This window comes from Ziziphus jujuba, chromosome 3 (assembly GCF_031755915.1).
Source record: "Ziziphus jujuba cultivar Dongzao chromosome 3, ASM3175591v1".
Classification (NCBI taxonomy): domain Eukaryota; kingdom Viridiplantae; phylum Streptophyta; class Magnoliopsida; order Rosales; family Rhamnaceae; genus Ziziphus; species Ziziphus jujuba.
In genome coordinates, this window is record NC_083381.1 from 32,084,700 (window position 1) to 32,137,854 (window position 53,155).

General features: G+C 33.5%; 4 protein-coding genes across 8 annotated transcripts; 1 reads left to right on the plus strand and 3 right to left on the minus strand.

Annotated features, from left to right (window-relative positions):
* The first annotated feature begins 11,285 nt into the window (after positions 1-11,285).
* On the plus strand, positions 11,286-14,555 carry LOC107423561 (DNA-directed RNA polymerases II and V subunit 8A). Of its 4 annotated transcripts, XM_048476686.2 has the most exons (6): positions 11,286-11,440; positions 12,163-12,283; positions 12,514-12,671; positions 12,978-13,072; positions 13,169-13,316; positions 14,348-14,555. In XM_048476686.2, the coding sequence occupies exons 2-5, from the start codon at positions 12,208-12,210 to the stop codon at positions 13,281-13,283; spliced, it is 444 nt and encodes a 147-aa protein (XP_048332643.1). In that variant the 5' UTR covers positions 11,286-11,440; positions 12,163-12,207; the 3' UTR covers positions 13,284-13,316; positions 14,348-14,555. The 4 variants fall into 4 exon arrangements, with proteins under 4 accessions (XP_048332643.1, XP_048332641.1, XP_048332644.1 ...); XM_048476684.2 differs by lacking the exon at positions 14,348-14,555 and having other exon boundaries at positions 13,169-13,463; XM_048476687.2 differs by lacking the exon at positions 14,348-14,555 and having other exon boundaries at positions 11,316-11,444; positions 13,169-13,463.
* Positions 13,602-15,337, minus strand: LOC107423548 (cysteine-rich receptor-like protein kinase 10). Of its 2 annotated transcripts, XM_060815240.1 has the most exons (4): positions 14,974-15,337; positions 14,643-14,886; positions 14,238-14,388; positions 13,602-14,106 (listed from the first exon to the last, which is right to left on the minus strand). In XM_060815240.1, the coding sequence occupies exons 2-4, from the start codon at positions 14,729-14,731 to the stop codon at positions 13,819-13,821; spliced, it is 528 nt and encodes a 175-aa protein (XP_060671223.1). In that variant the 5' UTR covers positions 14,732-14,886; positions 14,974-15,337; the 3' UTR covers positions 13,602-13,818. The 2 variants fall into 2 exon arrangements, with proteins under 2 accessions (XP_060671223.1, XP_048332640.1); XM_048476683.2 differs by having other exon boundaries at positions 14,643-15,337.
* Positions 15,338-17,570: 2,233 nt separating this feature from the next.
* Positions 17,571-18,389, minus strand: LOC125423301 (cysteine-rich receptor-like protein kinase 25). The gene has a single exon (XM_048477001.1). The coding sequence runs from the start codon at positions 18,387-18,389 to the stop codon at positions 17,571-17,573; it is 819 nt and encodes a 272-aa protein (XP_048332958.1).
* Positions 18,390-21,876: 3,487 nt separating this feature from the next.
* LOC107423550 (cysteine-rich receptor-like protein kinase 10) lies at positions 21,877-26,975 on the minus strand. The gene is made up of 6 exons (XM_048477002.1): positions 26,222-26,975; positions 23,298-23,419; positions 22,999-23,209; positions 22,668-22,911; positions 22,296-22,452; positions 21,877-22,164 (listed from the first exon to the last, which is right to left on the minus strand). The coding sequence occupies exons 1-6, from the start codon at positions 26,973-26,975 to the stop codon at positions 21,877-21,879; spliced, it is 1,776 nt and encodes a 591-aa protein (XP_048332959.1).
* Positions 26,976-53,155: the final 26,180 nt, after the last annotated feature.

The following is a 53,155-nucleotide window of genomic DNA, read 5'->3' on the forward strand; positions in this document are numbered from 1 at the left end:
ATTGGGCATATTCTAGAGGTTTATATTGATGATGTCATTGTAAAATCCAATTTCATGAAAGATCATATAGCTGATTTGAGAAAGGCATTCGAGCGGATGAGAAAACACAAATTGAAGATTGATCCCTTGAAATGTGAATTTGGTGTCTATGCAGATAACTTTTTAGGAATTCTAGTCCATCAAAGAGGCATTGAGGTTGACAAAAATAAAGCTCGGGCAATTTTGGAAGCCAAACTACCGCAAAATAAAAAGGAGTTGCAAAGTCTTATTGGAAAGATCAACTTCCTTAGAAGATTCATCTTTAACACATCTGTGAAGATTCAACCTTTCTCAGAGCTACTAAAATTGAAGAATGAAGAAGAATTTAAATGGGAAAGTCATCACCTTTGGAGGCATTTGATCGAATAAAAGAATACTTGGCAAGATCACCTGTCATTATGCCTCCACAGAAGCCGCCAAACTTTATATTTCGATCAGAAAATTCTATTGGCTGTCTGCTAGCCTAAGATAATGAATTCGAAAAAGAGCATGTTGTATATTACTTGAGTAGAATTCTCATACCAAATAAGCTGAAGTGCTCTCCTATAAAGAAGTTATACTTGGCGTTGTATTTTGTAGCAACAAAGTTACGACACTACATGTTACCGACTGTGGTGTTTATTATTTCTCCAACCGACTTAATCAAGTATATGCTGTCAAAACCCATTATCATAGGGCAGATTGGAAAGTGGACAATAGCTTTGTTAGAATCCTAAAAAGCAGTGAAAGGACAAACTTTGGTAGACTTTCTGGCCGATCAGCCATGTTTAGAAATGGAAAGTGAAATGGATCCAGTAGAGATAGCTTCAATTTTCCTTACTCCTTGGAAATTGAATTTTGACGGATCAAGGATGCAAACTTCAGCAGGGGTGGAAATTGTAATTGAATTCCCTATAGGACGAAAGACACAATTGTCATTCTAACTCCCTTTGAATGTTCAAATAATTAGGCTGAGTATGAAGCTTTAATCATTGGCTTGGAAATTTTGAAGGAACTAGGACCATTTTCAGTTGAAATAATTGGCGACTCAATGTTGGCCCTGAAACATTTGATAGGTGAATACAGTTGTCATAATTTGGCTTTATCTAAATATTACATGGTGGCAAATCAACTCATACAAAGTTTTAACGATGTAATCCTTCAACCAGTGCCAAGGGAGTTGAATTTTGAGGCCAATGAGATAGCCCAAATAGCATCAGAAGTACACATTCCAGCTGATTTGACAGAGAAGATCATAAGTATATGGAAGAGGAATCTCTTAATGTTGAAGGAAAGATTCATGATGGGAGAAATTTTTTGTGTAGAGATAGATGAAAATGATTGAAAATTTCTATTGGTAAAATACTTGGGGAATCCTAGCAGAAAGAATGACAGAAAGACTTGCCTAAGAGTAATTCAATATGTCTTATTTAACAGGCAGTTATATAAGAAAGGCCAGGATGGCTTACTTTTGAAATGCTTAGGCAAACATGAAGCAATGTTAGTAATGGCTAAGGTGCATGAGGGTATTTGTGGTGCACATTAAGTGGGAATAAAAATCAGTGATTGATAAGAAGACATGGCTATTATTGGCCGACTATCCTATTTGATTGCATTAATTATGCAAAAAGGTGTATAGCTTGTCAACGTCATGGTCCAGTACAACACATTCCAGCTGTACCATTGAACCCAATAGTTAAGCCTTGGCTGTTTTGAGGTTGGGCCATGGATTTGATTGGTAAGGTGTATCCTCCATCGAGCAAGCAACATATGTTCATCATTGTCGCCACCGACTACTTCACTAGGTGGGTGGAGGTGCCACCGATGAAACTGTGAACCAAGCTGATGTGATCAAGTTCATCAAAGAAGATATAATCCATAAGTTCGTCATACCAGAAACTATTATTGCTGATCACAGAACGGTATTCAGGGGTGAAGCAGTTGAAATATTCACCAAGGAATATGGGATTAAGCTTATTCATTCACCCTATATTTTGCTCATGCCAATGGTCAGGCTGAGGCAATAAATAAAGTTCTGAAAAGCATCTTGGAAAAAATGGTAGATAACAATCCGAGGGATTGGCATAACTTGCTATCTGAAACTTTGTGGGCTTATCGGACATCAAAGAGATCTGGTACTGGAACTACAGCTTTCACACTAACATATGGACATGATGTTGTTCTACCCATAGAAGTAACTGTGAGATCCCTATGAATTGCCCAGCAACACAATCTTACTCCGACCGAATACAGTCAAGCCATGATGCAAGAGATAGAAGAATTGGACGAAGTGAGATTGGCTAGACTAGATCATCTCCAAATACAGTAGAAAGTTGTGGCAAGAGCATATAATAAGAGAGTACAATTCAAGGACTTTGGGGAAAGGGACTTAGTGTGGAAAGCAATCCTATCAATTGGTTCCAAAGTTTCGAAATATGGCAAATGGTTTCCTACCTAGGAAGGGCAGTTCACTGTCACCAAACTATTAGGGAAGGGAGCGTATCAACTTCAAAACATGGATGGTACAAAGCATTCCAACCCGATCAATAGCTGCTTCTTAAAGAAATTTTACCCAACTAGTTAGGAAGCTCATGGAACAATAAAGGCAAAAGAAACTAGTTAGGTGCATTAAATAAGAGATTAATTCTTGTACTCATTATCTCATTTGGCATTAATAAAGTTTAGGGCCGAAATTTTCACTACCATTATTTTCTATTTTTGTATATGGCTTAGCCAATTTTGGCTGCTCGTAAAATATATTTGTTATATTCCGAGTTTGAAAAACTCAGGCATAGGATGAATTTGATAGCTAATCTCAAACAAGACGTAATGATTTGAAGAAGATACAATTGTTTGGCCGACAAATGGCTAAGAATAAATTTATTAAGGAGCCATAAAATTCGATGGACTGGTCTAAGAAAATAAATAAAACAATATCTAGAGAAGGAAAAATAAATAAATAATAATAAAAAAAAAGAGGCTACTGCTCTCCAAATACATCATAAGCTATTTTTTTGAAAGCTTCCCACAATCCATTACAACATTGGCTAGTTTCTTCAGATTGAGGTCCTTTGTTTCTAATGGCTTTGATCTTCCCTTTGGTATTGATAATTTTCTCTTTGACAAAACCAGCTTGAGTGGGCAAGTTATTGGCATGATTGACCTTTTCCTTGAGATTAGCTTCTGCAGTGGATAGTTTTTCCTTTAACTCCTCGATCTCAATGGCTAAAGCAACAGCTTCTTGCTTTTTTGCAAAATGGTCAGCATGCAAGGAAGCAAACTTAGCTTGGAGATTAGAAAAAGAAGAGGAAAGTTTTTCAGCCTCGTCAATATCCCACTGTGCAGATAAAAAGGAATCCACATCCTGATGAAAAGTGTCATGGATCTTAGAGGCACGAGAACGAACGCTAGCATCTAATAAAGAAGTGTCGCTGATGATGCCAAATGACTTGTCTAGTTTTTCTCATGCTTCATCTTTAGTTAAGGCCTCAAAACCTCCTTTGAAAAAGCTAACAACATAGTCAAAAGCTTTTTGGACTTTTTCAACTTCAGAATCGTCTGCTTTTGTCTTAGTGACAATTGGAGTTTCTACAACTAAAATAGGTGAGACTGGTCAGAGAAGGTCATCAACATCAAGGAAAGTATTCTCTCCAAGGTCAAATTCAACTAGAAAAATGAAAGATTCCTACAAAATAAAATAACAGATAGAGAAAATTATTTCAACATTTGAGATAACTTGAAGTGTAAAATATATATATATATATATATGTGTATGTATATATATATACCTTGGATTTGTTTCCTGTTGTCACGAAAGGAGGTTTGGGAATAGCAAACAAGGTCGGAGACACCAAAGGCAAAATAGAAGATTCGGTTAAAAGAGAAAAATGGTGTTTGTCCAAAGTTTGGCCTTTCTGTCATGATAAAAAGAAATTTAACGAGTTGACATGTATGAATAGTGGAAAGAAAAGGCTGAGGATGACATACCTCCATATTAATAATATCACTATGCATGTCATTTGTTGGAGATTGATTGCCATTAGAAGATGGGATGATAGTCTTTTTATCTTAGCGTGTTCGTGTTGTTTTTTCTGCATTTATTGATAATGTTAATTTTAGTATAAATAAAACCAAAACCACATGTACGATGCTAAGTTATACCTGATTCGGGAGTACAGGATTGTCCTACTTTTTTCGTTTTTTGGAAGTCGTTTCATTGGCAGACGAAGGGGATAAAAGTTGAACATCAAATGAACAATCTACAAAAGTAAAACAGTTAGTTCAAGCAAAACCACATTTGCTAAAGGTTGTTTTTTGTAAAAAAAAAACTTACTAATGTCTAGAGATTGGTTAGAATGTGGAGGCAAAAATGAATCCACTATCTGTGTGGAATGACCATCGATAGTCTTGGTGGTGGGATTGTGTTTGGAAAAGACACAGATGGCAACATCCTCAACAGGACAACTGAACACAACATTGCAATCTTGGTCCATCAATCATTGAAGTTCCAAGTGGTGGTGGGATTAGATTAGAAGACACTGTGAAAGAATAGCTAGATTGCTTGAAGGTAGTATTGCATTTCCTGAATTCGTTGATTGAGGAAAAGGATGGTCGATTGGCCAAACAAAGATTATGGGAAGACACCTACGGTACAGGAATAGCTTAGCAAAGACTAGATTGTTAAGCCACGAGGTTTGGACAATCGACTTCTACACCGCACTAATTGGGTTTGAATTTTCGACCGAAAGGAAGAGCTCAATTAATCAGCATGCTGGACCAAATAATCTTCAAAGTCTTCACTAATGGAGGGTTTTTCTCTATGCCTTGGTAAGGATTAAGCACAGTTGTGGCAACCCAAACCACCCGCATGTAGATATTGTCCGCTTTAGGCCTGGGGAATCCTCTTACAACCCAGCCTTCACGGGTTTAAAATGTGTCTCAGTGGTTAGGGGGAATCCTCTTCCAACCCCTACCTGCCAGTCCCACTGGCCCGGGCCTCCAAGGCCCAACCAAGATATTGTCCGCTTTGGAAGCTAGGTGGTGAGCCCAATCCTACCCCTCACGGTTTTACCTTCCCTCATGGGAACATGTTTACAATGGAAAGGTATGCACATGCTTATAAGTCATGCTTCGTTCCCCTTTCCAACCGATGTAGGACTTCACAATCCTCCCCCTTTGGGGCCCAGTGTTCTCGCTGGCACACCAATCCAGGTCCGACTCTGATACCATCTGTGACAGCCCAGACCACCCGCATGTAGATATTGTCCTCTTTGGGCTTGGGGAATCCTCTTACAACCCAGCCCTCACGGGTTTAAAACGCGTTTCAATGGTTAGGGGGAATCCTCTTCCAACCCCTACCTGCCAGTCCTACTGGCTCGAGCCTCCTAGGCCCAACCGAGATATTGTCCGCTTTGGAAGCTAAGTGATGAGCCCAATCCTACCCCTCACGGTTTTACTTTCCCTCATGGGAACGCGTCTACAAGGGAAAGGTATCCACATGCTTATAAGTCATGCTTCGTTCCCCTTTCCAACCGATGTGGGACTTCACAACAGTACTCAACCAAGAAGGAAGAAAAGGATATCTGGTCAGCATAGAAAAAGTTTCCGGAGCCCGATGGTCTATGGAGTAGAAGAAATCAAAGCAATCTTTGGCCAAATGTCCCTGCAAACCATTTTGTAGGATTTGATGGCCTGGGAGTGTATTGGGTTGTCTTGTGGATAGAGACAGCCTCTTCGAAGGAAAGTAGGCATGGAACCAAAGCTGCAATATCCACAGAGGACCGGCATGATGCAGGTCTGTGTTAGCATTGACTACATTATTGATTCCTTGGTATAGGTGACCAAGAACAAGCAGCCCAAAAGCATAGGGTTACCAATAGCAAGAACTTCAACTATATGAATGTATCCTTTCGTCACCTACATTGAAGGCATGCAAAAGATGTACCTGCATAACCACAGCAGAAGAAAATGAATGTGTTCTTGATCCGAGGGTGGTTTGTCTTTGCCTTGCTTGTTCTTCAAGAAGTGGTTGTAAGAAGATTCATGCTTTGGGAAGTTGGCTTCTTCATAATGCAGCATGTTGTCTCGAGATAGAGCAGTAATGAACAAAAGTTCGCCATGAGGTCTACGACTGAGCAGAACAGCTAGATCCATCAAGGTCGGTGTCATCATTCCAAACCTGAAATAAAAAACATTGGAAACAAAATATCAAAAGCAAAGTGCAGCTGCAATCAAGCCCTTGTTGCATGGGATGTCAAGGCAGGATAGATGTATCGTGGCATAAATTCCAGATTTCTCTCAGGTATTGCCATAATAGGAGTCCAATCGATCCACCCATGTAATCCACTCCGGAGGTGTGACTGGCCACAACTTAAAAGGTTTAGAATCTTCCCACTTAGCCTAATCCAAGGATGATGAGGAGAATTGTAAAACTCTATCTGGGTGAGTTTGGAATACAGCTTCAACTTCAAAAGGCATTTTGTCTTTGAATCGACGGCCAAGGCTAAATTCCTTGTAAAGTTGGTTTCTCTCGATCAAAATCCTATTCATCAATAGCATCTTTGGTGCGATTGATAGCATGCTCAAGTTGCTCCACATATGACAACTTGTCTTTATTAGTGGCCTGCTATATATAAAAAGAATACTTCAGAATATATATATATATATATATTTAATATGCTAAATTAAGGCCATTAGTATCTTTGGCTGTGGAGATGAATCGTGAGCCTCATTATTTTTTGTATTATGGCTTTGGTAAAGCTGTGTCCTCATGATCAATAGTTGAGCCGATTACCTAAGAAAAAATTCAACAGCTTGAAAAAGGTTTAAACAGCCATGAGGTGAAATGAGGAGGGTTACTGGCAGGTTTTTAATGCTATATTCATATATATATATATATAAACAAAGCATAAGATGTTATGAAATTTTGTATATATATATATATAAAAAACCGAAAGAGTGCCTGTGTGTTCGAATAAAAACATGTCGGCACCTTTTTGAAATATATATACAGATATATGTACAACCAAAAAAAAAAAAAAAAAAAAGAGAGAAAGAGAGAAAGCATGGGATATTTTGATATGTATATATGTATATATATATGGAACCAAGAGAAAGTTTGTGTGGCTGGACAAAAGACATGTGGATGCATTTTTGCTATATATTATGTATGGAGCCGTGTGCCTTGGTGAGTATCTTCATGCTTCACATGTGCATACATTAAAAAAGAAAAAGAAAGCAAACCATGAGAAATCGTGTGCTTTTGTGGAGGTTTTCCATGCTTTACATGTATATATATATATGTATATATATATATATATAAACAAGAGGCATGAGAGGTTTAGATGCTATTTAGACATATATATATGAAACTGAAAGGTATGGTGGAATAGCTAGATTGAAGACACGTTGACACTTCGGTGTCATATGAAGCTGTGAGCAAGTGTTGCAGGTTTGGAGCATTACTTCATGCAGGTTCCAGTAAATAAACAAGTCAATGTACACACATATTCGACAAACACAAGGCCATATATCTACATCAAATTAAGTTTGCAAAGCCAATGTTTTAATACTAAGTCAGTGGCTAGTAAAGAGGCCGCGCGTTAGAGCAGTATGAAGCTGAATATGGTGCAGTAAATGAAGCTGAGAAGGATGAAAGACATACAGTTCGTGGAAGCTGTCTGCTTGGTGCAATGGAGGCTTGACGGCAAGGAGAATAAGGTGCTGTTAGCGTATGTCTTACAGTGGGATTTGCAAAGAAAAAAAACCTGCATATAAGCTTCCTTTGGAAATCAGATCCTGCAACTAAAGAAGAAGAGAAGGCTTGGTCGGACTGCACTTTGAAGATGGATGGTTGATCCCACTTAAAAGATGGCTCAATTTACAAGAATTTCCATTTGGAATTGGAGTGTTTTGGCTGCAAGCAAAGTAAATTGAAAAACAGACAATCACATGTGTATCTATGGAATCCGTGACCTGAAAAAAACGTGGAGAATTTTTGGAAGCAATGGATTTGTAATTGTGATGATATGTTTATATACTCCAGGGTTTGATGGCCGCATGATATACAAATGAGAATTGATTTATTTGGTGCATTATATGGTGGCCGAAGCTTAATTTGGTAGTGAAAGAAAATAATATGTATTTTATAAGATCCGGCAGAGTTTTTATAAGGTTATGAAAGTTTCGCCGCATTAAAGAAATTGAAAGGGTCTTGGAATAAGGAGCCATTTTTGGAGGTTATGGAGTTGGAAATTACGGGAAGGCGTTGAGAGATAATATCTTGGCATATTTTAAATAAAGTATATTTGGAGGCAACTTATCGATAAATAACTTGTGTGGCCATGGAACTTTACCTTAAATTGGTTTTATTCTTGCTAAGTCAAATATTCCATTGGGAAATAAAGCTTCACCTTGTGTAGCCATCTTTCGGCCATCCAGTTTAATGAGAGCTGGACATGCCATTTTGTAGAAATTAGTGATTGATCCATAATTGGTATGTATACAGGCCACAAGAGACGCTCAAGATGGAAAAAAGGAAATTCTAAGGATTTTAAGGAATAAGGAAAGAAGGAAATCTTCCGTTTGAGTTGAATTTTTGAGCTTGGAATGAGGAAATTATGCTGAAAGCTTGATTGAGAGTCTATAAAAGTGTGGTCAGTTTAACCTTTAATTGGTATATGGAATCTTGATGTGTATGGAAGCCGTGGCAATTATATATGTGGCAGTTTATGGTGTTCAGTCAATTTTTGGGTAGGATGATGTAACTGGAAAGTGCCATGTCAGTCTAAAAGCTGGAAAAATAGATTGCAAACTCATATGGCAAACTCTTTTAGTAGGTGGAATGGTGATAAAGATTTGGTTTAAGGATTAGAGAAGTGAAAAACCATTTTGGACTAACTTTGCTTTGCAATTTTTACATGTGACCACAAAATTACAAAGCAAGGGGGCAATTTGGACCATAATATTAATTTTCCAAATTAATATTTTTATTTCATTGAAATATTATTTTTGGGAGACCAATTAAATAGCTTAGTCCCACATTGATTGGAGGTGATAGAGAGATAAAATTTGCACATGTATAAATTATGATTTTGAAGTTGGTTTTTGGAAAAGTCCCACATTGGAAGCGTGCGAAGCAACTCAAAGTTCTCTCTACATATATAAATTGAAGTTCCATTGGCTTTTAAAAAGGCATCTCAACATATCTCCATAAACGACTACAAGAATATAGACTAATTAGTTTATTCTCTTCAGAATTTATTTTCTTTAGTTTATTGTTCTTTATTATTTTTAGTTGAAATTTTATTTTAAAAGTTCTTTATTCATTAAGGCAATCGAACTTTATAAAATTATTTTTATTTTCTAATAATCAATACAATGAGAACTTTGATTCATTTGGCGCACATTTACTTTTATTTCTTTAAACTGTTACAAGTTTGAAGTGGCATGGGATTTAACATTTACTTTTATTTCTTTAAACTGTTACAAGTTTGAAGTGGCATGGGATTTGAAGTGGCATGCCCGTGAATTTAAAAGACGACAGATTGTGACGACAGATTGTTGGAAATATTCTGATATTATTCCTACAAGAAGTATATAGACTTTATGTTGAAGCATGCAATTTGTATACCTTTAATGAATGAGGCAGAATTTATCATAACAGTGTTGTTTCAAGTAAAAGATAAATTTTTTCCTCACCAAGAAAAAAAAAATTACCAAATACAATTGTTAGAAGTAACTATTGAAGTAATAATAATAATTATATGACCAATAGTATATATGCTGATCGAAATTAACAATTAGGGTTAATTTCATTGACTAGCCAATGGTTTGTCATAAGTACATATCACGACCATCAATTTCATAAATCATCATTAGTCTTCTTCTGTTAGAATAAACGGTCAAAGGGAAAAATCGACTTGTAGTTTCTTAGATCATACTTAAAAAAACCTAAAAAAAAAGAATAGATTGTCTTGCCTTGCTTCGCGTGAATTCCTTCTGATAGAAGCTTCCTCACAAATCCCACTGTCAGAGGCTTCACTTTACTTCCCTCGAAAAACAATATCTCTCCTTTGCTCTGGTACTCTGGCTTTTTTTGGTAATTTGCTCTAACACTCGATTTTTAAGAAATGGAAGCAAAAACTATATTGTCTGCAAAATTAAGCAAGATCATTGTACCATATTTGAGTGTGACTCCTTAGAGGTATGTCAACAGTAAACCCCTTAAACAATTGGTTCTGTGATGATTTTTTGTTTATAATTAAGTACTAGTTTTCCATTGAATAAATGTTAGATTTTTGGTTCCTTAAGTTGGTTTTCATTGGTTCTCTATAGAAAATGTTAGATTTCAATTTTTTTAGAGGTTTTCGTTTTTATTATTATTGTTATTTTTTTTTTCTAAGTTTTGGGTTGAAACACTGGTTTTCTATATAATAATTGTTAGATTTTGATTTTTTCTTTCGGTTGAAAAAAGGTTTTCATTTTTTTTTATGGGTTATTTTTATTTTTAAAGCATAGGTTTTTTTAAAAAATTTATTTTTGACGATTTAATTGAAGTTATGGGTTGAAACACTGGTTTTCTCTATAAAATAAACCTTAGATTTTGATTTTTCCTTTTTATTTATTTTTTTTTCTTCTCCCTTTTATTGAGCCTTTTGTTTCTTTCATTCTGGGATATTTTCTTCCTGAAATTTTGGGGTGAAATATTAGTTGGCTATTTAATATACCTGAGTTTTTTTTTCCTTTTTTTTTTTTTTTTTGGTGATAGAAATAAAATAAACGTTGAGTTGAAACTTAAAAACCAAATGCATTAATGGACTCAAAAGGAAATGATTTTTTAGTACTCATCAAGGGTAAATTAATAAATTTATATTTTGAAATCAATGGACGAGGGTAAAACTAGTATTTCATAGGTCAAATTAGTAAAAATGTTTTATCTCCAAGGGAGCTTTGTGATGAATTTCTAAAGTTATGGTACAAAATTGTATTTAGGCCAAATATTAAGGGATACAAATGCATTTTTCCCTTTGAAATTAATTGAGATAATTTTGGTTATTGCTTTGAATTATGATCGACATGATAAAATTAATTTAAATACAGTGAACCTATTTTTTTAAGAAATTTTTTTTCCCTTTTTTTATTATTTTTCTCTATTGATATAAAAAAGTTGGAAATATAAATTTAGCTCCTAAATGAAATTGTTGCGGTGCCTAACCCCGTAAACCAAACGACGTCGCTTGTTGGCCAAAAAGACGCTTAACGAACGACGTCGTAGATACAAACCCCGCCCTCATATTTTCTTGGTTACCGTCCCTTGTCTCCCTTTGTCCACTCCAGCTCTTCTTCTCCCTCTTAGCGAGCCTCCCCTGTGCCCAGCTCGGCTTGAACACCGCCAGCCACTACATCTCCTTCAGACAAAATAGTATGTGGGTTTTTGCTCTTTTTTAATATTAAATGATATATTTTCTTAATATATTTTATTGTCTGTAAATATATTTGTTTTATATTGGTTTTTATGTTGAATATGTTTTGAATTTATCTGTCGTGGTTGCTGTGTTTTCATGGGTTTATGATTTTTGTTCTTTGTAAATTCTCATATGATTTTCTTCTTTTGTTTGCTGTTTTTATTTTTTATTTTTTGAGGGGTTTCTGTCCAGGTTTACAATGTGGGTCTGTGATTTCTGGTTTATTCCTTTTTCATTATAAGTGTAGAAAAACACACTTTTTCTGATTCAAGATACTTACTTTAATTTGGTTATATGAACAAAATATTTGTTAATGAAAAGTACAAAATAAAAGTTGGTAGAAAGACTGAAAATCAGAACTTGGAGGCTCGCTCACTTGGCTTAGTCTTTGTGATTGAATATCCAGTGTAATTGTCCATTTAGTGTTTTTACAAATTTTGTCAGAATGATCAAGTGTGTTTTCTGCTGGGAATATAATGAAAAATTTATAATTTGAAGTTCATCAATCTTTTATCCAGCAGAAGGATACTTGTAATGCATGCAATTTCATCACTTTCGAAACCATAAATTACTGATACTCATAAATTCAAAGTTGAAGACTTTATTTGGTAGAGATGTCATTAGCCTCACTCATCTTGTTCTTTTTCCTTTGTCTTTCTGTCCATGACATTCTGTGTAGGTGTAGCTTGTAGCCCTGAATTTTCTGTTAAGGGTCAAGTTTGTTATGATGGCTGGCATCCTTTTTGATGACATTTTTACAATTGAGATTCTAAACCCAAACGGTGAAAAATTTGATAAAGGTATGTTTAGTTCTAGTTTGCTTTTTCAAGTTTTTGATTGCCTTGTTTTAAAAAACGACCATATGCATATGGAGAAAGTATCTTAATGCCTGTCCTTTGCTCTTTATTCTATATAATGTATTGATTTCACTTGGTCAACTAATGGATTTAACTTTTACGATATGCACTTTAGTCGTTTTTTCTTTTCCTGTTTGGTAATTTTCCATTTACATTTTGATTTGTCCGCTTAGTTACTAGGATTGCAGCACAGAGTGAAAAGCATGGGATATTGATGAATCTAGATGTAAATACTGAGATATATCCGATGAAGAAAAAAGAGAAATTCTTGATGGTATTGTCACCCACACTTAATTGGAATGAAGCATTTTCCTCCAGTGATGATATGCAGGTAAAAATAGTCCTCTTACTAGTTATAATGCAATGCCTGATTACCATTACCTATTCTTCATGTGTTGATGTGGATAGCCCCTAAATAATAGCATTAATCAAACTGAATGAAAATTAGAATAAAGGAATTCCTTCTCCCAAAAAAACCACAATATTTTTTAAAAAGAATCTGCTATAACTACATTAATTAAGCATTTTGAACTACACTTCTTGTTCTCATATGTTCTCTGGATTGCTTTCAGTGTGTTGGTGATTTTTCCATATAAATGCAATGCCTGATAGCTTATTCACTATATTACCTTTCCAGGGCGAGCAGAAGTCTCTTGCAGACAAATTTGAATATGTCATGCATGGATTGGTGTATAAAATATCAGAAGAAGGTTCAGGATCTGACGTCAAAGCGTATGTAACATATTTGAACATGTCCTAGTCTGATAAATTTATATTTGTCTATAATTGAACATGTATTTACATATAAGACTATCACTTTTGCTTCAGGGGAATATATGCTTCATTTGGTGGACTTCAGATGTGGCTGAAGGGGGATCCAATCCATTGTACCAAGTTTAAGGTTGATCAAAAGTTGTTTCTTCTTATTAGGAAGCTGCCATGATACTTCATCAAGAAATTGAAACTTTATCACAAGGTTTTTTTTTTTTTTTTTCGTTTGGCAAGTATTGTAGAAGGACCTTACTTTGAATCAGTTTCTCTGTTTAACTTCATAGAAACGACATAGTTTTGCTTGGATTGGATAAAACTAGGATTGACTAATTTGATTTTTTATCTTTGGTAATAGGTTGACTAATTTGATTAATAAATTAGGAAGTGTAACACCTATAAATACTAACACCTATAAATACAAAACTAAAAACGGTAGGTGACAATATAGTTCAACACTAAACACAGCATAAAATTCTATGTGATACAATATATTGTAGTATGGTCTCCGATGGACCATAAGACTGGAGAAGAACACCCATACGGGTTTGCATAAAAATCAAACCAAACTTACAGTTATATTATTCTTATTAGGTCCACTTCGTAAATTCAAAATTATAGCATAAAAAACAAAGGAACAGTGTACTAAACCAGTATTTAGCTTAAAAGAATAGAAAACATATGTAACATATAAAATAGAACTTGGATGATCATCGAGGGTTTTGCTCAGAAATTGAGACTTCATTGACAGATTGATGGGAATGATTATCAGACTCTGTTTGAATGAAAAATCCAGGTCTTTGAGGTAATGGCAATTTAAGATGGTGCCTTGTAAGCATGGTAAGTACTGATGTCATGGTGGGTCTATCTTCTGGATTTTGTTCTACACATAGTAAGCCAAGTTGGATGCATCTAACAACTTCATCTTCTGAATAAGATTCTCTTAATACTGGATCTATCAACTCCAAAGATTTTCCTTCCTTCCAAAGTTCCCAAGCCTACAGAATTATGAACTTCATCAAATAATTTTACATAGATGATCAGAATGTCGGATTCAAATTCTAAATTATTATTTGAGAAAATAGTTGTATATTAGAAATTGCGAGTCATTGTGTTCATGCATACTCACATAGCTCAAGAGGTCCTCAGCACGACCTGATTGATAGAAAGTGTTATTTCTTTTTCCACTTATAATCTCTATAGCTAATACACCAAAGCTGTATACATCTGACTTTACAGAGAATTGTCCACGCATAGCATATTCTGGAGACATGTAACCGCTGCAGGTAGACATTTAGCACTCATGGCTAGTTTAGTATGCAAGACTGTACTGATGTTTTTGTAAAAACTTATTAAATTTAGGGATTTTAATATAATTTTTTTTCTTTCAAATGTCACTTCCCCCTTCCCCCCCCTCCTGTAATGGAAATTTATTCAATTGTGTGAATCATAGCATCATAGATAACCATGTGAGGGCATGCATTTGTAAATAATAAAGCTATTTTCCAAATTAAAACATAGTTGGTTCACTTACTATGTTCCTACAATTCTACTTGTGTTTCCTCTTGTTTGATCAACTTCAAAAGTCCTTGCCACACCAAAATCAGAAATTTTTGGTTCCATTTCAGCATCTAACAAGATATTACTAGGTTTGAGATCGCAATGTATAATTCTAAAATGAGATTCCTCATGAAGATATCGAATTCCTCTTGCTATCCCCCCTATTAGCTTGTAACGTCTTGACCAATCCAATTGTTCTTTTTGCTCAGGGACAGGGTCTGCGAATTCACCAAAAATTCATGTCCAAAGCATGATATTAGTTTCAAGTAATACAAAACAAGTTAGTAAACAAATCGATCAGTTACCATATAAAAAATAGTCGAGGCTTTTGTTGGGCACAAATTCATAGACACTTCTCTTCTCCTTCCAAGCAAAATCCCAACAATCTCACAAGATTTCTGTGCTGAAGGTTGGCTACTAATACAGCCTCATTCTTAAATTCTTTTGCACCTTGCGCAGAGCCTTTTGATAGTCTCTTCACAGCTATTTCTAGTCCATTTGCAAGTGTACCCTGAAAATTAATGTACTAAAACCATGTTTTAGAAATACAAGAATCTAAAACCATGTGTCAGAAATTCAAGAAGATAGCTTCTGTAGTGACCTAATTTAAATATACAAACTCGTATATACCTTGTAAACTTCTCCGAATCCTCCTTGGCCTAACTTATTATTGATAGAGAAATTGCTTGTGGCGGCTTCAATTGTTGCCAAGTCAAATTGCAAGGAATCTATGGTTGCAATGTCATTCTCAGCTACAAAACCAAAACAGTGTGAGGTTAATTTTGTTACTATAATTAAACACCAAGTTACAAAAACTTTAAAGAAAGAGATCAAAGTTTAAGAAATTGTGTACAAATTAATCGTTCAGTATCATTTTCCTCCTGTTCAGCATTGTACTTCTTTTTTCCTTTGAAAGAGTAGCCCAAGATGACAATTAACAACATTACTGCCACGGATACAACACTTGGTACAGCAATGGACACAGTTGTTGCTGTTGAGATTTTACTTTTTCCTTCAAACACAAACAATAGGATTAATAATTATCTGGTATGAGTATGAAATTGATTAAAAAGGAAGCTTGCACGTACTATCACTTAGTCCATTTATTTATTTATTCTGATAATCTTTATATTTTCAAAAATGATAGAAATATTCCTTCCAATTTTTTATTTGTTGTTATATCACCCTCTTTATTAATTTGTACACAATATAAATATATTAAATTAAATTGTTGTTATTATCAATTATTTTATGTTCTGGGAGTGTGAGAGTCCAAACTAAGAATTATATATAGCTTGAGGAAATCTTAATTACCCCCTCAAAGGCAGTTAAATTGTTAAGGGGGGCTCTATTTACATTATGAAATTTAATAATCATATTATATCACCCTCTTTATTAATTTGTACACAATATAAATATATTCAATTAAATTGTTGTTATTTTTAATTATTTTATGGTATGGGAGTGTAAGAATTCAAACACAAAATCATATATTGTTCGAGGAAAGCTTAATTATTTCCTCAAAAATAGTTCAATTGTTAAGAATGGTTCTATCCACACTGTAAAATTTAATAGCTGTATTCATCATACACACACTCATTTTTTGTTCAATTACTACTCCTACACCAATAAATTATACCTAATTTACCCTTATAATAAAAATAACTAAATACATACCCTACATCTTTTTATCCTTAATTTCATTGAAATTGGTGGACGCATTTCAACTACTCTAATTACCAAATTGGTCTCCTTCCTCCCGTGGCAAGTGCCTTATTCATCTTTAACATTATAATCAAACAATTTAGTCCAGTTGATTGGATTGCTTAAGACCTCCACCCATACAAGGCTTCCTTGAAAAACCTGTCATGTTTCACTCTAATATGCACAGTTCCTTGTCCAGCTCTAAGGTTTGATCACCGTAAATCAATTATCGGGGAATGGTCAGAAGCAAAGGATTCTAAAGTGTAGATTTAGAGAGGTCCATCTAGGTATCCTAAAAGAAGTTTCTAACCATCTGATTTGATTGCTTTTATCTTCATTGAGAAATCACTTAAGAGCTTAAAGAAACTGTAGGCATTTTGTACTGAACAACTTCACTTTCCTTTGAGTCTTCATAAAGTTTATGTAATCCAAATCAAATTGCAATCTGAATTAAGTTGTCTCTTTCCGTATATGTTACTTGAACGGGTTTAATTGTATATGAAATGATTTCATTTTTACTTGAGTTTTCGTCTAACTTATATAATTCATATCAGATTGTTTTCTTCGATATATATAATTTTGATCAGTTTAAAATGATTTTAAAGTTTCCGTTGGTTTATAAAATCCTGATAGTGTATATCATGCTAATTTGTTTTTGGTTTTTAAAGTAATGTGAGAAAAAAAAAGAGAACTAAAATTAAAATTAGATTAAAAAAATATATGAAGGAAACAAATAAATCATAAAAGAAAGATAAATATTGACATTTCAAAATTGAAAGGAATGATTTGTCCATTATTTTTGTCCATCTTTTCCTCTTGATTTTTAAATTCTATTGTCTTCATTATTAGTTTTTAAAAAACTCTATAGTAATGTAGGTAGTTTTTTTTTTTTTTTTTTTTTTTTTTTTTTTTTTTTTTTTTAGTAAGTGCTTAGGAGCATTTATGACCTTTTATAAAAGATATTTTTGAAAGATAAAAATATAATTAAAAATATAGTAACTTTTTTGAATAATTAAAAATGTAGATCGATTATTAAATTTAGTTGAATCTGCATGTAAAATCATCAGTAGAAGAAATATTTAAATATACATGTGATATTAAAAATAAAAATAAAAATAAATTTTGAATGATTTCATTTGTACCCAAAAAAAAAAAAAAAAAAGGGTAAATAAATAAAAAAGAAAAAGAAAATAGAGTGTCAAACATAGAATGTTTTAATGTAATTTGACATTTGATGAAAAGTGTATTGGAATATCCTACCTTTGGTGGTGGCCGGAGGGGTCCAAGTAGCAGTTTTGTTGTAGAAGGGGTAAAGCTCGTACCTAACATTGCAACTAGGAAGCAGACGCCTTGCACCATGTCGTGCGCTATATCTCTGGTAATAAAGATCATCCACGGCATCCCAAAGACATCTGTTGCAATCGCCGCTGGACAAGTCCGGCGTGCACTGTGCGAGGCTGTACAGCGTTTGAAACCCTGTAAAATAAGCTTCTTTAGTCCCAAACTTTTTCTCATGCCCACCATTTGCAGCCTCTGCTGCAGCAGCCTTCATGGTGGAGTTCAGTAATCCTTCGAACCGATCTTTCTCCGTTATGTGTTCCGTGTTATAAAGAAAAGCTCCATGTTGTTCGTCCAAGATGCCCAACAAAGAGCGGTTGGAGTAGCGCAACATGCAGTCGTCGTACCATATTATGGTCTCTTTCTCAATTGGACAAAGCTTCACGAGTTCTGTAGCAGCTGCTGCCACGCATACGCCACAGACGGCTGCCGCCACATCTCCGCGGCAAAGGAAGAGGCCGTAGACGATGGCTGATCCGGTATAAGGGTCACGGCCCGCGGTGGCGGTATGAAATTCATGAGTGGTGGAGGTGGAGGATAGGATGGAAAGGAGGTGATATAGATTTGATTGGTAAAAATTAATGGTGATGTTGTTGGTGTTGTTGTTGAAAGCTGTTGCGTTTATGCATACGTGATATAGGTAATTAGGGATAGCTTCAGTAGTTTTAGGCCCCCACATAGAGATCAGAAAACATAAGTAGAGTAACAGGAAAAAGATCATGATAAGGCTGTAAAGGAAGAGAGGTACAAGAACACTTACAAGCTGTGTATGATGTTTGAAGTTGTTAATTTGATTTTTATTCGCAGTGATTACATATATATATATATATATATATATATCTATATATAAATGAATCAAGAGAAAAAGGTGCAATGAATATTTGCAAATTTTTGAAAAAAAAAAAGAAAAAAAAAAGAAAATTCCATTCTATTATGACTTCGCTAAAGACTACAAGGTAACTTTCTACGTGTGGGACAAAAATTTAATTAATAAAGAATAATATTTGTAAGGAAATTTTTGACAGTCATCCCGTTTGCCCCAAGTTAATGAGAAATTATTGGGCAAACATTTGTGTACCAAGGTGGCTTTTGACCTGGTAGTTATAGAGTTTAAAGGTTGCTATTTTTTCTTTTTTTTTTTTTCTCGCTCCTAAACCTCTTTTTCCAATGGCAGAAAAGAATAATGGAGGTGACCTGATATTGAAAGAAAAATATAAGAAAAAACCTGAAGACTGAAGACTCTTTGAAAGAAAACAAATTGCACAAATTTAAGTTCTCTGATGCAGATCCTAGTGTTGATGCATACTCTTGTGATCCAAGGGCTCTAATCGGTTGTGAAATTTTCATTTTTGTTCTTTTTCCAAATATTGAATTTTGTTTGGTTACTAAGAAACTGTATGAAAGGTAAAAGAGAAAAAAAAAAAATTCAAGTTTTCTTTGAAGTTATAAAATCAAAACTAATTTGATTAATCAAAAGCAAATATATATATATTATGGAAAAGCAAAATTAAGTTTATAATCCTATCTGCATATCTCTATCAATTTATATAAACATCTATCCATAACAATGGCAATTTTGATAGTAGAATTTTTTATATACGTTTTAAAAAGAAAATAATGAATAAGGACTTACATCCATAGAGATTTTTTATTTATGGCAAAGGAAAAGAACGGTGTAGTATAGCTACTAGTGAAAAGAAAAAAATAATAAAAAAATAAAACATATAACGAAAAAAAAGAAGGTTACGAACGGTGAATATTTTAAATAAGGTGCATTATTATGCACACACGGCGTAACATCATTGATCAATGTGTACCAAATACATTGTGTAGCCAAAAATTTCTCCAAGTTAATTTTTATGTTAAGAAAGTCAAATTTGTGGAAAATAATGAGAGAAAAAAAGTGGAAGATGAAAATGGTAACAGCTCAGCTGAGGTGGTGGATTTGAAGTGTGGTTGATCAAATGGAAATTGTACAAAAGGAAAAAGCTACCAAACACCTTCTTTTACCATGCTTCCCATATGCAAACCAAAGAATTCTCAAACTCGGTTCACAAAATTTTAGAAATGAATAGATTCTTTTTAAATTAGTAAAATTTTAAAATATGTTTTTTAAAACTGGCTTTGGGTCATTCAATAAAAATTCGAGTTGCTTTTGGCTTGACTTCTTATAAGATGAAAACCAACAAAATTTGAATACTTAATTTTATAATTTTCTTTTCATCTCTAAAATTAAATGTAACTAACAAATTATTGATGTATTATAAGTATTATATGTAACAAGTTGTTGATGTATTATAAGTATTATATATATACACGTTTGAATTAACTGTATACTTTATATAATTATATTTGTATAAATATAGGTTTACTTAAGCTACTATTGAAGCGTTCAAGACTAGACTTTTTTTTTTTTTTTCTTTCTTTTTTCTTTTTTTGGATGAGCAAAATTCGAATGACCCCATTTACAACTCTATCTATTTTGATTCTAATATAAATTGACTCTGTGCCAACAGATAGAATTAACGGAGAAGGACCGTCACTTAAACATCAAGATTGTCGAATTAGTGATGGAGGCTGAGTATTTTTTTCGACTTATATAAAATATGGGCCCGCCCAAATATTGTAGTCTATCTCCATAATATTCCTTAACTTGAATATTAATTTATATACTACCCCACTTGTCTAAAAACATATGTATATATATGTGTATACATATATATTATCAAAAACAATAAGCGGCTCGCTTGCGTTAAAACTAAAAAAGCGGGAAGTTACTTTTACGGAACCCATTTTCCTTATTCTTTTTAAAAATAAATAAATAAATAAATAAATAAAATAAAATAAAATCTACAATATCTATGTGAGTGAGTCCACCAGTGTAGCAGAGTGGAAATTGGTATTTCTGGAGTACTAGAAATTTGCTTCGTTTTGGAACTTGGCATCAATACTTGCTTAGTCGTATTCTCCACCTAGCATCAATACTTGCTTCTCCACTATTGCTGGAAGAATCAAGCTGTCTCGAAACCCAATACTCAAATAAGATATTGATTTCTTGATTTTTTTTTTTTTTTCTTTTTATGATTCGTTGGTACTTTCTCCTCCCATGCATTAAGATTTTTGGGTATTTCTCCTCCTACACAGCAGCTAACACCACCACCTCTACCACAACCACCTCCGCCTCCACCACTGCCACCACAACCCCCACAGGCATCTGCAGCAGCACTTATGCTGGCAATAGCAGCATTGGTTCCTGCTGCCAAAATAACCATGTTACCAACGTTGTTTCTAGTCGTCCCAGTAGTACTAGTAGAACTAGTGGTACTAGTGGTAATGGAGCTGCTGAAGGTTCATTTTGTCTGTAATTTAACATGTATTTACATGTAAGACTATCACTTTTGCTTCAGGGGAATATATGCTTCATTTGGTGGGCTTCAGTTGTGGCTGAATGGGGATCCAATCCATTGTACCAAGTTTAAGGTTGATCAAAAGTTGTTTCTTCTTATTAGGAACCTGCCATGATACTTTATCATGAAATTGAAACTTTATCACAAGGTTTTATCGTTTCGCAAGTATTGTAGTTTTCTCTGTTTAACTTCATAGGAAAGGCAAAGTTGTAGTTGGATTGGATAAAATTAGGATTTGACTAATTTGAATTTTTTATCTTTGGAAATAGATTGACCAATTTGATTAATAAATTAGAAAGTGTAATACTTATAAATACAAAAATAAAAACGACAGGTTACGGTATAGTTAATTGTCTACTTCCCATATACATAACTGGATGCTTTATGGATTTGTTAGTGGTCTCTTCCCAAACGATGGGTTACAAAAATAAAAACGATAGATTACCAAGTTAAATACAAAAATACTATACACAGCATAAAACTCTGCAATACAAATATATTAGTGTAGTCTTTAATGGATCATAAGAGCGGAGCAGCACACCCATAAGGTTTACATAAAAATTAAACCAACTTACAAGTATATTATTCTTATTAGGCCTATCTAAACATCACTCTATAAAAGCAAAACTATAGCATCTTATATTCCAACAATTCTATAAATGTTCAACCCAAAAAAAAAAAAAAAAAAGGATGACTAAACCCATATCTAACACAAAATAATAGAAAACATATATAATGCACAAAATAGAAATTGGATGATCATCGAGGATTTTGCTCAGAAATTGAGACTTCATTGATAGATTGAGGACAATGACCATTTGACTCTGTTTGAAAGCAAAATCCAGGTTTTTGAGGTATTGGCAATTTAAGATGATGCTTAGTAAGCATGGTAAGTACTGAAGCCATGGTGGGTCTATCTTCTGGATTTTCTTCTACACATAATAAGCCAAGTTGGACGCATTTAACAACTTCATTCTCTGAACTAGATGCTCTTAATGCTGGATCTATCAACTCCAAAGATTTTCCTTCCTTCCAAAGTTCCCAAGCCTACAAAGTTATGAACTTCATCATATAATTGTACATAGATGTTCTAAAGTGTGGGATTCGAATTCTAAATCATTATTTGACAAAATGATTGTTTATTAGAATTTGGAATCATTGTTCTGATGTATGCTCACATAGCTCAAAAGGTCCTCAGCATCAGCACAACCTGATTGATAGAAAGTGTTATTTCTTTTTCCACTTATAATCTCCATAGCCGTGACACCAAAGCTGTACACATCTGATTTTACAGAGAATTGTCCACGCCTTGCATATTCTGGAGACATGTAGCCACTACAGATAGATATTCAGCATCCATGGCTTGTTTACTATACAATACTGTAATAAATCTTTTTGTAAAAACTCACTAAATTTCGGGACACTAATATAATTTTTAATGGAAATTTATTCAATTGTGTGAATCATAGCATCAAAGATAACCAAATGAGGGTATGCATTTGTAAATTATAAATCTATGTTCCGAATTAGAACTTAGTTAATTGACTTACTATGTTCCTGCAATTCTACTTGCAATTCCTCTAGTTTGATCAACTCCAAAAATCCTTGCCATACCAAAATCAGAAATTTTTGGTTCCATTTCAGCATCTAACAATATATTACTAGGTTTGAGATCGCAATGTATAATTCTAAAATGAGAATCCTCATGAAGATATAGAATTCCCCGTGCAATTCCTCCTATTAGCTTGTAACGTCTTGACCAATCCAATTGTTCTTTTTGCTCATGGACACGGTCTGCAAATTCACCAACAATTCATGTCCAAAACAAGATATTAGTTTCAAATAATAAAAAACAAATTAGTGAACAAATCGATCCGTTACCATATAGAAAATAGTTAAGGCTTTTGTTGGGCACAAATTCATAGACAAGTAACTTCTCTTCTCCCTCAAAGCAAAATCCCACCAATCTCACGAGATTTCTGTGCTGAAGCTTGGCCACTAATATAACCTCATTCTTAAATTCTTTTGCACCTTGCACAGAGCCTTTTGATAGCCTTTTCACAGCTATTTCTTGTCCATTTGCAAGTGTACCCTGAAAATTAATGTATAAAACTACGTGTAAGAAATTCATGAAGATAGCTTCTAAGTGAACTAATTTCCATATACAAACTCTTATATACCTTGTAAACTTCTCCAAATCCTCCTTGGCCCAACTTATTATTGATAGAGAAATTGCTTGTAGCGGCTTCAATTGTTGCCAAGTCAAATTGCAAGGAATCTATGCTTGTAATGTCATTCTCAGCTACAAAACCAAAACAGTGTAAGCTTAATTTCAATTCTATAATCAAACACCAAGTATCAAAAAACTTTGAAGAAAGAGATCAAAGTTTAAGAACTCGTGTACAAATTAATCGTTCAGTATCATTCTCCTCCTGTTCCGCATTATACTTCTTTTTTCCTTTGAAATAGAAGCCCAATATGACAATTAATATTACTACCACGGATGCAACACTTGGTACAGCAATGGCCACAGTCGTTGCAGTTGAGATTTTACCTTTTCCCTCAAATACAAAAAAATAGGATTAATAATTAACTGGTATGAGTATGAAATTGATTAAAAAAGGAAGATTGCACTGATTAACACTCAGTCTATTTATTTATTCTGATAATCTTTATATTTTCAAAATTACAGAAATATCCCTTCAAATTTTATATTTGTTGTAATATCGTCCTCTTTATTAATTTGTACACACTATAAATATATTCAATTAAATTGTTTTTATTTTTTTATTATTTTATGCCATGGGAGTGTAAGAATTCAAACTTAAAATTATATATTGTATGAGGAAAGCTTAATTATTTCCTTGAAGATAGTTAAATTTTTAAGATTAGTTCTATCCACACTATGAAATTTAATAACTACACTCATTCTATAGACACTATCATATGTAATTTATCTTTATAATAGATATAACTAAATACATACACTACACCTTTTTATCCCTAGTTTCCTCGAAATTGGTGCTTTAACTACCCTAATTATAAAATTGGTCTCTTTCCTCCCATTGCAATTGTGATAGCCCAGACCACCTGTATGTAGATATTGTCCGCTTTGGACCTGGAGAATCCTTTTACAACCCAGCCCTCAAGAGTTTAAAATGCATCTATAAGAGAAATGTATTCACACGTTTATAAACCATGCTTCGTTTCCCTTTCCGACCAATATGGGATCTCACAATTCTCCCCTTTTGGGGCCCAACGTCCTCGCTGGCACACCAATCCGAGTCCGGTTCTGATACCATCTGTGATAGCCCAGACCACCCGCATGTAGTTATTTCTTAGCTTTGGGCCTGAGGAATCCTCTTACAACCCAACCCTCACGGGTGTAAAATGTGTCTCAGTGGTTAGGGGGAATTCTCTTCCAACCCCTACACCTGCCAGTCCCACTGGCCTTAGCCTCTTAGGTCTAAAGAGGATAATATCTACATGCGGGTGGTCAGGACTGTCACATAAACAATATCTTCTAAATAAATTGGTATGTATATTTATTAACCTATGTTTTAAGTAATATTTATAACATTTATTATTATTCATTTTAATTATTTTTTTGATCCGCTTCATTATGTGTTTTCCACTTTTAATTAGGAGAAATGCATCCCGTCAAATATTAAGAATGATGGTAATATTTTTTAAATTTTCATTTACTAAATTACATATTTAATAATAATTAATATTTTATTTATTTTGCATAAGTGTTAATAACTTTTTTAATTTTTCCATATACAGTATAAGGGTGTAATATTGTCAACAAGAGGACGTCAACTTCCATCTCAATGAGTGTACATTCATGGAAGTTTAATTAATATTAAATTTGTTATAAAAAAATATAATAGTTTACAAATTATGTAAAAATATGTAAATAAGATAATATTTAATTTATTTGATAATTAATTTCTTATGAAAAATATTTATTTAAAATTTTTGTATTCTAATTATTTTGGATGAAGCTAGTTTTAGTTTTTTTGTATTTTAATTATTTTTATATTTATACTATTTTAATCACTTTTCACAAAATTAAAATAAAAAAAGGACAATGCATTAACAAATAACAATGTCGTTTAATATATTTGGCGACCTTTAATTGCCTATTTTTAGCGACTAATATATTTAACAATGCTTTAAAGTAAGTCGCTAGTAGCTTTTTTAGCGACTCTCCCAATAGTATCGTTAAATAATACGTCGCTATAAGTGGACCTTCAAATAGGTCGCTAAAAGCATCGATACATCACTAAATAGATGACTCATTAACGACGAATATATTTAACAACACTATATAAAACAGTCGCTAATATATTTTTAGCGACATTATGATGAAGCATCGCTAAATAATGCCTCGCTATAAGTGGATTGAAAGAAAACAGTCGCTCATACTGCGTCGCTTGTTATTTTATGGCTTTAACGACAGGATGTTAGGCAACACCGTGTGATACATTGTTATTTATTTTGTGCGACGTATTTATTGCATCATTTATCAATGTGATTCTAGTAGTGATTTGTATTTTTTTTATTACTTTTCATTTTATATATTCTATTAAATTTTTAATATGTTCTCTATTGAATGCATTAGATTTTGTTGATTTGTGACTAGGTAAGCTGTCCAAGACCTTTATAGACAACCCATGACTTGGCTCACCGCTTCAAAGAACCCTAGGAAAAGAAGGAGAAGCAAATCCGATACCAACAACCCATACTATAATATAAAAGTCCCATCCCTCCGTATCTTACCTGACAATTTTAAACTCTATCGTCTCAATTATCAGAGTTTATAATTAAAAATTAAAAAAAAAACTCTATACTAACGTATTTAGAATTTTTTTTTTTTATTTAAGTGCTTAGGGGCATTTATAACCTTTTATCAAAAGTTATTTTCAAAATATAAAAATATATAAATTAATTCATGTGAAATCATTAGTAAAAGAAATATTTAAATTCAAATGATTTCATTTGTACAAAAAAAATAAATAAAATAAAATAAAAAATTGCAAAACATAGAGTGTGTTAATGCAATTTGACATTTGATTAAAGGCATTTTGGAATATAATACCTTTGTTGGTGGTTGGCGGGGTCCATGTATTAGTCTTGTTGTAGAAGGGGTAAAGTTCGAACCCAATATTGCAACTAGGAAGCAGACGCCTTGCACCTTGTTGTGTGTTATATCTCTTGTAATAAAGATCATCCATCGCGTCCGAAAGACATCTACTGCAATCGCCGCTGGACAAGTCTGGCGTGCACTGTGCGAGGCTGTACAGCGTTTGAAACCCGGTGAAATAAGCTTCTTTAGTCCCAAACTTTTTCTCATGCCCACCACTTGCGGCCACAGTTGCAGCAGCCTTCATGGTGGCATTTAGTAATCCCTCAAATCGATCTTTCTCCGTTATGTTTTCCGTGTTATAAAGAAAAGTTCCATATTGTTCGTCTAAGATGCCCAACAAAGAGCGGTTGGAGTATCGCAACATGCACTCGTCGTACCATATTATGTTCTCTTTCACAATTGGACAAAGATTCAGAAGTTCTCGAGCAGCTGTTGCCACGCATTCTCCACAGACGGCCGCGGACTTATCTCCGCGGCAAAGGAAGAGGCCGTAGGCGATGGCTGATCCAGTTGATGAGTCACGGCCAGCAGTGGCGGTGTGAAATCCATGAGTGGAGGAGGTTGAGGAAAGGATGGAAAGGAGGTGATTTAGATTTGATTGGTAAACACTAATGGTGGTGGTGTTGTTGGGGTTGAAAGCTGTTGTGTTTATGCATATGTGATACAGATAATTAGGCACAGCTTCAATAGTTTTAGGCCCCCCCATAGAGGTAAGAAAACATAAGTAGAGCAGCAACACTAGAAAGGTCATGGTAAGGCTGTGAAGAAAAAGAGGCAGAAGAACACTGAACTGTGTATGATCTTTGAAGGGGTTGTTAATTTGCTTTCTATTCGCACAGGTTATATATATATATATATAATTTAATCAAGAAGAAAGGTACAATAAATATTTAAAAATTTTTGGAAAAAAGTCCATTCTATTATGAATTAGCCAAAGGCTATAAGTAGACTTTTTACATGTGTGGAACAACAGTTTAATAAATAAAGAATAACAATTTGCAAGGAAAATTTTGAAAGTCATCACCCGTTTGCCCCAAGATAATTTATTTATGTTAAAGAGAGTGGAAAATAATGAGAGAAGAAAGTGAAAGATGAGATTGGTGTCATCTCAGCTGGGTGGTGGATTAGAAGTGCATGTATTGGACAGTGGATCAAATCGGAATTCTAGAAAAGTAAACAGAGGCCACTTTCTTCCACATGGATGCGTCCAATATGCCGACAAGCGAATTCTCAAACTCTGTTCACAAAATTTTAGAGGTGAACAAATTCGGTTTAAATTTGTTAAATTTTAAAATATGTTTTTTAAAATTGGCTTTGGCTCGTTCAATAAAAATTCGAGCTTCTGTTTTTACTTGTTATAAGACGATCAAAGCCTACAAAATTCGAATACTTTTTGTTTATTTTCTTTTCGTCTCTATAATTAAATGTAAATAATTGATTATACATTGACGTATTATAAGTATTATGTATATGTTTAAATTAATTATATAATATATATATATATATAGAGTATAGAAAATATTATATAAAAATATAATATACAAAACAGTAGTAAAAATGAGAACCATAAGAATAATATGTAATTTATACATAAATCTTGAAAAGAAATAATACAATAAATTATAAAAATAAAGCAAGCTATATATATCTATACAAGAAAGTTTGTAGAAGATAATTTGGATGAATAATAATAAAAAAAATATTAATATAAAAAACCTGTAAAATTGTAATTAGACATAGATTTCAACTTCGGGTTTAGGGCTTGTGTGTGTTCCACACAGTATCCTTATAACAGATTCGCTTATTGTCGATGCTAGTGAATTTAGATGCATCTGTCTCCTATGATACACTGAACTAACAGAAGTTTTTAATGCTGCACCTTCAAGCATCTCCGATGAATATGAAATTGTCTTCCCTCTACCACACCGAAGAACAATTCTAAGAACAATTTCAAAAAGATTTAGGAAGAGAACTACAAAGCTTCCTTTCCTGCAATCCTTATCTTCTGTCCTTTTTCTCCACACCAAAACAAAAGAGAGGTTAGGCTATATAGATAGCGACAAAGCTTTTTTTCCTGCAATCTTTAATGTTCTGCCTCTTTTTTCCTCACCAAAACCTATATATATATAGCCCCAACCAAGCATAGGATTTAAAACTGCCATTAAAATAAGCAATTTAATTAGCTCGTTACAAAATCAAATTCATTCAAATTTTGTAACTCTCATTTTAAAAACCTATTAAACAAGTCATTTAATATGACTGCTACACAATTTAGATTTTTAATATTATTAAGTCATTTAATATGGCTGTTACAAATATTAAATTTGGTTCTAAAACCATTTTTTTTTTCAGCAATCCCCACATGAATGAATTTGACATAATAATTCAAAAAGAAGCTTGAGATCCAAAAAATAAAACAAAATGACTCTGATAATAATGTTCTACAGTCGAAACCTACATAGGATAGATAGATATCATCCTTTAAATCTTCCCTTGTAAGAATATATTTACTTTACTGACTAAAGGTAAAAATGATGTTTTTAAACCTTTTGTCATTTGTGTAAATGATGATATACCTCACAGAGTATCCTTCTTGACACATTTCATTACTCATTATTATGCTCATTTTGGACATGAACATCACCAATGCTTAAGAATCATAAAAGCATATAACTTAATCTTTCCCAACAGGTATCATTGTTTCATTATAAGAATGGACAGGAGGATAGCCTCCACAATGATATAACTCAATCTTTATAATTTAGTTGTCTCATTGGACTTAGATCTTAGAATATCTAATCAATTAGGTTGGTATCCATTGTATTGATTATCAATTTTATAGGTTCTAGTATGTTCCTCTTGACAATAACTCAACTAATCTCTATTGAATTTTTTAAAGAATGTCAGGACCCGTCCAAAATTTCTCACCGGAACCCTAAACAAGCCCTGATTCCAGGGAAACCCTACCGGACCCTCTAATGGAAAATCCGGCAGAACCTCTCCTAGGGTTGGACTTACCACAATTTTCCTGCATTGAAAACACACTTCTAGAAACATCCCCTTATTCCTCCCATATTACTACAATATAATTCCACAAATTTGCAGTACTCCATATGAATAACAAGAATCAGTGCATAATTAATACTAAATGTCCAATACAGTATACAGAGCATTATGCCAATAAATATGAAATTAATACGATGACAAATAAAGGAGTAATACAAAATGGAGAGGAAAAAGGAAGGAAATGCTTCTTGGACTTTCGGTAATGAACTGAGACGTCGAGTTCGCCCCGGATGATCAACGTCTCCCAACCTGGACCTAGGGAAATGGAATTTAAAAATATGAGATGCTAATCATCTCAGTGAGCGACCCTGGCTAGTGTAAGGAGTTAATAACAAAGGTAATATATTAATAATATATAACCAACCTCATTAAATAATATTTATCAAGAAAAGGTATAATATACGTGATAGAAATAATTTAAAGGAAAAGTTTCCTCTCAAAGCCCTCACACTGCACTCAATTTAGAAAGGTTCCCTTTTTAAAACATTTCACAAAATCCAGCAATTATATTTCCCCAAAATCAAGGTAGCCAATAAATAATTAATTAAATAACAAATAAATGGAATATCAATATTTAAAATACACAATCATGCAAAAATAATAATATAGAGCACAACAATTATATGAAAATATTTAATCAATAATTACCAATAAAATGCAACAATTTTTGGAATCCAATGCACTCAGAAAAATAATCCGGAATAAAATAAATTTTTAATAACAAATAATAAATCATATAAAAAATGCCATAAAAATTATTTGTTTGAAATAAATGGTAAAATTTAAATAAATTAACCATTTTAATTGAATAGTATTTCCAAATAATAAGCTTAAAAATTCAAATCGAAAATAGCCTGACGCACCACACTATATACCAGTGATGCCCTACGGTACTCAGCGTCCCGAGCACCCTCAGGCGGGGGTTAAAGAGAGAACCGGCATACGGTCACTTCGGCGTCCCGACAACGCCGTTGCTAAAACCTGTCATCCCGGCCTAGGAGGAAGGCGGTTATGTGCACTATACTAAACCGGCCTGCCCTCAGGTCCATAGGTAACTCACGGGAGACTAAAACCTGCGTGCTAATTACAATCTCATGTACAATACAGAACACCAGTACTGTATAAGTGCATCTAAAATAATTAAAATAAAATAAATACCAATAGCCCATTTTTATTATTACCAAAAATTCTGAAATTTACCGTGGGAGTTATAAAAATCTCCAATCCCACATTCCTTGCATTTCTCACCATAAATCATCAATATAGAAAAGAAATATGGTTTACTCAAAACCATGAAATCAACCACCTCGCATTATAAATGCATAATTACCTTTTTAAAACATACAGTACCATCATGCCAATATTTTTCTTCAAATCCTTTAAATCAATTTTTTTTCCTCCAAAATAACATATAAGGCTCACAAAAATATTTAAATATATTTTCTCTTCATAAGCCCTTGATTGTACATGAAAATTCTCGGTAAAAATAATAATAATAACAATCTAGAATTTAAATCATAAATTCTTTGAATTTCTCCAATATTCAATCATGGCATTAAAATATATATATGTATGCATATAACCAAACATCCGAAATTTGACATTATAAAATAAATACCCAATTTTATAAAATTCCAACCACATACATATATTTTCCAAATATTCAAATATCACCAAATAAATATAAATCATCACCCGAAAATAGTTTTTAAGGTGGGTCACTTATCTCAAACGTGTGTCTCAGGCAAGATCCTCCGCAGGATCAACTCCCCTACTCACCCGTGCACCTAAAATATCAACATTTCACAACTTCGATTAAAATAATATTTTAATCGGGTAAATTCTCAACCGGGTACCCGGGGGAGCGAACACAAACGACAACCAAAATTTACAAGCAATATACCGAATCGAAACTTGTGAGGCGGGGATTATGAATCCGGTCTTACTTTCCAAAGATCGGACCGGTGGTGGCCAGAATCTCATCGGAAAGCTCTCAGCCTTTAGAGCCTCGATTCTCCCAAACCGTCGTGAATTGGAGGAAAAGGACCCCGGATCTGAGTTCAGGGGGTCGGAATTAGTGGGGAGGGGCCAAAGATGTGACTAGGTACTCACCGGAATTGGATTTCCCGGCGAGCCGCGGAGACCCACCAGAAACCATCACCTCCAGCGGCGCGTCCGGCGGCCGACGGCTAAGATTTTCGGGGATTTTGTAGGTTGAAGGGAGAGGGTCTCAATGAGATGGGCAGTGACAAGAATGGAGGCCGGAATGAGGAGATCTCGGTAGTTGAAGAAATTGGCGCCTCCGCCGAAAATGGCCTCGAACTAGGCACGTCGGCGGCCGGCCGGCGATGAGATTCGGTGGGTAGGCCAGAATTTCCATAGGTGAGAGACCGGTCAAGTGCGTGTGGCTTGGGGTGGCCGGAAAATGGGCAAATCGGCAGTGGCCGGTTGGGTTCTCTTCCTTTCTCCTCTCTTTCTCTCTCTCTCTCCCTCCGCCCTCTCTCTCTCTCTCCTCCTTGGCTTTTCCCCATGAAACGGTGAAATAACTCAGCCCGTGGGTGTCACTGTGCACTCACGGTGTTAACAAAACTTCGTAGATCCATACTTTTTAACCAGATATCCAATTTAAATGTGCCGCTACTCTATGAACTCGTATCGACGAGTACTTCACAACCATGCATGAGTCAAAGCTCAACTTTGCATGAATAAAAAGTCAACTCTGGCACCCCTTGGACAGTTTGGACCTCAATTTGTTTTACTCATAACTTTCAAACCGTAACTCCGTTTTCGACGTGCTACTAGTCTATGAACTCGTGACAATCTGTACTTCGTAACAGTACCTCAGTCAATGTAAAATTCCAACAGGAACAAAAAGTCAACATTTAACCCTTTCTCGGTCAAACCCGGTCAACCTTGGTCAAATTTGAAAAATTTTCGGTGTACTTCGGGACAAGGTGTTACAAAGAATGAATCCGCAATCTTATCCTTTCACTTTAAACAATCAATAAGAATAACTCCAGTTAAGATTAGTTGTCTCATGCTATTGTATCTAGGATGTAGATGTCTAAACTTACCATTCAACCTCATCGAGCTTATATTTCCTTTTCCAGTGGTCATTATCATCTACTTAGTTCGCAAACTTTGTAGATTATGTTTGGTCTTATACAACTCATCAGTACACTAAATTTCCAAGCACCTGAAATATTCCATTTAAGATATTTTCTCATCTATATTGTGTTTCGATGTGTGTTTGAGATTTTAGACACATACATAAGAAACCAATAAAACATTACTCTTATGTGCATATTTAATGATGATAAAAGTAATGGTTTCCGAACATATTTTTACCTTTTATGGTATAGATACAATCACTTAGGCAAGACAGCCTCACATTCAAAAGAATTTCTAGAAAGTTTATCTTCCTTTCCATGGGATTCAGCTCCTTTATTTTGGGGCACCTGAAAAGGTAATTTGTCAATTAATTTGTATTTCTAAAATAAATTACAAGCACCACAACATAATAAATAATATAGATTTATAAGCAAATACATGTTATTGCAAGTGCTTGCTTCTCAATCATGGACCTTTGAAGCTATTTGAGCCTAATTGTCCTGTGCTCCTTAAATTTGGATGAATTGACAATATAGGGAATGATCTTACTCCTTTAAATATGCTTCATTCTTCCACCAGCATGATTTCAAATGTGAAGATATTAGGGCTATCCATTTGTCCTAAACTGACTTTTTCAATAACATCATCCAAAAGATTATCATTTTTATTTGATAAGGAATTAATTGAAGCTTGAATTTCTTGTCTCACTGTTAACGGATTATGAATCAAAAGATAATTATATATTTTTGTCATAATTTCAACATCAATTTTCATACTATGCTTCCTATCTTATAGTTCATATAATATTCATAAGTCAACTGTATAGGCAAGATAAATAGCATGTTAATTTTTCAATGTCTTGAAAAACACACCATCATTATTTAATAATTGTTGCTAAATAATTTAAATGTTGCAATAAAAATAAAAGACCAATAATATAATACAAAAATAACCCTTTTTCTTCCTTTAAAAATTAAAAAACAATAATAAAAAAGGTTCTTGATGATGCCATCATGTACTCTCTAAGTACTCTCTAAGTATGCATCATTCTTCCACCAGGATGGTCTCACATGTGAAGCTGACAAAGCTTTCTACTTGTCCTAAGTTGACCTTTTCAATAATACCATCCCAAAGACCATCATATTTGTCTGGTAAGGAATCCATAAACCTTGAATTCCTTGTCTCATTATCATGGGATTATGAATCAAAATATAATTATACATTTCTATCATAATTTCAGCATCAGTTTTCATATTGTGCTTCCTTTCCATTTTATAGTTCATATAATATTTATAGGTCAAAAGTAAATGAAAGACAAGTGGCTTGTTCACTTTCACTGTGTTTATAAAACATACAACAAAAATTTAATAATTGTTGCTAAATAATTCAAATATTGCAACAACAAGAAAAGATCAATAATATAAAATATATAAAAATAACCCATTTTTCTTCCTTAGAAAAATAATAATAATAATAACTCTTGATAACATTAGCAATTGACTTTGACCATCCCGCTGACATCAGTCTACCTAAGAGCAACTTGAAACCTAATAAGATGGTGGTCTCTTTGTTTGGTCGTGGGGAACACGAACCTAGGAACAGATTAGACTACATAAGCACATTTGGTTTCAAAGTTGCAATCTTAGTTCAAAAAATTCACACATAAAAATAAAATGTGAGGCAAAAAATACTCAGTTTTTTTATCAAGGTCTCTAACCAAATTAGCGTCACACTTGTGCCAATCTACCAAATATTACCAAGTCCAGGATCTATTGATTCACAACAATCCAAATCTGGAGACTAACTCCAACTCGATACTCATAATGGCCAACCAAAAAAAAAAAAAAAAAAAATCCAGAAAATTTAAAAGCAACTAAGTGCCTAGGTCATAAAAGTTTTAGGAAATTAAAGTCCAAAAATAAATAAATAAAAATTAAGGAAAAAACTAGTCTTGTCTTAATTTATTTTTTCTTTTTTTTCCCCCCCTTTTGTTTTCATCAAACTAGCTAACCTGGTCCCATCTCATACAAAACAAACTGAAAGTCTAAAACCTCTTCAATCCGACCTTATCAAAGAGAATTCTCCAGGTAAAAAATATAAAGCCAACAATACCACACACAGCTTTCTGTAAGAAAACAAAATACACTACATTGTGTATTCTCAAGCACTAGTACACCTTGCTTACGCATCAATTTTAAGATTGTTAGAAAATATTATATAAAAATTATAACACACAAAATAGTAGCAAGGATGAGAGCATAAGAATAATATATAGTTGATACAAAAAGCTTGAAAAGAAAGAATAAAATAAGCTATATATATATATATATATATATGAAAGCTTGTAAAATATAATATGGATAATCAATAAAAGAAAAAACAAATATATTAAATAAAAATGTTAATATAAAAAAAATGTAAGATTGTAATTGGATGTATATTTAAACTTTGACTCTGAGGCATGTGTTTTGTAGTGTCCTTAAAATAGATGTGCCCTTCACTGATGCCAGTGAATCTGAGACTAACAAAAGCTTTGAATATTGCACCTTCGAGCTTCTCTCAGCAAACTTGAAATTGTCTTCTCTTTATCATACCAAAGGACCTTAAAAAAATCTAAGAACAATTTCATAAGGATTTGAAAAAAGAGCTACAAAGCTTCTTCTCCTACAATCCTTATATTCTATCTCTTTTCTCCACACCAAAAACAAACAAACCAAAAAAAAAAAAAAAAAAAGTTCTCTTTGTCAATAGGTGTCCAATCCGAGGTGAAAAAAAAAGTTCGGTGAGGTTGATAGGGGTGGTGTAGCAAAGTGTATTGAGTTGTGACATAGTACTAAGTGCCACTTTCGATTATGCATGCGGTACTTTATCATTGAGCCATAATGTCGGCATGAGGTGTCAATAATTATTGTAAGTAATGTCAATAATTATTGTGATTATTTAGTTAACTATAGAATGATTTTAAGAATAATTGTAATTAATTCTAATTAGTGTTACTTCCTTATTTTGTATAAGTGTACATCATTATATAACTCCTGCATGGAAAAAAATAATCACACACAGCAATATAATTTGAAATTTGTCCTAGTTTTTACACGGCATCAGAGCACTTGATTTAAAGAATGTTTGTATATGAATCGAAGTTTGAATCCCAAAATTCTCTTCCAAATCAAAGTTTTAATTTTGATGTTTTTACTATGAATCAAAGTTCTCTTTCCGAAGTTCTTATCTCAAATATCATATCTTCTCATATTAATTTTCCATGTTCAATCTTAGAGAACATTCCGATTCAAATTAAATTTGAATTCTAAATATCTTACCTTGAATATCATATTCCCTTATTTGTATTTTGAATCACAAACTAATCTTGGAATTGAATTCCAAATCTTTAATTGAATTTTCATACAATTTTTTAAAAGTTTTGTAATGATGATTGATCAAAGTCAACTAGAATATCATCTAAATCGTACAGAAATAAAAATTATCAATGAACTAGAAAATTCTACAAAGCAACATCAAGAGGTGCACTGTCAGGACCCGTCCAGAATTCCTTGCCCGGAACCCTAGACAAGCCCTGATCCCAGGGAAATACCACCGAACCTTCCAACGGAAAATCCGGCAGCACCTCCCCTAAGGGTAGGACTAACCAAAAATTACCTGCACTGAAAACACACTTCTAAAAACATCCCCTTATTCCTCCCACAATACTACAAATTGGTTCCACAAATTTCAGCACTTCAAAAGAAACAACAGCAACAACCCAGTGCATAACGAACAACTACACGTCCAATACAGTATACAGAGCATTATACAACAAATGTGGAATTTATAAAATGACAGATAAAGAAGCAATACAAGATAGAGAGGAAAAAGGGAAGAAAACTTCTTGAACCTTCGGCAAACGAACTGAGACGTTGGGCTCGCCCCGGACAATCAACGTCTCCAACCTGAACCTAGGGGAATGGAATTTAAGAGTGTGAGATGCTAATCATCTCAGTGAGTGACTCTATCTACTATACAATATAATACCACAGTAATAAGTAGATAGATAATAATTATTTGGAAATAATAATTTCTCTCAAAACCCTTACAATTCTCTCAGTTGGAAAAGTTCCCCTTTTAAAATCTTTTCACAAAACCCTTTGTTCGTATTCCCCGAAAACCAAGACATCAATTAATTTACTAAATATCAAATAGAATGTAATAAGTCAAGCATCCGACAATTTTAATTTAAAGGAAATTAATTTATTGAATAATTAAGTAAGGAGAAAATTAAACCAATTTAAAATCCCCAATCAGATAAATACCAGAAGCAGTAATAATTATATTTTTAATTCCAATACAGTTTTAAAACAATTTATTTTTAAAATACAGTTCTGAAAATCATTTGATGCACCCACTATATACCAGTGGTGCCAACAGTACCCAGCGTCCCGAGGTACCGCCAGACAGGAGGTTATAGAAAGAAACCGGCATACGGTCGCGTGGCGTCCCACTGCGCCGCTGCTAACCTGGTGTCCCGGCCATGGGGGGTGGCCTACCCTCATCCGATGGCAACCACAGGACAACCTCATAATATCACCCCCACCTGCGCGCTAATCATATCCGTGTGCACAATATTCATATCACATAAAATCAGAACACCAGTACGTGCACGGTACATCCAAAAAATCATAAAATCCACATATTTAAATTATATAACAAATTTCACATTTTGCATAAACACAGCGGGTATATTCCATCCGCTTGAACCGGGAAATTCCGTACAATTTCTTTATAATCAATACCATAAATTCCATGAATTTCAAATCCACCAACTCCCAAATCCATCAATTCAAATATCCATATTTTCCCAATAGCATAAATAATTCTCGAAATATAATAATCAAATCTCATAATATTCCATGGGCATATTTTATAAAAAATTGAAATCACCAACATAAACAAATATTTTCCTTGAAATATTTGAAAATCAAATCATGCCCAATTTAATATTAAAACCACAAGAATTTCAAAATTCTCAAAACCATAAAATAATGTCACATGGCATAAATTTGTAAAATGCACATTTTCTTAAATCCAATAAATTCACCAATAAATCCACAATAAATCAAATAAATATTTGACACATAGAAATTAAATTCCAAATATTTAAATCACACATAATATATTCACCAATTAAATTCCCAAAATTAATTTGAAGGTGCGTCACTCACCTTATGCATGTATCTCAATCAAGATCCTCTGTAGGATCGACTCCGCTACTCGCACGTGCACCTAAAACATCCACAGTACCAAACCACAAATATTAATATTTTATTCGGGTAATTCCCAAATGGGTACCCGGGGAGCGAACACCAAACGATAACTAAAATTTATGAATTATATACCGAATCAAAGCTCGAGTGATGCTAATCACAGATCCGGTCTTAATTTCCGATGATCGTACCCGACGGGATCGCAATTTCGCCGGGAAGCTTTTCGGGTTTCGGCTCCGCAATTCTCCCAAACCGTCGCAAATTGGCGGAAACGGATGCCGGATTCGGGTTCAGGAGTTCGAACACAGCGGACTAGAGCCGGCCGGAAAACTGGGTACTCGCCGGAACAGTACTTTCCGGCGAGCCGCCGCAGTCACCGGCAACTGTCGCCGGCGGCGGCGCGTGCAGTGGCCGTTGGTCGTGAAATTTTGCAGACTTGTAGATCGTGAGGAGAGCAACCCAACGGGACCGACGATGAGCAAAACGGAGGCCGGACGGCAGAGAAATCCCGGTTTGAAGATTTCCGGCCCCTCGCTGGAAAACGCTCCGATCTCGGCGCGTCGGTGGTCCGATGGCCGCAATTTTTGGTGGGTCAGCCGGACATGAGGAGAGGGTGAAGGGTGTATGGTGTGTGTGGCCAGAAAATGGCTAGAAGTGGGTCGATTTGCGGTGGCCGGCGATGGAGGGAAAAACTCGCCGCCGATCTTCGGACGTCCGATCCGGGCGCGTCCGGAGGCCGTTCGCCGTGAAACTTGGAGGTTTTGTCGGAAATGGGGAGGGCAACCTTGCTGGTTGGCGCGTGCACAGTAACTCGGTTGGAAAGTTTGAAAAATTCCGGTGGCCGACGGACTCTCTCTCTCTCTTTCTCTCTCTTCCCCGAGAATTTTATCACATAAAAACCCCTGTGTGACACTGTTCATGCCACATGGACCAATCAGAAGCTGACACGTGGCATCACTGTGCACTTAAGCCAGATATATTAAAATAATACGGTATCCAGCGAATTTCAAACGTCCATAACTTTTTAACCAAGCGTCTGATTTAAGCGTGCCGCTAGTCTATGAACTCATATCAATGAGTACTTTACAACCATACAAGAGTCAACACAAAATTACATCACAAGAAAAAGTCAACTCCCGGCACCTTTTGGACAATTTGAACTTCAACTTGTTTTGCCCATAACTTTCAAACCGTAGCTCCGTTTTGAACGTGCTACTAGTCTACGAACTCGTGCCAACGTGTGCTTCGTAACGGTAACTCAGTCAACCTAGAATTCCAACCGGATCAAAAAGTCAACTTTTGACCCTTTCGGTCAACGATCAACAGTCAACCTCGGTCAACGTGCAAAAATTCCAACATGGTTCGGAACGGGGTGTTACATGCACCATCTCAGAAATGACATCTGCTAGAGCCCCATCCAGCAGCTTGGTATGATCTTATTGTAATGAAATAGGTCATTCAAAATAAAGGTGTTATGAGATAACTTGTTATCCTGATTAGTGAAACTTCACCAAGAAACCGTGAAAGCAAATCATATGACAAACTGATGTAGCTACTATTTAGTTTATGGAAAATAACAAACATCCAAGTATGGTAAATAAGGAATTTGCTTTTTTCCTGCAAACTCTAAGAATAGTATATGGATTATTGATACTAGTGCATCGATCATAGGACCAATGATTCAAGTCAGTTACAGTCTATTTTGTCTTATACTCAATCTGTCATACTCACAGCTAATGGTAGTACCTCTCCAATTATTAGAAAGGGCCTTATCATTATGTGTCAAAAACTTACGTTAGGTGTTCTATTTGTTATTCCATCTCTTGAATATAATTTGTTATCCGTCAATCAAATTACCTTAATTCCAGAATGTACTATGACTTTTTGGCCTTCGTATTGTATTTTTTAGGACATTTGAACTCAAAAGATTCTTGGTTTTGGAGTTAGACAGGAAACTAAAGTTATACCATTTGGATCTTATAGAAAATGAGAAACTGAAAACATGTCAAGTAAATCGGACTAGCGAAGTGAATGAAACATGGGAAACTATTTGGCTATGGCATTGGAGATTAGGACATTTGTCCTTTGGATATCTTTGGAAGTTGCAACCTCATCTGTTTTTGAAGGTAAGTGTAAAACCCTATCGGGAAACTGAAAACATGTCAAATAAATTGGACTAGTGAAATGAATAAAACTAGGAAAACTATTTGGCTATGCCATTGGACGTTAGGACATTTGTCTTTCAGTTATCTTCGAAATATGTTTTTAAAGGTAAATGTAATATCCTAGCTCCACTGGTTGACCTGTCATTCTCTGCCAATATTATCTCCAATTTAGTCATCGCACTCGGTATGGGATTTTCTTTGCTCAAAGCTTTGCAAAAGGCCACCAATCGCTTTAAACAGACCACGCTTAACCTTGAAGTTTTTTTAAATTTTGAAGTCAACCATTCTGAAAAAGCCTCGATGTTAGTGACTATTACTATGTTTCAATCATCTCTAGATCTATACTAGGAGATATGGGATTATATAACAGGTAGCCTACTAGTGCCCCGCATTCGTCCACACGGTTCATCGCAGTAAGTTATTTGAATTTTCAATTCGAAGTCCGTAAAATGGCTAAAAGCCACTAGATTTCTTATTTTCCAAGCCTTAATAAATGTTCAGAACCTTTTTATGGTTGTTCACTCTGATGTTTGAGGTCCTACAAAAATCCTTCCTTTTCTCAAGCTTGTTATTTTGTCACTTTTATTTATGAATGTGTTCGAATAATTTGGCTATCTATTTTTAAAAATAAAAGTGAAATACATACAACATTTCAAGAATTCCACAGTATATTTACTACTTAATACCAAAAACAGATTTGAGTCGTTCAATCCGATAGTGGCAGAAAGTAAGTGGACGCATCCCCAGACAAGTTCTCAAGAAATCATGGGATTCATCACCAAACCTCCTATACTTCTCCTTTTGGCATGAACATACCTTTTTATTATTGAGGAGAAGTGATAAAATCTCTTGCATATCTCATTAATCGAACACCATCCAAAGTCATTGGTTTCCAAACTCCACAGCAAAAGACGCAATCCTTACTTTCCATTCCTCATCTACCAAATCTTGAACCCCAATTTTTTTGTTGTACTACATATGTTCACATTCCTAAAAGTCAATGAAGCAAATTGGATCCACGCACCAGAAAGTGTATTTTTGTTTGATATTCTGATTTTTAAAAGTGACATAAATGTTATGATCCTCAAACTCGAAAGGTACATGTAATGCTGGATGTTTCTTTACATGATGTTGTATGTTTCTTTACATGAATCGAAGCCTTACTATTCAAGGGGAGTTTCTAAATCTTCTTTTCAGCAGGAGAGATGTAATGAAAAGAAAATGCTAAAAAGTGGAAATGAGTTTATGGTGTTAGAATGACTTAGCAAAAGGTTGTAAAGCATTAGCAGTGAATCCGAAAGTCCTAAGTTCGACGGTGTTCTACTGGATGAAGCAACTAGCATAGAGTCTGAAGGTATTGAATCTGAAGATATACCATTGAATTAATTTGGTATTGGCGATGAATCTAGATGTTCCAAATCTGGCAATATACCATTGAATGAATCTGGTATTAGTGAAGGCGAAGGTTCCAAATTTGACACTCCAGATGAATCCCACATTCTTAAAGTCTCATAATTCAGTTTTCCTGATTTGTTTGACTAAATGGTAGAGTTGACTTTATATACACCAATAACTAAAGATTCTACCAAGAATGTTCTTCCCAAGGTAATCTCAAAACCCAATTTTAATGAATTTTATAATTCACCTAAACTTGCAAGAGACATAGAACCTAAGTACCCACAAAGGACAAATAAAGGAGCACTAAAAAAATATATATATATGAATTTGTCCTTAAAGCTAAGACTAATAGGAACCTAACCTTAAAGCTAGGACTAAGCATCCAATTAGTAACCATGTGTCAAATCATAGGTTGTCTGAATAGTATGTATTTACTATTAATCAATTATCTTATGTGCCTATTCCTAATAGTGTGGAGGGTGCATTAGCAGATCCAAAATGCAAAAAGGCAATGAATGAATAAATGGAGGCTCTCCAAAGGAATGCAACTTGGGGAACTTGTGTCATTATTCAAAGGAAAAAGGATAGTTGGATGTATGGTGTCAAAAGTAAAGCTTAAAGCATATAGTAACATTGACAGATATAAAACAAGGTTAGTTGCAAAAGGATATACATAGAAATCCGAGGTAGATTATTAGGAGACATTTGCTTTAGTAGCCAAGATCAATACAATCTGGATTTTTATATACATAGCAGCTAATCGAGATTGACCACTAAAATTAGTTTGATGTTAAAAGTGTTTTTCATAATGGGGATTCAAAACAGGAAGTATATATGAACTTGCCACCTAGAAAGTAAATGTGGATCCTCAAGTAATGGTAAAAGCCTATAAGTTGAAGACGTATCTATATGGATTGAAACAATCACCAAGAACTTGGTTTAGGAGATTCTCGAAGACAATGAAGGCGTTTTATTATAAACAGAGTAATTTATATCATACTTTATTTATAAAGTATAAAGTTAAAAAGGTGACAGCTTTAATTGTATATGTGGATGATATGGTGATGATGATCCAGATGAAATGAAGGCATTGCAAGTATTTGGCCATCAAATTTGAAATGAAGGATCTTGATCAATTAAAATACTTCTTAGCGATCGAAGTTTCAAGATAAAAACACAGAATTTCCTTATCACAAAGAATATATTCTAGATCTTTTGACCTAAACTAGGATGCTGGATTGCAAGCGTATAGAGATGCCAATAGAGATGAATCATAGACTTAGAGAATATCCAAATCAGGTTCCTTTGGACAAGATCGAATACAGCTTATCTTGTAAGCATAGTAAGCCAGTTTATGCATGTGGCAAGTGAAGAACATATGAATGTGATGTATTGAACTCTACGATGTTTGAAGAATGCTTTAGGAAATAATTTGTTATTTTCCAAAAGTGATACTTTGGATATTGTAGGTTACACACACTTTGACTGGGCAGGAGATCAAACAAAGGGAAAGTCCACATGTGGATACTTCATATTCATCAGGGGAAATTTAGTCACTTGAAGAAGCAAAAAGTAGAAAGTTGTAGCACGATCTAGCATAGAAGTAAAATTTTGAGGTATGACTCATGGTGTATGTGAATCACTTTGGGTAAAGAATATTCTGAAGGATTTGGGTTTTAAGTATCGAAAGCCTATGGATTTGCATTGTAATAGTAAAATAGCCATTGAACTAGCACACAATCCGATATAACATGATCGTACTAAACATGTGAAAGTTGATCGTAACTTTATCTAGGAATATCTGGATCGGAAAATCATTAATTTCCATTTGTTAAGTCAAAAGAACAATTAGCAAATGTACTTAGAAAAGTTGCATTTGGAAATATGTTTACTGCTTCAATTGACAAGTTGGGAATGAAAAATATCTATACTTCAATTTGAGAGGAAGTGTCAGCATAAAGTGTCAATAACTATTGTAAATAATTATTCTTGTTAGGATCGATTAGTGAATATTTAGTTGTCTACAGATTAACTATAAGAATAATTGTAATTAATTGTAATTGATGTTATTTCCTTATTCTGTATAAGTGTATATCTTTACATACCTCCTAGATGGAGAAGAATAATCTCACATAGAAATATAATTTGATTCGAAATTCTTCTTAGTTTCTACTGATAAGTGAGTTGTAGCTTGCTTTATTTAGTCGTCTATAGTTGATTATTTGTGTAACATCCCGTCCCGAAGTACATCGGAAATTTCTCAAATTTGACCAAGGTTGACCGGGTTTGACTGTCGTTGACCGAGAAGGGGTCAAATGTTGACTTTTTGCTCCTGATGGAATCTCACATTGACCGAGGTACCGTTAAAAATTACACATTTTCACGAGTTCATAGACTAGTAGCACGTTCAAAACGGAGCTACGGTTTGAAAGTTATGAGCAAAACAAGTCGAGGTCCAAACTGTCCAAGGGGTGCCCGAGTTGACTTTTTGTTCATGCAAAGTTGAGCTTTGACTCATGCATGGTTGTAAAGTACTCGTCGATAAGAGTCCGTAGACTAGCGGTACGTCCGATTTGGACATGTGGTTTGAAAGTTATGGACCTGTAAAATTTTTCAAATACAGTATTATTTTAATATTATTTTTAAATTTGTGAACAGTGTGCCACGTGTGACTTAATAAAAGGTGCCATGTGTCACAACGGTGAGATGCCACTTGTCAACTATGGTTAAATACCATATTATTTTATTATTATTTAATTATTTTATTTTATTTTCTTTTTATTTCTTTTTCTCTTTTTTTTCTTTTTTTTCCTTTTCCCCACGTGGGAAAACACCCCAGCCCCCCCCCCCTGCGAAGCTTCCTTCTTCTTCTTCTTCCTCCTTCTTCTTCCTTTCCTTTCCTTTTCTCCCTCTCGGGTCCTAGTCGTTTCTTAAATTTTGGCCACCGGACGGCCACATGCGCCGGCCACCAGTGAAGCCCAGTTTCCGACGATCCCGACCTCCAAATTTCCCGGCCAGACGTCGCCGGACGTGCCCAAATCGGGCAGGTGAAGAAGGCGGTGGCGGGTTGAGTTTTTCCGAAGATTCTCGCCGTTTCCAGTCAACCCAATCTGAATTGCCACCCCTTTCCTCCTATTTTGGGTCCTCTGAGTTCAAATATGGTCTCCAATCGTTTAAATTCGAAGTGGTTCATGAGTTATGAGGAGGTGAAGTCCGGTACTTCCTGGGCAAATTCCGACCACTGCCGGTTGAATTGAGCTCAATGGAGGTCGGTAATGTGATCCTCATCTCACAAACTTTCCATAGACTTATAATTTGTCAATTTTGGACAACGTTTATGTTAGGCCCCCGGTACCGGATATTAATTATCCGAATAAAATATTATTTTATTTGACTGTGCGTAAATTGTTATTTTAGGAGCACGTTTGGTTTGACGAATCGATCCTATGGTGGATCGTAGTTTAATTGCATGTTCGAGATGAGTGATCCCCCTTCAAATTATTTTCGGGAATTAAATTTGTATAATCGCATATTTGGAAGTGATATTTCATGTGTTAATTATTTAGTAAAATTGTAAATTGAGTCTTGGTGCTAAATTTAATGAGAATTAGATATTTGTGCTTTATAAAATATTTAGGCGTTTTAAGGATTTTATGAAGTTGGAATTAATTTAATAATTACTATTAAATTAATTGTTGGAATATTTTATGGTATTAAATCCTTATAAATTATTGTTATGTTTATTATTAAATTTATGGTGCATGATTGTATCAATTTAATTATATATGGATTAAGGTGGTTTTAATATATATATATTTTTTTTAATACGAGTTGAATTTATGGACTTGAAGGAAATTACTTATTTAAATTTATTATGCATTAAAATAATTGTGGAATATATTTTATGGTATTGGGAAGATTTGCATGTTTATTTGATGATGATGATGATGATTTATAGAAAGATTGTGGAGGAAAAGGTTTTGAGTTTAATTGGATGGAATAAACCCGAGGGTATTTATGAAAATTTCTAAGACAATAAAAATATATTGATTTTATAATTTATGAGTTTTTAGATGCACCATACACGTACTGGTATTCTTTATATGTGATATGATTAGTGCGCACATGGATGTGATTAGTGCGCAGGTGGATGTGGGTATGAGTAGCGCGTAGGATATATTGGATCGTCCTGTGATTGCCATTGGACGAGGGTAGGCCACCCCTTCATGGCCGGGACACCTGTTAGCAGCGGCACAGTAGGACGCCACGTGACCGTATGCCCGTTTCTCTCTTTAACCTCCCTGTCTGGCGGTACTCGGGAAGCTGGGTACTGTTGGCGCCACTGGTATATAGTGGGTGCATCAACGGTTTTTACTATACGAATTTTAACAATAAATTATAAACTTTATTTGAATAAAAGTATAATTATTAGTATTATAGAAATTAAATTAGTTTACTATTTATCAAATGATTTTTATGAAATTATTGTACTTGGTTATTATTTAATTTAATTGATTTTATTTAATTTACTCTCTTTATTATTATTCTACTAATATTAGCTTGATATTTATTTATTTCAAATTATTATAATTGTTTATTGTTTTATTTTATATAATTGGATAATTACATTAATTTTGGATTATTATTATATTAATTATTTCTTTAATTAATTAGTATAATATTTTCTTGTTTTGGGGAAATATAAATTATTGGGTTTTGCGAAATGTTTTAAAAAGAAAACTTTTCTAAATTGAGCGGATTGTGAGGGGTTTGAGAGTAATTATTTATTTTAAAGATTTATTATTATTACTATTATTAATTACTTAATTGTCATGAAATAATTGAATTCTTATATTTTAGTATTATGTTGTTATGTATTATGATTATTAATAATATTGTTTAGTAGATTGAGTCACTCACTGAGATGATTAGATCTCATATTTCTAAATTCCGTTCCCCTGGGTACAAGGTTTGGGAGACGTTGATCGTCTCAGTTCATTGCCAAAAGTCCAAGAACCATTTCTTTCCTTTTTTCCTCTCCATCTTGTATTGCTTCTTTATCTATCATCGTATTAATTTCATATTTACTGGCATAATGCTCTGTATACTGTATTGGACACATTTTATTAAATACTGCATTAATTCTCTGTTATTATTTTGAAGTGCTGCAAATTTGTGGAATTATATTGTAGTAATGTGGGAGGAATAAGGGAATGTTTTTAGAAGTGTGTTTTCAGTGCAGGAAAATTATGGTAAGTCCAACCCTTAAGGGAGGTTCTGCCGGATTTTCCATTGGAAGGTCCGGTATGGTTTCCCTGGGATCAGGGCTTGCCTAGGGTTCCGGTGAGGAATTTTGGATGGGTCCTGATAATTTGTGGAAAACTCAATCATTTATGGTTATTTTAAAATATTTTTGTGTACTTATATTGGTAAGCTCTAAAGTGAAATTAAGTCACTTTGTAGAAGAAAAAGGCTCACCATGCCTAAACCAAGTTAAAATGCGACTGTTAATCATGATTTTCAAAATGTTGATTTTCCATGTCTTATTGGTCAAAGTAAAGTATAGAGAAAATCATGAGCTAGTCATGTAACTTTGTTTTAATGAAGTCATGTGCTAGTCATGTGACTAGGTTTTAATGAAGACACGTAAGAGCCATGTGACTTGGTGTAGAGAAAAACATGTCATGTGCATGTAATTTTATTTTAAAGAGTGATGTGAGAGACGTGTGAGTGTTATGAGGCTCATGATCAAGAATGAATGGCTTGATTATTCACTTTTTGGTAGGATTTTAATCTTGTAAAGAGAGGAGGCTATATTAGTAGTCTATATATACGCTAAATACACAAGAACAAGGGAGCTTTTGGAAGAAAAAAACATAAAAACACAAGCTAGAGAGAGAGGCTCCAGTTCTAGTTTGGAATTGAAGATTCTTGGAGGATTCAAGGGATTGAGCTTCATGATTTATCATTATTGAGTTTTCTCTACACTCTTTTTTCTCTCTAATTTAGTATTTAAGGTTTCATTTTAGGAATATTGAATAAATTTGTCTTTTATTAATGAATTCCTCTTTGATTTTGGATTTGGTTAATCTATGACTATGCTTGCCTAGATCTTGTTTTTTAGGATCTTGATGGAGCATCTACTCATATGATATTTGGATTAAGGGCTATAACAGTCCAGACCACCCGCATCAGGATATTGTCCTCTTTGGCCCAGGGTTCACACCCTCTCCCCCCCCTGGCCTCAAGGTTTTGCTTCTGCGACCCCAGTTACACGGTGGGTCCACAAAATGCGTCTTGAAGGGAGAGGTATCCACAACCTTATAAAGACCGCTTCGTGCCCCTCTCCAACCGATGTGGGATGTTACAATCCTCCCTCCTTAGGGCCCAGTGTCCTCGCTGGCATACCGATCCGGGTACTGGCTCTGATACCACTGTAACAGCCCAGACCACCTGCATCAGGATATTGTCCTCTTTGGCCCAAGGTTCACACCCTCTCTCCTCCCTGACCTCAAGGTTTTGCTTCTGCGACCCCAGTTACACGGTGGGTCCACAAAACGCGTCTTGAAGGGAGAGATATCCACAGCCTTATAAAGACTGCTTTGTGCCCCTCTCCAACCGATGTGGGATGTTACAGGGCTGATTATTAATTTGTTTTCTATGCATTTTACTTGTATTTATTGCTTTTAATACTCCCTTGATTGGAAAATTGATTAGGTTTTTGCTATATTTACAAATTAAGTCTTATGAAGGATTAGTTTTCGTTATTTAAATAAAGTTGAGTGATGAATATTATGGTACTTAGCACTTAAACAAGTCTACAATCCCTATGGATACAATATCCGACTCTCAAGAGTCCACTTTATTGCTCTATATGACCCCATGCACTCTTGGTTTACAATAAAGTCGTCATTAGTTTCTTGATTCCTCTCTATGGGGATAGAGAAGAATAATCTCACATAGAAATATTATTTGAAATTCCTCGTAGTTTCTATACATATGAATTTCTTTATTTTAATAAGTAAAGAATGATTATGTGATTAGTGTTTTAAAGTTGTTACATTGTTTATAGGATTTTAAATTTGAATTTAAATATATATATATATATATATCTATATATTTTTTTTTTATTTAATGGTTAGCGAGACAATCTAGTGGCAACGTCCACGTTAATGCTAAAAGCATAATTTTTATTGCTAAATGCTTTTAGCTACACTATATGTCCTTACCACAAACATTTTTTATTTGGCAATTAAATTGGTTGAAGTTAAGATTTGTAATTCTAAAACGTGAATGATATAAACTTAATTTGTGTAATACAAACTATGACTATTATTCTCAATAAAGCATTTTTTTTATTTTTTTCCCCGAATGGATTAAACTCTAATATGGTTCATATCAAATGGATATATAAAAGGATCTACTAATTATTTCATCCTAAGAAGATATATATAGGTGCGCCTATATTCATTTCTCCATGTATAATAATGATGAATAATAAGATTAGAAGATAGATCATTATTAATGGAAATGAAATTTTAATTTTCTTTCTTTTCATCGTTTATAATCAATTGCTAGGAACAAAATAAGCATTAATGCTCGTAGAGATCATCCATTAACCAAAAATTTAAACTAATAGAAAGTGAATCGAATTATACGTATCAAGCATATATTGCTATATTAATAGAAGATTGAAAGTCAAAGCTTTGATATTTTTAGAGTAAATTATTACTGATTTTAAGAACTTAAATTGATAAAAATGTGAATCCAACAATATATCATGCTAACAGTAGTATTTGTAGTTTCAGCATTTACAAAACTCATTTAGCCGAGTAGACCATGTTATGTATAAAACAAGAATTTCCAAATCAAATTGGCGAGGATTTGAGTCCATAGCTAGGGGTCGTTTGGATAATCACATTTCATTGAGATATAAGTAAAATATTGAACCGGATTAAATTGGATAATTTAATGCTATCACTTGCTTGTAACACTAACAAAACTCAGAATTATAAAATATGACTTTTATTTTGAATAATTTGTTAAAATAAAAAATCAATTAAAATTAATCCCGAACTTAGTTAAACTCCACCACAATTTTGGTGAATTTTCCACATGGTCAATAGTAGTTAACAATTGATCAATAATAGTCAAAGTTTGGTCAAGACCGATCAACGCCAGTCAAAGACTAGTCCACATCGATCAATGTCGATCATTGGTTTCTAATAAAATAGTCTCATCTAAACCATGCTTTTGATAGGACAATTAATCCTATTTATTAAAAAGGATAGGACAAGGGCTAGGCCAATGAGAAAATTTTTTTGTAACAAACGTGAGATTGGACTAAATTTACTAATAGTATAGTCCAATTGATTCAAACGGATCCAATAAAAATAACAAGGGCTAGGCCAATAAGAAAAAAATTGCAACAAACATGAGATTGAACTAAATTTACTAATATATAGTCCAATCAAATCTAGTTCCGTGATTCAAATGGATCCAATAAAAGTATTTTTTTAAAAATTAAATTGGTCCAATAAACGTGGTAATATAGTAGTACACCCTATTTGATTCCGCAATACTAGGAGTAATTGAAAAAATTTTCCTCTAGTGATCATTTAAGAGTAGAGCAATGCCATACTAAAATAGGTACAAAATGGCATATATCAATATTTTATTAATTAATATATTATTATAATAATAATAAATAGGTGTAAACACTTTAATACTCTCTACTTTCACATTGTTTTCACTTGGAGGATTTAATTTTTTTTATTTTATTTTATTTTTTCGGACAATTGTTAACTTCTATTACCGAATCTATTAAACTGTCAAAAATGTGACCCTTGAAATTGAAATTTTCTTTTTTTTTTTTTCTTTCAATTTTCTTGAATTAATCTGAGAGAAAATTTATTGAAAATCCTAAAATTTTGAATGGCACCATTTCAGCTCTCTCTACACTCTTTTACTTCGTTTTTATCTTCTTTCCTCAAAAAAGAGCAATTGTCACTTGTTCCCTATAATCCATATATGCCTAAGAAAAAATTGTTCTCAGTGTGCAGTAAGAGATACCCTCTCTCACTCTCTCTCTCTCTCTCCCCTCTAAACCCGCTCCACTTTCTTTCCAACTACAATCAAAAAACCATCCTTTACCTTTTCATCTTCTTCAGCTTCTCCCTTTCAGAATTCTCACAAAACTTCTTGTTCTAACTCTTTGAACTGAGACTGGGAAAAAAAAAAAAAATAGAAAACTCAAATAGATGCCGTCGGACTTCGTAAATTAAGGTTAACCAATAGATATAGATACCATGTAAAGGTTAACAAAGAGATATAATGAAAATATGAATTGAAAATATTCATAGTATGGCTTATTTATATAGAGATTCTATACAATTGATAATTATCCCATTGGACCCGATACGCATTTAATTAGATATACACATGAGATCACCTGATACAAGATATAATAAAAATCCATTTAGTATAGCTGATGAACGTAGAATTTTAACTTGTAAAGTTTTGTATAATAAATTTTTTTGAAAAATAATTTTTATTAAAAAGCTAATAAATATTTGATTGTAAATTAAAAAAATTGTATTAAATGCTCATTGAATTTCCGTATTAGTTAAAAAAAAATTTTTTTCTAAAAAAATATAAAATTTAAATTTCTCTAAAATAGTTTTGAAAAGTTATTTTTTCGTTCAAAAGTGCTTGCTGACTCTTACAAAATATTATAAACATATATCTCTAATAGATTTAGGCGGCCAATGTAACCCATAACCTAGGAGTTCCATCGCCCATGGATGGAACTACATTGAACTATATTAAGATTATTGGGACCATAGCCCAATCCTTTTGATTTTTTTTTTAAATACTTATATATATCTCATAAAATTAAGCATAATATTAAATATGCCCCTAAAATTGTGTCAATTTCCTTTTAAATTTATCATTTTAAAGCTAATTACTAATCCATCAAAATTATTTTTTTTTACCTTAATAAAGTTTATAAATAAAATATTTTGTTGTTTTAGACTTCATAAATTCTTAAATATCAAACATAAGCTATTATTAGTTATTAATTTATAAGTTTGACCTTATGAGTAATAAATGGTTCTATATTAACCTAATCAATATAAAGTTTCTATTTGTCCAAACAAAAATTGAGACCTCCTTTTCCACCAAACAAAAACTAAGGAGTGTGTATTCAATTTAAAATTTGATAAATTTAAAATGAGTTATATATTTTAAAGTATTTAATGAATTGTTATGAAATTTCATAGACTCTATAAATAATTTATAAGAATCCAACGAAATCTTTGAGGTAAATGTTGGATTTTATATTGATAATTTTCTTCACAATTTTACTTTTAAATCCATCATTTTTTAAAATTTTTTAAAATCAATGACTTTTTAAATACCTATAGATTTTAAAAGAATCCTACAAAGTTTTAGAGATGTGTATTCAATTTAAAATTTAAAAGGTTTTAAAAGTTTTTAGAAGTTTTAAGACATTCGATTGAGATTTTAAAGGAGTCCATCCAAGTCTAATGATATTCACTGCAGATTTTAATTGATTTTATAAAAGTCCATTAAAATCCATATGTATTCAATTAAAACTTCGTAAAATTCTTTTAAAATCTATAGGTATTCAAAAAGTCATTAATTTTAAAATTTTTTTTAAAAATGATGGATTTTAATGGATTTGAAAAGATTTTAAAAGTAAAATTATGAACAAAATTGTTAATATAAAATCCAACCTTTAACTAAAAAATTTCGTTGGATTCTTATAAATTCTTTATAGAGTCTATGAAATTCTATAACAATCTATCAAATCCTTTAAAATCTATAACTCATTTTAAATCTATCAAATTCTAAATTGAATAGACTCGTTTAATTGAATACATATGGATTTTAATGAACTTTTATAAAACTCATTAAAATCTGAATTGAACATTATTAAACTTGAATAGACTCATTTAAAATTTCAATTGAATACCTCAAAACTTATAAAGAGTTTTAAAATCCTTCACATTCTGTATTGGGTGTATTCAATTTAAATTTTGAAAGATTTTAGAACTGTTTAAAAGTTTATAGGTATTCGATTTATATTTTAAAAGAGTTTGTACAAATCCAATAATATTCAATTCAGATTTTAATAGATTTTATAAAAGTTAATTAAAATACAGGTATATTTAATTAAAATTTTTTAGAATTCTTTTAAAAGCTAGAGGTATTCAATAAGTTATTGATTTTAAAAAAATTTTAAAAATGATGAATTTTAATAGTGAAATTGTTAAGAAAATTATCAATATGAAATCCAACCTCGATCACAAAAATTTCGTTGTATTCTTATAAATTCTTTATTGAATCTATAGAATTTTATAACAATCTATCATATATTTTAAAATCTATAACTCATTTTAAGTCCATTAAATGAATACACCCCTTTAAATAACATTTTTCTTTTCAATTGTTTATATATAACAACACTAAGTAAGTTTTCTATTTTTATTCATTTATAATTCATCAGCTTAATCATGATATGTTTTGTCTAGCGTATACTTTGAAATTTGTAGAATTTGATGCATAAATCAATTTGGGATAAATACTAGAAAAATGTTTTTGGTATTAGGTATATAATAGAAAATTTTTAACTTAACTCGATGATATAATTTGTTTTGTTTTTAAACAACATTTATATATAAATTTTGGCCCCCCTACCTATACAATCCTCGTTCCATCCCTGCCATCGTTGAATCAAGAACACCTTCCATACACTCTACCCCACCATCCTTTGTCCTTTGCCCTTGCTTTGGTTCCTTTGGCAGCCAACCACGGTGGGCCTCCATGGCAGTTCGGCGGTTGCAACATTGGTAGTGGGGATG

Bases quoted from the DNA above. Each gene is read 5' to 3' on its own strand.
- LOC107423561 (XM_048476686.2), top strand. From the start codon at position 12,208: ATGATGGCTGGCATCCTTTTTGATGACATTTTTACAATTGAGATTCTA. The intron at 12,284-12,513 runs GTATGTTTAGTT...TTGTCCGCTTAG, and splicing joins CGGTGAAAAATTTGATAAAG to TTACTAGGATTGCAGCACAG. The intron at 13,073-13,168 runs GTATGTAACATA...CTTTTGCTTCAG, and splicing joins TCAGGATCTGACGTCAAAGC to GGGAATATATGCTTCATTTG.
- LOC125423301 (XM_048477001.1), bottom strand. From the start codon at position 18,389: ATGTGGGGGCCTAAAACTACTGAAGCTATCCCTAATTACCTATATCAC.
- LOC107423548 (XM_060815240.1), bottom strand. From the start codon at position 14,731: ATGGAACCAAAAATTTCTGATTTTGGTGTGGCAAGGACTTTTGAAGTT. The intron at 14,389-14,642 runs GTAAGTGAACCA...GTCTACCTGCAG, and splicing joins AGTAGAATTGTAGGAACATA to CGGTTACATGTCTCCAGAAT. The intron at 14,107-14,237 runs GTGAGTATGCAT...ATAATTCTGTAG, and splicing joins CTGAGGACCTCTTGAGCTAT to GCTTGGGAACTTTGGAAGGA.
- LOC107423550 (XM_048477002.1), bottom strand. From the start codon at position 26,975: ATGGGGGGGCCTAAAACTATTGAAGCTGTGCCTAATTATCTGTATCAC. The intron at 22,912-22,998 runs GTAACGGATCGA...GTGAATTTGCAG, and splicing joins CCTTAACTATTTTCTATATG to ACCGTGTCCATGAGCAAAAA. The intron at 22,165-22,295 runs GTGAGCATACAT...ATAACTTTGTAG, and splicing joins CTGAGGACCTTTTGAGCTAT to GCTTGGGAACTTTGGAAGGA.